Below are 72089 nucleotides of genomic sequence, written 5' to 3'. Positions count from 1 at the left end.
TGTTGTTGTTGTTTTTTTCCTTTTTATGTTGTTGTTGTTGTTGTTGTTGTTGTTGTTGTTTTTCCTAGCTTTTTTTCTCACAGCCATTCTTTCCTAGGTCAGTGGTCCTTGTTACCTCCACAGCTCCTAGAATGCTGGGAGGGATGGGGAGTACTAGTAGAGACACTTTATGGCATTTTGATGTTGGAGTCTGAAGACATTTGTAGGACCCCAGGTGTTCCTAGGTGTCCCCAATCCATGAATGCCCCTGTCCTGCCCAAACCAGACTAGGTTAGTGAGTTCCCACTCCTGCTGAGTTCATGTGAGATTTGTCCCGAGATCTCCTGTGAGGTGCAGTATGATTTCGCATGATTTGGCCTTATATCTCCAGAGAATTGTCTGTAGATCACGGGATACTTGTGAACAGGGGACTGTGGCTTCGTTTTACGGACTCAAGATAGACACAGACTATGCTCAAATGTCCAATGTCTGGGACAGCTCTCAGGTAGCCTCTTTGTGTGATCACAGAAGCCACTTTCTGTGCATGTTGTTTCTCCCTTCCCCTCCTGCCCTCAGGTTTCTCTGTCCTGTAGTTCAGTTGACAAAGGGGCCTCCGGTGCCTCCCATTTGTTCTTATTTCATTGGTCCGTATTTAGCTCTAGTGTACCTAAAGGCTGGGAGCGGCAGAAAGTATGAGCGAGGCCCTTCGTGTGAATTGCTTACGGTGTCTGTTGGCTTTTGTACAACCCTGGATGTCGCAGCAGTCCCCATCCAAAAATGTCCCAGCCCTGGCAGTGTGCCTTGCAGGTACCAGGAAAGACCAGGGAGTTCCTCCCGCTGCCAATTTCCTGTAAGATGTGACTCAAGATCTGGTGAGCTTTGGACACACGTGTTCTGAGATATGACCTTAGATCTCAGGAGATTTCCCCCTTTATCAAGCGCTATTAGTCAACAGGGAAGAGTGGCTGTGAATTCAGGGGCAGGATGACACAGACTGCACTGAAATGCCCAAAGCCTGGGAAAGTTCTCAGGGACTTGGTTCATTTTTCAATCATCTATATCTGTCAATGACCACCCTGGGAGCCTCCTATTCCTATTGTAACAGATTACCACAAACTTAGTTTCTTCAAACTACACCAACTTATTCTTACCGTCTGAACATGAAAAGTCCACAATGAGTCTCACTGCACTAAATTCAACATGGCAGCAGGGCTGTATTTCTTTCTGGAGGCTCCATGGAAGAATCTGTTTGTTGTCCCTTTCAGCTTCTAGAAGATGCCCACATTGTCAGCTCAGAGCCCGTTCCATCTCCAAAGCCGGCCATGTCTGATCAGTTACACTCACATCACATTATCTTGACACTGACTCTCCCTCTTTCACTTACATGGACCCTTGTGATTACATTGGCCCTTCCAGGCTAATCTCAGATCAAGTTCGTTAATCTAATCACATCTACAAAGTCTCTATTGCCGTGTAAAGTAGCATATTCCCAAATTCATGGGGTGAGCATGTGGACATTTGTGGGAAGCTCTATTCTACCATAGCCACCCCCATCAGTGAACACATTTCTAAAGCATGTCAATCAATGCAATCTCCTCATTCCTGTAAATCAGCACGTTACCACACCTCAGTCTACTGCTTTTGAGTGCCAACATGTCAGCAGGTGACACCAACTCATTTATGTCCCTGACATTAACCATTTCCAGAACTCCACACTTCCCAAAAATTCTACCTAAGATCAGCAGTGTGGCCGGTTCAGAGAGACCGTGAGTGACTGACAGGGCTTGCCCTTCCTGAAGGAAGCAATACATTCAGCTCTGTGCTTGCTGCTGCAGAAATTGAGGAGAGCTTGTCATTTTTCAAAATATTTCCATATTACGTGTATACACTTACCAGAACATAACTGAATGAAAGGGAAAAGAGAAAGAAAGACTGTGCACGTGCCAGTGTTGAGGCATTTGAATTGGGGGGAGAGAAGGAGAAAATCTGTGGTGAGAGGAATCTGAGGATCCAGTGCTTTGAAGGTTCTCAGGGAACGGAGTTGTGTGCTGCAAGCAGTTTTGATGGGGGCACAGGGCTGGAGGAGTGTGTATGGACTGACTGTGTCCTGTTAAAAATTCATACATTGAACTCTAGTGTCCAGTGTGACTATATTTGCAGAAAGGCCTTTACAGAAGATATAAGGTTAAATGAAGTTAGGGGCATGGGGCCCTTGATCTAATAGGTTTCATGTCCCTGAAACAGTGAGCTGGAGCTCCCCACCTCCCACCCGAGCACAAGCACCCAGAAAAGGATACGTGAAACCCCAGGGCGAAGAGGGCCCTCTGTGAGAACAGGAATAGAGCTCTCACTCAAACAGTTAAAGATAGAACTATCCTACAACCCAACAATTACACTACTGGGTATTTACCCAAAAGATACAAAAGTACTGATTTGAAGGGGTGCATGCACCCCAAAGTTTATAGCACCACTATCAATAATAGCCAAATTATGGAAAGAGCCCAAATATCCATGGACTGATGAATGGATAAAGAAGATATATGGGGCACATGGGTGGCTCAGTCAGTTGAGTGTCCGACTTCGGCTCAGGTCATGGTCTCACAGCTCATGAGTTCGAGCTCTGCGTTGGGCTCTGTGCTGACAGCTCAGAGCCTGGAGCCTGCTTCTGCTTCTGTGTCTCCCTCTCTCTCTGCCCCTAACCCACTCGCATTGTGTCTTTCTCTCTCTCACAAATAAAGAAACATTAAAAAAAAAAAAGAAGAATATGTGGTGTATGTATATAATGGAATATTACTCAGCCATGAAAAAGAATGAAATCTTGCCATTTGCAATGATATAGATGGAACTAGAGTGTATTATGCTAAGGGCAGTAAGTCAGAGAAAGACAAATACCATATGATTTCACTCATATGTGGAGTTTAAGAAACAAATCAGAAGAACATAGGGAAAGGGAAGAAACATAAGGTAAAAACGGGGAGGGAGGCAAAACATAAGAGACTCTTAACTACAGACAACAAACTGAGTACTTCTGGAGAGGAGGTGGATGGGGAGATAGGCTAAATTGGTGATAGGCATTAAGGAGGACACTTGTTGGGATGAGCACTGTTATATAAAACTGGGATGGGGTGTTATATATAAGTAATGAATTATTAAATTCTACTCCTGAAACCAATATTACAGTATAGGTTAACTAACTAGGCTTTAAATAAAATCTTGGGGGGCGCCTGGGTGGCTCAGTCGGTTGAGCTACCGACATCAGCTCAGGTCATGATCTCACGGTTTGTGAGTTCGAGCCCCGCGTCAGGCTCTGTGCTGATGGCTCGGAGCCTGCTTCTGATTCTGTGTCTCCCTCTCTCTCTGCCCCTCCCCTACTCATGCTCTGTCTCTCTCTGTCTCAGAAATATAAATAAATAAATAAATAAATAAATAAAATCTTGGAACAAAAATGAATGAATAAATAAAATTTTAGAGAGAGAAAAATAACATAGTTAATGAATGAAAAAAATTCATTAGAGACCTTCCACACTACTCTATCAAGAAGAAAGGATCTGTGAACTCAAAGACCGGTCATTTGAAATATTTCAATCAGAACAAAAAAGAGTGAATTGAAGTGAAGAAACCCTATAGGATTTATAGCACTCTATCAAGTGAATCAATATATGCATTATGGGACCTTGAGAAGGAGAAAAGTAAAAAAGGAAGGGGTAGAAAGTTTGTTTAAAGAAATAATGGTTGAAAATTTCCCAGATCTTGGGAGGTATATAGCTATCCAGGCTCCTTACGCTCAAAGTTTCCCAGCAGGATCAACCCAAAGATTACATCAAGACACATTATAATTAAATTATCAAAATCCAAAGCCAAAGAGACAATTTTAAGTCAGCAAGAGAAAAAAGACTTGTCACATACAAAGGAACCACCATAAGACTATAAGCAGGTTTCTCAGCAGAAACTGTGTAAGCCAGAAAAGAGTGGGATAATATATTCAAAGTGCTGAAAGAAAAGAAACGCCAATCAAGAATATATTAACCAGCAAAGCCGTCCTCCAGAAATGAAGGTGAGATAAAGACTTTCTCAAACAGACAGAAGCTAAAGGAGATTACCACCACTGACGTGTTTTGCAAGAAATACTAAAGGGAGCGTCTCAAGTTGTAATGAGTGAATACTAATTAGTAACACAAAAACATGCCAGACATAAAACGTATGGTAAAAGTAAATATACGCCAAAATCATGATACTCCAAAATCATAATGCTAGTAAGTTTTAACTGTAGCATAAAAGGTTAAACACAAAAATGGTAAAAATACCCATACTTACACTAATGTGTTAATGGATAAACAATGTAAAAACAAGTGTGACATCAATAGCACAAAATGTGTATATGGGAAGTATAAGTGTACAGATTTTATAGCAATTGCAGGTAAACTTATGACTTAAAATAGACTATAAGGTATTTCATGTAAGCCTCCAGATACACAAAAGACTAAGAGAAATGATTTTCAGAGCATAACCAAAAAAACAAAAAATCACAAAGGAAGACCACAAGAAAGGAAGAAAGGAATGAAGTACAAAAACATTTAGAAAACAACGAACAAGATGGCAAGAGAAAGTTCTTATCTATCAATAACAACTTTAAATGTAAATGGAGTAAATTCTCCAAACAAACAAACAAACAAACAAAAAAACCACAGAATGGCTGAATAGATTAAAAAAAAAACCCAACTATATGCTTCATACAAGAGACTCACTTAAGCTTTGAAGGCACACATAGGCTCAAAGTAAAGGGATGGAAAAAGACATTTCATGCAAATGGTAACCAAAAGAGAGCAGGGCTGGTATATATATATATATATATATATATATATATATATACATACACACTTATATCAGACAAACTATACTTTCTATACTAAACTATACTTTCTATATTCTACTATCTCAAATAGAAAGAAGGTCATCAAATAATGATAAAAGTGTCAATTCAATGTATAACAGTTATAAATATACTAGCACTCAACATCAAAACATGTAAATGTATAAAGCAAACATTGACAGATCTGAAGGAGAAAAATATATGGCATACAATAATACTAGGCGACTCCACTCCATAATGTATAGATCACACATAAGGTATCCATAAAGAAACATCGGAAGTGAACAACACTATAGACCAAATGGACCTAACAGGCCTAGATAGAACTTCCCACCAGCAGCAGAATAGACATTATTCTCAAGTGCATATGGAACATTTTGCAAGATAGGTTCATGTTAGTTCACGACACAAGCCTCAAGAAATTCAAGCAGGTAAAAAAAATTCCAAGGTCAGACTTAAATGGAAGATCTGAAACTGCAAAATTCCTAGAAGAAAATATAGGGGGAAAGCTCCCTTTTATTGGTCTTGGCAAAGATATTTTTTAATATGACACCAAGAGAAGAGCACAGGCAACAAAAGTGAAAGTAAACAAGTGGGACTATATCTAACAAAAAAAACAAAAACAAAAACAAAACAACTTCTGCGCAGCAAAGGAAACAATAACATGAAAAGGCAACCTATGGGATGGCAGAAAATAGTTGCAAACCATATTATCTGGTAAGAGGTTAATATGTAAAATATACAAGGAAATCGTACAATTCAATAGCAAAGGAGCAAGTAACCCAATTTAAACATAGGCAAAGTACCTGAATAGATATTTTTCCAAAGAAGACACACTAATGGCCAACAGGTAACTGAGGAAAGGCCCAACACTAATCTTCAGGGAAAGGCAAATCAAAACCACAATAAGATGTCACCTTACACCTGTTAGGATGGCTATTATCAAAACACAAGCGACAACAACTGTTGGCAAGTATGTGAAGTAAAGGGAGCTGTGGGGCGCCTGGGTAGTTCAGTTGGTTAGGCGTCTGACTTCAGCTCAGGTCATGATCTCATGGTCCGTGGGTTCGAGTCCCATGTCGGGCTCTGTGCTGACAGCTTGGAGCCTGGAGCTTGCTTTGGATTCTGTGTCTCCGTCTCTCTGACCCTCCCCAGCTCATGCTCTGTCTCTCTCACTCTCTCTCAAAAAACAAAAACAAACAAAAAAAAAAACTTAAAAAAAAAAAGGAACTGCTGTACACTGTTGGTGGGAATATAAATTGCTACACCCATTATGGAAAATGCCATGGAGTTTCCTCAAAACTTTAAAAAGAGAACTACTATGTGATCCAGCAATCTTGCTTCTGGGTATATATCCAAAAGAAATAAAATCACTGTTTTGGAAAGCTGTCTGAACCCTCATGTTCATTGCAGCATTACTCACAATAGCTAAGGAAACAACCAAAGTGTCAATGCATGAATGTATATTTACAAAGTTATATGGAAAAAATATAAATAACATTATCCCTCCTTTAAAAAGAAAGGGATTCAGCCATTTTCACAACATGAATGAACATGGAGGACATTATACTAATTGAAATAAACCAGACACATGAAAAAATATGACATTATTCCATTTATATATGGAATCTAAAAAAGTCAAACTCATAAAAGCAGAGAGTAGAACAGTAGTCATCAAGATTGGGAGAAGAGGAAAATGGGGAAATATTATTCAAAGGGTACAAGTATTCAGGGCAGGATGAATAAGGTCTGGACTGCTACTGTACAGCATGGTGACTACAGTTAATAAAACTGTATTGTAAATGTGAAATTTGCCGGGAGAGTTGATCTGAAGTGTTCTCACCACACATACAGAAAGGATAATTATGTGAGGTGACGGACACGTTAGTTAGCTTGACGGTAGTAATCTTTTCACAATGCATACATATATCGAAATATTACATTGTACACGTTAAACACATAAAACTTATTTGGCAAGTGTACCTTAGTAAAGCTGGAAACAAAAGGGAATAAAGAAAAGAGAATAAAGATAAAACTTAAAAGTATCAGTTTTAAAAACCAGTTTTTCACACATAATAAGCAAACTAGTAACTGCTAGTTATCTCATCATCACCAGCATCTTATCTATTTGTTTGTAGATTTATTTTTAGTTTCAAGTTTTTATTTAAATTCCAGTTGGTTAACATATAGTGTAATCTTAGTTGCAAGAGTACACTTCAGTGATTCATCACTTACATATAACACCCAATGCTCATCAAACAAGTGCCCTCCTTAATGCCCCTCACCCATCTAACCCATCCCCCCATTCAACTCCCCTCCAGCAACCCTCACTTTGTTCTCTATAAGGAGTCTGTTCATCAGTCAAGGGACATGTGGGCTCTTTCTATAATTTGGCTATTATTGATAATGCTGCTTTAAGCATCGGGATACATGTATCCCTTCAAATCCATATGTTTGCATCCTTTGGGTAAATACCTAGTAGTGCAATTGCTAGATCATTGGGTAATCCTATTTTTAACTTTTTGAGGAAATTCCATACTGTATTCCAGAGTGGCTGCAGCAGTTTGCATTCCCACCAAGAGTGTAAATGTGTTCCCATTTCTCTGCATCCTCACCAACATCTGTTGTTACCTGTGCTGTTAATTTGAGACATTCTGACAGGTGTGTCGTGATACCTCATTGAAGTTTTGTTTTCTTTCATTTTGTTTTTAAGTAGGCTCCACACCCAGCATGAAATGCAATGTGGAGCTTGAACTCACCACGATATCAAGAACTGAGCTGAGATCAAGGGTCAGATTTTTTCTCTGTGCAGTCATCACAGAGCCTGGGTATCCTATGCCCCCATCTCTGCCACACCCCCACAAGAAAGAAATGCTTGTTCTAAATCTCAACCATGGATGCTCTGCGATGCACAGGTATACAGCTTCCAAAGTGGCCTTTCCCACAACAGCTCACTTCGGCCTTTGCCATTGCTTCAAGTTCAGACCCTTTCCAACACCCCCATGGCTTACTTTAATAAAAATCAAAACAAAACAAAGAAAAAGAAAGATATCTCACCACAGTTGCCCCAGACTATTTCCACTAAACCTAAAAAATATCTGCACCTTCCCTCCTACCCACCTCCTCATTTCCCAACTCAAACCACATTCTCTCCCCTGAGGCTAACCTCTATATCCAGCTCCTGTTTCCATTCCCCCCTCCATCTGCTAAGCTTTTCTGCACCAAGATCCTCTAGGTTAAGGTCTAAGAGGTTCACAGACCACAAAGAGGCAATTAACATACCTGAGCTAGGAGGTCCTCAAAGTGGTTTGCCCAGGTCTGGCACTTAACTCATACCTGAGGGAACAGTCAGCATCCTCTTCCCAGACATCAATCACCTAAGCCTCTTCAAGTATGGTGGGATTTCAAATGGCAAAGCAAGAGAGGAGGGAAACAAGCAGACATCATGTGGTACTCTCAGGGACCTGCAGCATCCAGGTTAGTCCCTGACTAAAGACTGCCAAGTCATCATCCCCTCAGAGACACTGTGCATCTGTTAAGAAATAAACATGCCAGAGGGCCTGCCTAGAGACAAGTTCACAATATGTTGATCCAGCCTACACAAAGAGTTAAGTTTCAAATGGGGGACATTCCCATGGCCTCCCACAACACTAAGGCACTTCTCCTTTTACAAGTGAACCAACTGAATCAATGAGAGCTTAAGTAATTTCCTCAAAGACTCCCAGCCAATGCACACAAAGTGGAGATTCTACAACACATGGTCATGTCATCATCTGCTAACATCCATATGTTCATGTCCCCTCAAAATCCTAATGCTTGATGTGATGGTATTAGCAGGTGGGACCTCTGGAAGGTGAGTAGGTCATGAGGCCCTCATGAATGGGATTAGTGCTCTTATAAAAGAGATGCCACAGAGACCCCTTGCTCCTTCTACCAAGTGAGGACACAGTGTTTGGCTATGAATCCGGAAGATGGCCCTCATAGGACTCAACCATGCTGGGGCCTTGATCTTAGACTTCCCAGCCTCCAGAGCCATAAGAAATAAGTTTCTGTGGTCTATTTTGTTAGAGCAGCCCGAATGGACTGAGACACTACCCAAACAGATGTTGACAAGTTTAACAAGATGAGATGAAGATTGTTAATGTGAAATAGAATTACAATAAATACATTGACCTCAATTTCGGGTTTTTTTTTTTAACGTTTTATTTTTGAGAGAGAGAGAGACAGACAGATGGACAGAGCATGAACAGGGGAGGGGCAGAGAGAGAGGGAGACACAGAATCTGAAGCATGCTCCAGGCCCAGCACAGAACCCAACTCAGTGATCCAACACACAAAACGCGATATCATGACCTGAGCCAAGGTCAAACGCTCAACTGACTGAACCACCTAGGCACCCCATTTACAGTTTTCAAAAAATATAAATTACAGTATGCATCTCCACAACTGTTGTGAGGATTTGCGGGTTACCAGGAGCCCTTGTCAAAAGATTTTAATGTCACTGAAAACTCAATGTGAATCTCTTGGCTTATCTGCATATGACAAGGACCACAGGAAGGTTGTGATAGAGCTAGTCAGATCACACCTATAGAACAGAGTGTCCTGAATATTCAAGTAAGACACAATGGGGAAGACATAGGAGGCAAGCCAAGGGCTTCATAACAAAATATACTTACCACTGAACTCATTCTTTTTTAGTAGTGCACCAACAACCCAGCCCACTTAACTAAAGCAGCTCTAGAATCAATCTCTGGTGACAGAATCATAGGAAAGTACAACACAAATACCACACAAATGGACACCAAAATGATCTTGCAGATCTCACAAAGATGTAGTACCTCATGAAGCCTAGTAAATGGACAAAGAATCTGGCAATTCAGCCAGAATAATGACCCAATACATGCTCAAAGGAGAATGGTAGGAAGAAAAAAGACCAAGAGAAGCTAAAAGAGGGCAATGAAGGTAGAGGGTTCATATATATATATATATATATATATATATATATATATATATATCTAGAAGCGCAATCAAGACATAGGCAAATCAGAACCCTAGAAGTGCCCTGCTGATGACCATAAAATTGACCAGATTCTTCTAGTGTCTTCGGAATAGTTGTTTTGCTTTGTTTTCAAGACATGGATTTTTTCCCTCCAAGGGCTGATTTGGATTGCAGAAATCTCATCCAAGGTGCAGTTGTGGAGGAACTCAAGAGAGGGATGAGGTGTGCCTGGAACCCCGCTCACCTCCTGCTGTGAACTCTCAGCTGGGTCTAAAGGGGAAGGTGGGATGGTATCCCTTAGACCTGCCCTTGCCTCAATCCTGGGATCCTTGTACGCCTCTCTCAAGAGGCACGAGGGGTGCCATGGTCCTGCTTTCGGAACCCACAGTGTAGAAGCAGGCACCCAGATGTTCAGTACGTGGAAATTTTGCAGGCAGGTGTCATCTTGAATGCACAGGGCTTCCTGACTTTTGGTCACCCTTCCCCCAACATTGGCCTATGGCCTGTTGTGCCCAGGCCTGAGGGGGAAGGGTTGGGGGGCAGATGGCCATGAATGTTGCACTCTCCAGGATCTGATCAAACAGGGAGAAAGATTAGTGGTTCTCTTGCTGGTGGAAAGTGTTCCCTCATCTTCCCCTCAGGCTGACACAGCCTTTCCTGTGCTGGCCTGTGTAAAAGAAGACTTCAAGGCGGAGCCAAGCAAAACTGGATTAGCAGAGTACCTGTGCCTGACCAAATGGAGCTGGTGGCTGTGAGCAGATACACATGTGTTGGAACAGACTGTCTTCTCCCTCAGGCCACGGTGCCGTTGGCCTGTGCATGTTCTTCCCACCTGAGTTTTCATTTGCGAGATTACCTTCACTAAGCACACTCTGGCTATCTGCAAAGAGCTCCTTATCTGCTTGGTGAACTCACCCTTCATGGACTTTGAGGTCCTCTTCTGCTGCACTGGCTTGGCATCTATGTAAGAGCCTCCAGGCCCTCAAACCTAGAGGCTGCACTGAATCCTTGCTTCTATAAGTTATTATTATTATTTTTTACTATTGCCTGAAGTGTCTCCTCTGCTGCTCCCATGAAAGGAAGGTTTTGGCCCTCAAAAAAGCAGAATGGGAGAGGGGCTCTCATCTTCAGCTTCTTTTCCTCCCACAGGAACATCCTCTATAATTCCATATACCCCAACATGCCCTGATTCTGGGGATTCTTTCCTTTTCAACTGTGTCTCCCAAGACTAAGCCCAGGTCTCTCAACAGCAGTCAAATACATGTCTTGTGGTTCTGAAGAGTCAGAAGCACAGAAATTTCCCAAGAGAAAAAGAAGACCATGCCATGTGGGGTCAAGGAGTCACCCTGCAAAATCTGGATCCAGATTTCCCAGGTCATTCTAGGTTGATATTTGAGGTCAAACTTGTTCAAAAGAAAATCCAAGAAGATCTTTGGTCTAGGTCATTCCTACATGTAATAAATTGTGCTATGAAATCATCAACCAGGTGAGAAGTCATAGGTCAGTCATACCTGGCTGTCTCCATTGGTAGAGCATGTGACTCTTGATCTTGGGGTCAGTGAGTTCAAGCCCCACATTGGGCATAGAACTAACTTAAAAAATGTAAATTCACAGATCGTTTTTCACAAGGGTGAAGTGGACTGTGAGTGCCAGTTCTGGAATATAGACAAAACTGAGTTAGATTCTGGAAATGCCCAGGTAGGATAAGCTGCTGAGACCGATGACTGAGTGACACCCACATTAGTCAGCTTGGGCTGCCTTCACAGAATACCACATACTGCATGGATTTAAGAGATAGGTGTTTTCTCTCAATTCTGGAGGCTGGAAATCTAAGATCAAGACTGGAAGTTCTCAGCAATTCATGTTTGAGTGAGAGCTCTATTCCTGTCCTCACAGAGGGTCCATGACCAACTCATCCAGCATTCTAAGAGCAGCGGGGATAACAACCACCACGAAAATACGGAAGACTTGGCCTGGTGGCCCTTTATTTCTGTGGAGCTAGAGGGGATTGAAATAGGAGGTGAGGAGGTGTGGGGGAAAGGAAAGTGCACAGGACCTGGCTCCTCTGAACACACAATAAGCCCTCATTGATTCTCCCAGGCTGTGGAACCTTCAGGGCAGTCTGTGTTTCTTCTAATGTCAGGGCAAATGGCTAACTCTGTCCTGATGATAGATGTCATGATATCTAGGGGCAAATCTCATGAGATCTTAGGTCAAATCTGTAGAGATCTTGGGCCAAATCTCACAGGAAGTTGCGGCAGCCAGAACTTCCTTGCCTAGCCCGGTTTGTGCAGGGGAATTAGGTAGAGTTGTAATATTCCTGGACTGGGAACACCTAGGAAAACATGGGGTCCCACAATAGCTCTCTCCATGTCACCAGCACCAAGAGACAAGGGGTTTTCTTCAAACTTCCTCTGTCTCTCAGCATTCTCAATACCGAGAGATCATGACCTCATCGGAAATAAAGAGTGGGGTGATTAAGCGTAAGTGTACATAATATATGTGATTCTTTCAATTTAATTGGCTAACTGGGCTGAAGTTTTAATATCTACCCTACACTTACAGCCATGTGGTGTATAGGAGTTTTCCTACTTCAAAACAGTCAATCTCAAGAGGGACTACATTGATTTATCAACCACCAGCCTTTTTATTTGCAGTCATATATCTTAATACTATATGTCTGCAAGCTCACTAATTATTATTGTTAACTTATTGTTTTACTAATTTTTATTTTTAGAAGGCAATGATAATTCACTGTTTAAAATATTCATATATATTAGTAAACATAAATTTTCATGTATATATATTCATATTCAAATATATACTATTTATATGAATATATACATTTATATACACACGCACACATATATCATTACTCTTCTTTTTTCCTTCATGTAATCTGTAATTCAGGTAGAATATTTTCCTTCAGTCATAGGAATTACCTTTTGTATATTTTGTGGTGCAGATCTAATGATACTGTTTCTATGCCTGTGGGACATATTTTCTCATAGATCATTACTTAAATTCCTTGCCTTTAAAACAAAGAAAGAACATTGGGGTGGAGGAGAGAGGAAAATGGAGGCTGAGCACTGAGTAGGGTGCTTGTTGGGACGTGTACTGGGTGTTGTATGTACATGATGAACCACCAGGAAACTACCCCAAAAACCAAGAGCACACTGTATATGCACTATGTGTTAGCCAATTTGACAATAAATTATATTAAAAACAGGCAAGGAATGAGTGTAAAGATGGACATTTTAGACAAACCAGACCTGGCCAATAACATCCTCCCATGTGCATGTCTCTGTTCTCGTACTACATGTGTTGATAGTTGCAAATTACGTGATATCCTAGGGAGGGAGAAGGGACAAAATGGAGGAACTCGGGGTTCCTGAATGACCACATGAAGTAGTTTAACTCCAACCTGAACACACACCCAGAATTGTCATGGGGGGAACCTATGGGGACATGCTAGAGAAATTTTGGGGAGTTCTCTAGTAATCCATCATAACCTAATATACCTACAAAATGGTAACCTACAAGTTAACTTCGATATCAGTCTAGTTCCCTTAAAAATGGCTGTTTCAGTCAGTAGTACAAGAGGCTCTTGATCTTGCAGTCTTGCTTTTGCACCCCATGTTAGGAGTACAGTTGACTCAAAATCAGTAAAATAAGTATTGAAAAATGACCCAAGTAAATTAGGCTATAATGACTGAGCTGCTAAATGGTAGGATGGATCCCCTTACCTCTTCATTCAGCCACTGGAATGAATATCTGAGCATTCAGATAGTGCCAGTGCTGATAAGGCAGCCAGGTCTTCCCTCCAGGAGCTGAAGGTCTAGATAGGAAGATGGAAAGAACATGAAACAAAAATGGGAATGACATGAGCAATGACTCCATAGAAAAAAATCGAGGTGCTACAACTGGGTCCTGAGCTCCACTAGGTGTGGGTCTGACAAGTCTGTGCTGAGGAAACATTAATATTTCCTGCAGCAGTGCAAGAATGAGTCAGCCCTGCACAAATCCAAGTATATGTAGCCTGGCAGAAGGCACAGTGGTGCAGACACTCGGAGGCAGAGGTCGGTGTTGTCAGAGTGGACATTTGAAAGGAGACCAGGGAGACCGGAGTGGGGGAGGACAGCAGAGAAGGAGGGTAAGGAGGGCCAGGGCCTGGGGCAGGAGGACATTTTCAGTACTCTGCTACTAGTGCTGTGTGACAATATTCCCCCACCGTTAGTGGCTTTCCCATAAACACTTACTGTCTCACAGTCTCGGGGGACCAGGAATTCAGCAATGCTCATCTGGTGGCTCCTGACAGAGCCTCTCAGGAGTTTGGGGCTGCTGTCAGCACTGAGGCAGGACCTGCTTCACTCAACCCCTGAGCTCACTTCAGGGTATGGCAGAATTCATATCCTGTCTGTTGTCTCTCAGGGCTAGGCTATGTGTACCTGTCTGTGTCATTATTCAACACAGGGGTTTGTTCCCCGGTGTGAGGATCTGAGAGACAACACAGGTCAGAGTGAGCCAAGGCTGTGCATGGACATTTTACCACCAAAACTTGGAGGGGGCTTTGGGTTACATTGACATCTTCTGTGGAACAAAAGTGAATCACTAAGTCTAGACCACACTCCTGAAAGGGGGTTACACAAGGATGTGTCCACAGGACGTGGGGGATCCCAGGGAGTCACTGAGGGGAGGATAAATGAAGACCCTGACAGGATCAATGCCTTGCCCAGAATATAGGCTGGTAAAAAGAACCAAGCATGAACCCAACTCCATGTCCTCAAGGTGGGGTCCTTGACTTGGTGCAGGTTTTCTGAGGGGGCTCTGGAAAATGTTGTGTTAGCATAACTGTGTGCAGACATGGAGGTGGCGTGGGGGTGAGGTTGAAGAGGAGTGTAACAGGAGACATTCCAGCATGTTCTTCTCTGAGGAGGACCCCAGGCCAGGGCAACCCACTGAGTGCCACCCTGTCCCCATTGTACCCAGTGGGAAGGGAGGGAATGGCTCCTGGCACACAACTGGCAAATCTGAGGTAAAAGTGAGTTGTGACCTTCTAGGCCACAGCTCCAATCTCTTCTGTAGGTTTTGCTTTGGAATTTAGAGAGCGTATACTCTTGGGAAGGTTTTGGCCATCGCTTTCTAGGGGGATTGTTGTCTTTTGGGCGTCCAGAAAGTGAGCTCCAGTCAACACCCCATACACACACACACGCAAACACACGCACGCACTCACAAACACACACCAGTAAGGACTGTAGGGTGATACCTGACGAACAGCAGAATCAGAGGAGGTAAAGAGATGAAGTAAATGCGGTTGGATGAATTTCCTACACCACTCCTCCAATTTCATAGGTATCATCTCACATATATCTGAGGACATCCTGAGGAAGTACATGCTAGAATAATCTCCATTGTGCAGGAAAGACACAGACCACCCTTGAGACACACAATCGCTTATCTGGGGTCAGATACGGAAGAATGAGGAGTTGTGTCTGAACCCAGACATGTCTCAAAGCCGGGAACATGGCTGCACCCAGACCTTCGCAGGGGGCTGTGGAGAGGGGTACATTGGTATAACTGTGTACACATGTGACACTTCATGGAGGAAGGGGATGAGCAGTCAGCAAACCAGAGCACTATTTCATAGGTGTTATCGCAGGAGGGGACTCAGAGGATCCTAGGCAGTGAAGTCACTTCCTTGATCAGAGACCATAACAGAACATGGAACCCCTGTAACCAGGCAACCATGTTCTAGTAAGGTCCAATACCAGGCTCATCTAGTCACAGACAGTGACAGTTAGAGATGTTCTCTTGTTGTTACTCGACTTACAGGGGCGCTGGTTTCCAGAAACCCCAGTGTGCAGGATTATTCGGACATTGGAAGTTTCCTTAACCCACGCTCACGATGCCTCAGGCTCTTTTTCAGGAGGTCCTGTAAGGTACATAGAGCAGCCTAGAGCAGACCAGTTCAAGTCAGGCCACTGCTCTAAGCCATCCTGGGCAGCCCCAACCCCTCCTGTTCATTTGCAGGGAAAGCAGGACATGTGGGGAGGTCCTGTTCTGGACTGGAAGAGGTTGGATGGCAGTGGACAACCTGGTGGTTCCATCATGGCCACCATGATGGGAAGGAGGGAAAAGAGATCCCTGTGGTGCCTCTAACCTGTTCCAGAGTTAATCAAAGGCCCTGAAGATGTGTTGCTTTTTCCTTTTTGGTGGAGGTCTGTGCACACTGTGGTGTTGTATGTCTGGAATGGAGTCACAAGTGTCTGAGGACAAGTAAAGGCTGTCAGACAGGGCTCTAAGGCCTCCTGCCTGGCTGCTGGGCATTGTCTTTATAGAGACGCACTGCAGAGATGGGGCAGGAGCTGAATGATGAGAGCCCCTGCTCTACTTCTCTGAAGGACAGGAGGAAGCCCTGTGCTGCCAACAGGATGAAGTTCTGGCTCAGGGTGAGTGCAGGGACCAGGGAGACCCAAAACCCAGGGCCCAGAGGCAGCGAAAGGATCCCGGGGCACAGAAGCCACACTGCTACTCCCCTGGACTCCCTCATAGACTCCTGTCCCCAGATGAACCTGGAACCCGATCTCCTCCCCAAACATGTTCTCATGGCCCAGCCCTTGCCATGGCCAGATAAAAAGTCACTCTCCACATGTCTGTAGGAATATCAGAAAAGAGACCTGAAACCATTTCACGTCCCCTTCTGTCTAGAGCATGTGTGCACTATTGTACATATTTTCCCACCTCCTATTTCCAAGTGTTCCTGTTGGCCTGGGCATCCTTCCATACCTTCTCCACATCTGGCACATGATCATGATGAACAGGATATTTTCCCAAAGGGACTTGCAATTCATGATATTATGTTGTTGCCCTTCAGTTTGGTTGCCAAGGAAAACATCCCTGGAGCCCCTCCAGATCAGGAACAGGGGCCTTACTGCCTAGACAACATTCCAGAAGGGATACTGGTTACCACACCCATTCAGCCCTTCACAGTTGTGGTGATTTCACATGATTCTCTTCTTTTGCCATGTCACAGTGCTGCACTGAGCATCCTACATGTCCTATTATCCTGATTCCAACCCCATCCCAGGAAATGCCTCTGTTTTCTGATCTCTAGAATGGAGTGTGTTGTTGGTAATCACAGGGATGATACTGTTAATGCGGGGAGGTGCTGTCCATACTCCTCTAACAATCTGACCTCAGATCATAATGTGTTCAGTCATTCCCCACCTCAAATTCTCATGTGAATGCCAAGATCCTTTTTCCTACTGTGGGCACCCAGGTCTCACTCTTGCCACAAGTCACTCGGGGCTGGAGGTTTTGGTCTGCATTCTGGACCCCAACCCTCCTGATGTCCATGGTGCTGTGTCTGACTTTGTGTCCCTCCTCTGTTCTACCTCAGGGTAAAAAGGCCGCACCTGTGAATGAGAATGAGAACTGTGTGGAGTAGACCATCGAAGGAGGCTGGATGCTATTGGAACAGCGAGTGGAGCACCTGGTGCCCGCCTTCCTGTGGAGAGACCCCACCTGCTTCTTCACATTCTTGGGCACGTACAGAGCTTTTGCTACCACCCAACAGGTCCTGGAACTATTGTTTATGAGGTGAGCACCCTGCCCTCTGCAGCCCAGTTTGATTCAGCCCCTTAAGGCTTTGAGTCTAGGGAAATTCACCAAACCTTCCTGAGTCTCAGTTTGTTTCTCTGATCAGGGTAGAATAATTACAGGGACACAGTGGGGCCCTGCATGGAAAGTGACCCTGGCCCTGTGGAAAGGTCTGCTGGCAGGGCTGTGTCTTCCCTGGGATATCATTGTCCTCTACCCCATAATGAGGTTTTTGCCTCATCACTCAATTTCACCAGATCTTGAGTTGGGCTGTTTTCCCATTTGAAAATGAGATGTGAGGCTCCATGTGGGGGTATAAATCCTGGGGCAAACCAGAGCAAAATACCGGGGAATAAGCATGAGGCCCAGGCCCACTCCAATATGTGTGATGGGGTGGAATGGGGCCCTAAAAATCATCAAACATACAGGAAGCCCCACTACATGCAGGCACTTCTGTAGGAGCTGACTGGGATCCAATGCACAGAGCAGACAGCACCCTCCCCTCCAGAGCTCCATTCTAGTCAGCAGTCAGTGACCCTGGATACGACAAGAGGTAGTATCCACAGGACAGCTTATATGATGCCCTCTGGCCTCCTCCAGATATGGCTGCTTCCTTCCTGACACTGAGGAGGATGGCGGACCCTGGAAGCAGGAGAAAATGTGAGTAGGCTGAGGTCATGCTAGAAGGCCTTCCTTCTCCAAGAGGGCAGTGCCGGGACTGTGGGGGGAGGGGCTGCAGGACCCAGCATCCCACACATCTGACAGTCCTGTGAGAGGGCAAATGTCTGAGGGCTTCTGTTTGGAAGCAAGGAAAGGGGTCCTGTCCTGTAGGTTAGAGGATAGGCTGTGGGCACAGTGAAATAGAAAAGGGCACTAGAGGACAGAGTCAGCCCCTTAGAGAGTCCAACCCTATCCCTTCCCACTCCCATCCCTGCCTCCACCCCCACCAGGGGACCCAGATTAAAGGTTTTGGGGAGCAGCACGCTCACCACCTTATGGAACTTCAACAGTGCGTGCTTAGCAAGTGTTCAGGAGACCCAGTGAGGGTTCAAGGACCAGATATCTCCCACCCTGTGGGAGACCAGTGTCAGTGGGAGGACACCCACATGTGCACTGAGTGAATGAGACAGCATATAGGCACAGGTCGTCACGTTTAAGGTATGAGGAGGGTCCCAGCAAGCCCAGGTAAGAGACAGAGTCCCTTTGTCCCATATTTGTTCAGATTTTCATGGAGCACTAGTGTGTGCAGTGAAGGCACTGACTCATCCTGACACCACCCCGCCACTCACGCACGGAGTTCAGTTCAAGTGGGAGGTAGGCAGGTCGACACACCAAGGAGTATGTCTGGCTTCCCCAAGAAGGACAGACTTGGCCACATCATTGGTTAATGGGTCCCAGTCAAAAAGACTTTGGCCAGCCCCTCTTCAGTGACTAAACTATCTCAAGCAGGACTCTGAAATCACAGGTGGACAAAGTGTAGGAACAGCCTCTGGACAGCCAGGAGCAGGAGGCATAGAGGCCAGGTCCAACAGGGATGTCCTGAACATCAGTGCAGGAGGAGCACCCCGTCCTGATTCTTCTGGCTACTTTTGTATCGCCAGGGCTATCTCCTCCATTTTGGGCACCTGGATGGACTACTACCCTGAGGAATTTTTCCAGCCCCAGAATTCCTCAGCCTGAAAATGCTGCTGGCATACGTGGGGCTGAACATGCAAGGCTCAGAGCTGGAGCACCGTGCCCACTTTCTCTTCTCATTGTGGAGATACCTTGAGCCCAATGAGCCAGAGTCTGTGGGTGAGGAGGACTCTGTGTGGGAGATGTGGGCATGAGGAGGGGACAGGGTATGCCACACAGTGCATGTTTCCTGAGACTGCGGTTGGGCTAGGGAGTGCATAGTCTCATATCACTGTTCCATTAGCCTGCCATCTGGGGAGAATTCTTCCTGGTGGGTTCTTTGACTCAGATGACAATGTCTGCGGGAGAGGTTTCCTTTATTTGGAAGGGCCATGGAATGGCAATCATGGTGATGACAGTTTCTATTCTTGAAGCTATGGCACCAGCTCCAGAGCAAGATCCAGATGTCCCTCAGGAGCTAGCCCCCACTATCTCTGTGGTGCCCGCTGCAGCTTCACAGCCCAGGCTGCCTGAAGCCACCACTCATTCTGGAGCTCAGCAATTAGAAGAAGTGGTGACCCTCCCTTCAGTGTCCCCACCAGTGGAAGTGGTAGTCCTAGCTCTGATTCTCTGTCAGGAGCTGGAAGAGCCACCTGCCCCTTTGGTGGACCCACAACCTGAGCAGCCTCCAGCCCCAGCTGGCGAGGTCATGGACGGGCTGGAGCAACCACCTGCTGCAGCTGGGCAACCAGCCTCAGCTCCAGAGCAGCGGCTCATGTTGGCTGCAACCCGAAAGGATGACTGCCCTTCTGCTGTCATTGTGTTCTTTGTAATTTTTGTGGTTTGTATAGAGATATTTAATGGCCTTAGATATTTTCTTTGTAAATAAAACATAACTTCAGATAAAACTTTACTCTGATCTTTTTAAATTATACATTGACGTGACATTACGTACATTCACAGAATTATACAACCATGACCATTATGTACTCCTAGAACATTTCCATCACAGACACATGTATACTACCCATCAGCCATGGCTCAACCCTCACCCCGGTCTCTGCAACCACTGACCTCAGTTTCTGCTGCTTTAGCTCCTCTGGGGTTTTCAGGTGTGTGCAATCACACAACATGGCTTATTGTGTCTGGCTACATAACATGAGAGTGATTAGTAATTGGTTAAATATTCAATGAAACTAATATTTTTATGACACAGGAATATTCCCCAAAGAGCAAAGATTATGTGAAGCCCCCTACTTAAAATATCTTCATTATCTGGGATAAGGATCCCATTTAGAAGTTTGACTGGAGAGCCAAAAGCCACAAGAGAAATGTCTGGAGCAGAGTAATACCTTGAAGACCTTTCATTTTCCTGGACAGGCCATTTTTAAATTAGTCTAAGGTGCATATTAAACAAATATCAAATTAAAATATGAAATCTTCTCATTTACTACTGATATAGGTTTTATACAGATGTTGTTTCTTAAATAAAAAATAAAAATTTGAATAATGACAGGCGCCAAGGTGGCACAATTGGTTGAGTGTCTGACTTGATTTTGTCTCAGGTCATGATCTCATCGTTCATGGGATCAAGCCCCAAATCAGCCTCTACACTGACAGCAGGAAGCCCTCCTCAGGATTCTCTCTCTCTCTCTCTCTCTCTCTCTCCCTCTCAAAATTAAGAATTAGGAAAAAATATTAAATAAATAAATAAATAAATAAATACAAATACAAATGAAGAAAATGATATACCCCTCTCAAGAAATATTTGCCATTAGACACGGGGTCCATCCTTCCAGTTCTTTCTCTTTGAGTGCAGCAATTTGTGTGTGTGTGTGTGTGTGTGTGTGTGTGTATGAGTTGTGTTACAGGTTGGGCGGGGAGGGTTCCATCAGTATGCTCTTTAGTACCTGATGTCCCCACAATGGACAGGCTCAAGTCCTGTCCCCTTCTGCATCCTCAGTGGCCACACATCATCATTTACTCTGTGTGTCTACAAGTTGAATAATTGGGCCAATTCCAATATTTTCACTCTCATACTTGTACTGAAGGGTACATGTATACCATTAATCTCTATTTCTTTAGAATGGTACAACTAGCACAATTTTTGAGACATAATTTGTACACATTTTTCAGGTGTAGCCTGCAGTTTCCAATATCTACAGACTCTTTTTTTTTTCAATATATGAAATTTATTGTCAACTTGGTTTCCATACAACACCCAGTGCTCATCCCAAAAGGTGCCCTCCTCAATACTATCTACAGACTCTTTATGAGGTTAAGGCCTTATTTGGGAAGGGAGCGACCCCTGGGACTGAGTGGATACCTGAGGAATTCAGAGGACAAGCCAGCACTGAGGTCATCGGGGTACCTGGGAGTGACCCAGGGGGCAGGGAAGAGCCCACACTCCCCTCATTCTGACCTCCTGAACAGCACCCCTGCCCCAGCCTGGGTGCAGGGCCAGGCCTGGGCCTCATTCAGGCCCCATCCGATGATACACCCCAGACACCTGTGTGCCTCCTGTTCCATAGCTCTGCTTCTCAGTAGAGCAGCCAGTCCCTACTTTCAGGTCAGAGGAGGATGCAGGCTGGGCCTCTGCTTCTTGCTTGGGTAACTAGGAGTGTAATTGCTGGATCATAGGGTCGTTCTATTTTTAACTTTTTCAGGCACCTCCATACAGTTTTCCAGAGTGGCTGTACCAGTTTGCAATCCCACCATCAGTACAAGAAACTTCCTCTTTCCCTGAATCCTCACCACACCTATTGTGTCTTGTGTTGTTAATGTTAACCATTCTGATAGGGGTGAGGTGGGATCTCATCATGGTTTTGATTGGTATTTCCCTGATGATGAGTGATGTTGAGCATCTTTTCATGTGTCTTTTAGCCATCTCGATGTCTTCTTTGCAAAAATGTCTATTCATATCTTATATTTCATTTGTAAAAGATTTATTAACTTATCGTGAGACAGAGAGAGAGACAGAGAGAGGAGAGAGAGAGAGAGAGAGAGAGAGCACACACATAGGGGAGAGACAGAGAAAGAAGAGAGAATCCTAAGCAAGCTCCATGATGTTGGCACAGAACCCGATGAAGGGCTCGATCCCATAAACCATGAGATCGTGCCCTGAGCTGAAATCAAGAGTTGGACACAGAACTGTGCTACCCAGCATGCCTCTTCTACCCATTTCTTAACTGGATTCTTTGTTTTGGGGGCATCGAGTTGTATAACTTCTTTATGTATTCTGGATAATAACCTTGATTGGATATGTCATTTGCAAATATCTTCTCCCATTCCATAGGCTGTCTTTTACTTTTGTTGATGGTTTCCTTCACTGCACAGAAGTTTTTGTTTTGTTTTTGTTTGTTGTTGTTGTTGTTGGTGGTGGTGGTGGTGTTTTATGTTTTATCTTGAGGAATTCCCAATAGTTCATTTTTGGTTTTGTTTTCCTTGCTTATGGTGATGTGTCTGGTAAGAAGTTGCTAAGGCCAAAGACAAAGATTTTGCTGCCTGTGTTCTTCTCTAGGATTTTGATGGTTTCCTGTCTCACATTTAGGTCTTGCATCCAGTCTGGATTTCTTTTTGTGTACACTGTAAGGAAGTGGTCCAGTTTCCTTCTTCTGCATGTTGCTGTCCCGTTTTCCCAACACCATATGTTAAAGGGATGGTCCTTTTCCCATTGGCCATTCTTCCCTGCTTTGTTGAAGATTAGAAGACCATAGAGTTGTGGATCCATTTCTGGGTTTTGTATTCTGTTCCATTGATCTATGTACCTGTTTTTATGTCAGGACCATACTGTCTTGATGACTACAGCTGTGTAATATAGCTTGAAGTTAGGTCAGTCAGTCCTTTCCATACATAATTTTTTTTTTTGAAAATTTGCCTTCACATTCTCCTACAACTTTCTCTTTCATTGAGATTCGGTCCTAAGTTTTTCCCTTTCCAAATAATCTCTCTTGTTTCATGGCAAAATTACATTCTTTTCTTTCAAGAAAAATGTATTCTCACTTCTCATTCCTTCTATATATGTCTCGTGATTTTTTACATACAAGATTGTTCCTTTGGGGTGCCCTGGTGCCTCAGTTCGCTAAGCGTCCAATGCTTGGTTTTGGCTCAGGTCATGATCTCATGATTTGTGAGTTCAGGCCCCAAGTCAGGCTCTGTACTGACATTACAGAGGCTGTTTGGTATTCTTTATCTCTCTCTGTATCTTTTCCCCACCTCTGCTTGCTCTCTCTTTCTCTCTCTCAAAAATAAACAAAAATAAAAAAATAAAAGATTGTTCCTTATAATATTCAGCAGTCTCAATTCCATTTATCTGCTGAAAACTAAGTAGTGACCAGTTGTGAATTATCACAGGAGAATTCTTTAGGTTAGCAAATTCATGAATATTTTGTAACTTTTAGAACATGTTCTTTCATAGTACAACTCTTTCATAATGCACGAAACATGTTTCCAATACACCCATATTTACCTTTACATCTCTATAATAAGAAGCCAAAAACTGATAAACCTCTGTTTAGCAATGAATGGTTTAATGTTTTAGCTTCTTTGGAAGACTTAGACATCTAGTGACGTTAACTCAACTTACCCTTTGATCTAGTAAACTTCATGAAACCAGCGAATACTTAATAAAATAGGCAAAATCATTCAGCACTTTCAGGAATCCTTGCTGACAGCAATAATTACAACATGAATTTAACTAATAAATTCAGGTAGAATAAAAGTGGATTATCTATATCACGTTTGACACTGATAACTCAGGAAGACATATCTCTCTTCCTTGAAAGAACAATGTTTAGTATGGAATATGTGACATCTGTACCCACTAAAAGTTAATCACTTTGTTCCACAACAATTTTACCTGGGGCTCCCATAGGGAAATCTCAAGTGGGCAATTTAACGCCAAAGCAGGCCTGGAGCCTTTTCATGTTGCTTTGGTAGATGCTCCACTCTGAGCCTCATAAGGCTGCAAACCAACAGCCTGGGGTACTTTTGCTCCTCAACAGTGAGGGTAGGGGAAGCAAGATCGGATAGTGGCAGAGGTGTGGAGGATAGGATAGGAGTCCACTGTGACAGTGGAAGCCTTGCTGGTAGTACAGGAACTAGAGGAGGGGAAGGCAGGGGCAGAGGTGTGTTGGTAGGGATGCCACCAGCAAGGCCAGAAGCAGGTTCAAAGTTTGGACTAACATTCTGCTGTCACCGACTCCTGTCTGTTCCTCCTGCAAAACATGTCTTTTTCTATACTTGCTTTTGAGCCCTCTGGTGGAGGCAGAGGAGCAGGAAATGGGTTGGACAGCTGGTGCTCCTGCTTGAGGAGGTGGATTGAGTATTTCCAGTGTCAGCCTGTCTTCCTTCTTCTTTTTCTCATTAGTCTGATGATTGGCAAGAGTGTCCGGTATTGTAGATTTTCACCCATCCTAATCTTTTTGGACCATAAATTGGGATCCTCCCCATGAGGCATCTTTATGATGGAGTCACAAGAAAGCTGAGTGTAGGTGATTTCATCCCAGATCATGTGAACTTGAAAAACACTTTTAGTTTTTATTTTTCTGAGGTTTAGAGGGCACAGTCTTCCACAAGTGCTTGATTTTGAGCCAATTAAGTAGAGCTCACCTATAAATTATTTTTAGGAATACTATTCAGAGGTAGAAAAAATATAGGTCACACTTTTAACACATATGGGCACATATACACAATCAAGATGCAGACAAAATCTAGCCCTTGTTTCACTGATATTTGTGGAGTGAACATGAAAGATCCAATTTCCAATGATCTCCCCATTATTAAAGGAAATCAAATGGCAAGATAGCATGACAATTTATGGATGTATGAATTAGCTATTTTCCAGTTTCTGACTAGAATACGACCAGTTTTGTCCAAAGATGCCAAATGCTGCAGCAACCAGCACACCAAGTGAAGCCCAGTCTGCTTCTGTGAGCATCGGCTCCTCTCAAGAAGTCAGGGGTTTCACTGACAGAACTACATGGCTTCCTAGCCTCTGGTTGCTTAGTGTTATAGCTGGGTTTCTCTAACTCTGTATAGAAGAAAACTCATTTAGACATGTCAACAGGAGCACATCTGGGCCATCTGTGACCCAAGTTATTCTTGGTCAATTTTCCCAGTTAAGTAAGCACTTCCAAACAGAGGTTCCGTATACATTGTATCTATATCCTGTGGAATTCCTGTGGGTGGTGGTTGCTTTTCCAGAAGCCTTTGGCTTTGAAAGCACAATTCCCCATTCATTTAGTTTCAGTTTTAGAATAAAGCTTGAGCAAAATAAAAAATGGTAAGTATAGTGATTTGGGAGGGTGCTGCTTGTGAGTGTCTCTTACAAAAGGCCACAATAGACTCTCATGGGTGTCACGTTCTCCAAGGGGGGGCTCAAACCATTGAGGGGGCTCAGAGCATTGGAAGATCAATTCGTATGTGTGCATCTCTGGATGAGACAATCTCTAATTACGTTATGGAATAGGAAGTTCCTCTAGGACTGATACACATCTCAAGGAACATCCTCAGACACGTGCACTAGACTTTCAGCCACCAAAAGGTGACATTCAGCTGGAAGGAACAAGTCCTCCTTTTTTATTGGAGATGAATGCCTTAGTCTCATAATTCTAGCCAGAAAATTGCAATTACTATGAAGTCAAATTAAAACAACCGACCCATCAAGGCCAACACCTCTATGGTATTCCCACCTAGAGAACATAAACAGTAACACTTAACGACTGGAATAAAAGTCAGGCACACCAACTCAAACTGAGGAGTTCCAGGTATCAGCAGAACTCATGGATACACTTTCAGATGCTGAGAAGTCAGAGGGGGTACAAAGGCCCTGTGCTGGTACCAAGCACTGAGTTCCCAAAGACCTCCAGGTGTTCTCAGGTAAGTTTCTGTGATATCCTGCCCACTATGCCATGAAATGTCAACACCAAATGAACACACTTGGGGAAAAATTAAAGAAAAAGAAAATTTGTTTTATTTGAGCTCCAGTTAGAAGATCTTCTTGGGATACAAAATTTTCACAAAAAGGTGTGCTCCACTGAAGGATTATGGTGTATGGGTGTGTGTGTGTACATATATGTACATATATATATATATATACATAAAGAAGAGAAGGGAATGTGGGTGATGGGCATTGAGGAGGGCACTTGTTGGGATGCGCAGCAGGTGTTGTATGGAAACCAATTTGGCACTAAATTGTATTAAAAAAGAACATCAGAAAAAAAAGGTTACAAATACTCATGATGAAAGACATTCCAGAAAGTTGCACACTTTACCTTATGATTTTAGTATATGCAAGGCTATATGAGCTTAATCATATGGGAACAGGAGTTTTTCTTTTTCTTATTTTTATGATTGGAATGAATCTTTTTTGTCATTTTTTAAAACCTATCACATGTACAGTATGTCCTCATGGGAGTAATAGAGCCAATGCTTTGAGGTTTTGTGGGGTCATTTTGACCTTGATCAATGTTAAAGTGTACCTTCCCTGGGAATCTCAGAACAAGGCCCACAAACATTAAAACTGGAAAATTGCTTTTATTATTGAAAGGGTGGGCCTACGCCGGCCGACTCCATCTTGTTCTGTGTCCTTCACCTAGACCACGCCTCCTCCCCTTGAGTAACCTCCCGCTCACCCGTTCAAACTTCCTGATCAAAACACGCCCAGCAACCTGTGTAACAGGACTCCGACCCTACCCCAGCCAATCAGCTGAGGCCACAGCCATTACCTCACCAACTGCCCCTAGATCCCTATAAAACCTTTGTGCTTTTGAAACTCGCTCTCTCTCCCTGGCATCCCACCACTGCGTCGGTGCAGGTAGGGGATTGAGGTCGAGCTAGCTCGAATAAAGGCTCTTTTGCTTTTACATCGGACTCGGCTCCCTGGCGGTATTTGGGGATCACGAATTCTGGGCATAACATTTGGGGGCTCGTCCGGGATCCCCAAGACCCCCGAGGGACCCCTGACCCAGAGAGCCTGACTGGCCACGGTTAGTGTCTGTCTGTTTGTTCTGTCTTTTCTGTGTGAGCTCATTTATGGAATTCTGGTAGTGCCCAACGCGGTCTAAGTGGATGCACTGGAGGACCACGGTCTGGGAGTTTCGGAAGACGTTCCGATCCTCCCTTCTGAAGGGACACGGAATCCCCTCATTTGTTTTGGAGGGACGTGGAATCCCCTCAAAGGTCTGAGATGAGGCGGGTTGCTCCCGCTGGTCAGGGTGAGGCCGTCGTCTTTGGAGGGATGTGGAATCCCCTCATTGGTTTTGGAGGGACGTGGAATCCCTCAAAGGTCTAAGCTAGCTTTCAGTTTTGCTTCCATGGAGTTGGAAGACTTTCTAGGGGCCCTCTGTTTGTTTGTTTTTGTGTTTCTCTGTTTTGTTCTGTGGACTTACTGGACAGACGTAATGGGACAGACTCAGACTACCCCTCTACCCACCCTCTTGGCTTAAGCCCTTCCTAGCCCCGCTCCCTCTGAAGCCAAACCCATTCTTGCTTTGCAGGGGACAGAGAAGGAAAACAAGAAAAGTCTTACCCAGCCTTCAGCACCCTTCTACCCTGTCCTACGGGGGGGTACTGAAGAATTAATTTTTCCTCCCCCGTATAACCCCTCTAGGATGCCAGAAGAACACCATCCGCCTCCCCCTCCGGGGGAGGCAGATGCTGTTCCGAGAGCGGGAGGCAGAAACGCTCCAGTGGGAAGCCCGCCCTTTACCAGACAAAGGGCTCAGAGGGAGCAATCCGCCTCCGCCGCCGACTCCACTATTCTGCCCCTGCGAGCCACCGGACCCCCAGACGCGGAGAGGAATCAGCCCCATCACTATTGGCCTTTCGCCACTAGTGACCTCTACAATTGGAAAGCCCAGAATCTTAAGTTTTCTGAGAAACTGGCAGGGCTTATTGATTTATTAGACTCTGTTCTTTTTACCCATCAGCCCACGTGGGACGATTGCCAGCAGCTTTTGCAGGTCTTGTTCATGACTGAAGAAAGAGAAAGAATGCTCAATGGGACCTGAAAACTAGTTCCAGGCGCAGACGGGAATCCCACCACCAACCAGGCTCAGATAGATGCCTCCTTCCCCTTAACTCGGCCCCAGTGGGATTTCAACACAGCAGAAGGTAAGGAGAGGCTCCGGGTCTACTGCCAGACTCTAATGGGGGGTCTCTGAATGGCTGCTAGAAAGCCAACCAATTCGGCCAAGGTAGGAAATGTACAACAGGGAAAAGATGAATCTCTGGCTGCCTTTTTAGAATGGATCATGGAGGCATTCCATTCCTATACCCCCATGGATCCAGAAAGCAAGAGCATGGATCCAGAGGCTCTGGAAAGCAAGGCAGCTGTTATCGTGGCCTTTGTAAACCAATTGGCCATAGACATTAGGAGAAAATTACAGAAAATAGATAGACTAGGAGAAAAAAGTCTGCAGGACTTACTGGTGGTAGCCGAAAAGGTATATAATAACCGGGAGCCTCCTGAGGACAAGCAGGCTTGCGCCATGGTGGCTGCCAGCAGTAAGTAGACTCGAGACCTGGCCAGAATACTACTAGCTACCACTGCTGACTTCCCCGAGGAATGAGACCGCCGTCTCCGGCAGCTGGCAGACGATGCAAGAAAAGGTAAAGGAACCACCAAGGGGGGGGAAGCAGAGGCTGCAGAAGGATCAGTGCACATACTGCAAGGAGATAGGGCATTGGGCCCGAGATTGTCCGAAAAGGGCCGGCAGGAAGGGAAGCAAGACTGATCGAGTAAAAGTCCTAGAGCTAGATGAACTAAGTGATTAGGGGAGTCAGGGTTCGGACCCTCTCCCTGAACCCAGGGTAACTCTTAAAGTGGAGGGGACCCCTGTTGACTTCCTTGTCGACACCGGAGCACAACATTTGGTCCTCCGCACCCCACAAGGAAAATTAGCCAGCAAGAAGTCCTGGGTACAAGGGGCAACTGGTATGAGCCAGTATTCATGGACTACCCGAAGAACGGTAGATTTGGGAATGGGCCGGGTATCCCACTCCTTTATGGTAATACCAGAATGCCCCTACCCACTGTTAGGACGGGACTTACTGACCAAGATTGGAGCTCAGATAACTTTCAGACAAGGGGGTCCTCAGGTCACCGATGGCAAGGGCCACCCCATCCAGGTCCTGACCATGAAACTGGAGGATGAATACCGCCTCCACCAGGAGGCGCTCCTGAGGGAGGATAATATAGACAGATGGCGACAAGAATTCCCCTCGGTTTGGTCAGAGATGGGGGCAATGGGACTAGCCGCTCACAGGACCCCAGTCCTGGTAGAGCTCAAGCCAGGAAAGAGTCTGGTAAGCATCAAACAATACCCCATGTCTCAGGAGGCCTGGAAGGGGATCCAGCCACACATCCAGAGACTACGAAGCCTAGGGGTACTAGTTCCTTGCCAGTCTGCCTGGAACACCCCCCTACTGCCGGTCAACAAGCCTCACACAAATGACTACCGACCAGTACAAGACCTCTGGGAAGTAAATAAGAGGGTCACGGACATACACCCAACTGTTCCCAACCCATATACTCTCTTGAGCTCCTTGGCGCCCTCCAGGGTCTGGTATACTGTACTAGATTTAAAGGACGCCTTCTTCAGTCTGCCGCTGGCACCCCAGAGCCAACCTTTGTTCGCCTTCGAGTGGCATGATCCGGAGGAGGGCTACAGCAGGCAAGTGACCTGGACAGGGCTGCCTCAGGGATTCAAAAATTCACCCACCATCTTCGATGAGGCACTACACGAGGACCTGGGTGAGTACAGAGGCCTGGAGAGCACCCTGGCCTCACCCTCCTACAGTACATAGATGACATCCTGATTGCTACCAACACGGCCAAAGACTGTGAGTGAGGGACCCAGGACCTGCTGGCTACCCTGGGGGCCTTAGGGTACTGGGCATCCACGAAGAAGGCTCAGATATGCAGGGAGAGGGTAAGTTACCTGGGATATATCCTGGAGGGCGGACAGCAGCGGTTATCAGATGCCAGAAAAGAAACTGTCCTAAAGATCCCTACTCCCACCTCCCGAAGAGAAGTGAGGGAATTCCTAGGATCAGCCGGCTACTGCCGCCTCCAGGTTCCAGGTTTTGCTGAGATCGCCAGGCCCCTATATGAAGCTACCAAAGAAGGGAAAACATTTAAATGGGCTGAAAAAGAAGAAGCTGCCTTTAATCAGTTAAAAAAGGCCCTCCTAAGTGCCCCAGCCCTGGGCCTACCAGACATTATGAAGCCCTTCCACCTCTTTGTAGACGAACATAAGGGAATAGCAAAAGGGGTTCTAACTCAAGCCTTAGGCCCCTGGAACCGCCCAGTGGCTTACCTGTCCTGTATGAAACTAGACCCAGTGGCTGCTGGCTGGCCGCCATGCCTAAGAATTGTGGTGACAGCACTCCTAGTCAAGGACGCAAACTGACCCTAGGACAGGAGATCTGGATCACGACCCCACACGTCATTGAAAGGGTCCTGAAACAGCCTCCTGATAGATGGATGAGCAACACACGTGTGACTCATTACCAGAGCCTCCTACTCAACCCTCCATGAGTGCGGTTCCACCCCAGTGCAGCCCTCAATCCTGCAACCCTGCTGCCCGACCCTGACCTAGGTGCTCCACTACATGACTGCGCGGGAATCCTGGAACAAGTACATGGATTCTGGACAGACCTGACCAACTGGCCCCTCCCCGATGCCAAGGCTACTTGGTTCACTGATGGCAGCAGCTTTGTGTGAGACAGACACAGGTATGCGGGTGCAGCAGTGGTCACCAAAACGGACACCGTATGGGCAGAGGCTCTACCCTCCGGAATGTCAGCCCAGCGAGCAGAGCTCATAGCCCTCACCAAGGCGCTGATGCTGGGAGCTGGAAAACAGCTTAACATCTACACAGACAGCCGTTATGCATTTGCCACAGCTCATATTCATGGGGAAATTTATCAGGAGAGGGGGTTACTGACGGCAGAAGGACAGACTATAAAAAATAAGCAGGAGATACTTAACCTGCTTACGGCCTTATGGCTTCCCGCCAAGCTAGCCATTATCCACTGCCAAGGGCACCAAAAAGCTGATAACCCAGTAGCTAGAGGTAATCGGAAAGCTGACCAGGCAGCCAAGGCAGTAGCCCTTACTTCAGTCCCCACCATGACCATACAGCTACCAGACCCGGGAGACCCAGTTTTACCAGACCAGCCCAAATACTCCCAGGAGGAGTTACAGCAGATCAAGAAACTCCCCATGGCCCAGGAGATAAAGGGATGGTGGTATACACCTAACAAGGAGCTTGTGCTGCCAGACCGGCTCAGAGTCTCAATATTAGAGCACATGCATCGGTCTACTCACATGGGGGCCCGAAAATTAAAAGACTTAATCCGACATGCTGGAATCAAGATTCACCAACAGGACACCAAAATAGAGCAAGTTGTATCTGCCTGCAAGACCTGCCAACTCACCAACGCGAGAGCCACATCAAATAAAAAAGGAACCAGGCTCAGAGACACCAGACCGGGAGCCCAATGGGAAGTCGACTTCACTGAAGTCAAACCAGGAAAGTATGGTTATAAATATCTTTTAGTATTTACAGACACCTTCTCTGGCTGGGTGGAGGCATACCCAACCAAGCATGAAACGGCTCAGATGGTGGCCACGAAGCTACTAGAAGACATCTTACCCAGGTATGGTTTTCCTGCCATGGTAGGATCAGACAATGGATCATTTTTTATCTCGAAGGTAACACAGGCAGTAGCCAAGACGGTGGGGGCAAACTGCAAATTACATTGTGCTTATAGGCCCCAGAGCTCAGGACAGGTAGAAAGAATGAATAGAACCCTAAAAGAGACCCTTACCAAATTAACCATGGAGACTGGCGGGGACTGGGTGACTCTCCTACCATATGCCCTTTACCGGGTTAGAAACACTCCTTACACTCTGGGTTTTACTCCCTATGAGATCATGTTTGGCAGGCCACCCCCTGTTATTCCCAGCCTTCAAGATGAACTTATTGCTGAGTTTAAAGATCAAGAACCTTTTCTTTCCTTGAGAGGGCTCCAGAGGGCGCACGAGGACATTTGGCCACACCTCTGTGCCATCTATGAGGCTGGCCCGACCCCGACACCTCATCAGTACAGGCCGGGAGACTGGGTCTACGTCAAGAGGCACCACTGAGAGACCCTCGAGCCACACTGGAAGGGACCCTACATCGTGGTGCTGACAACCCCCACCGCTCTCAAAGTAGACGGCATCGCGACCTGGGTCCATCACACCCACGTTGGGTCAGCGGACCCCTCCTCGATCCAGAAGGACTTCGTCACACGATGGGCCCTCAATTGGGACCAACACAACCCGCTCAAGCTCAAGCTACCGCACATTTGACCCATCTAATATTGGTAACTGTTAACTCTGCTTGTCATTGCTCATGCTGCCAGGAGCCCCCACGCCCCCCAAAACATCACCTGGCAGATCATAGACACCAGCTCGGGGACAATACTTAATCAGACCTCCCAGAGCACCCCAGGGACACTTGCTTCCCAGAACTTGGCGTAAACCTCCAAACTCTGTTCCCCTTGTCACCATAAATGCAGCCGGTCCCATGATTGGGTCCCTAAGCTACATGACAAGGGGGAAATGAACGGGAGGGCCTACACCGGCCGACTCCATCTTGTTCTGTGTCCTTCACCTAGACCACACCTCCTCCCCTTGAGTAACCTCCCGCTCACCCGTTCAAACTTCCTGATCAAAACACGCCCAGCGACCTGTGTAACAGGACTCCGACCCTACCCCAGCCAATCAGCTGATGCCATAGCCATTACCTAACCAACTGCCCCTAGACCCCTATAAAACCTTTGTGCTTTTGAAACTCGCTCTCTCTCCCTGGCATCTCACCGCTGCGTCGGTGCAGGTAGGGGATTGAGGTCGAGCTAGCTCGAATAAAGGCTCTTTTGCTTTTACATCGGACTCGGCTCCCTGGCGGTATTTGAGGATCATGAATTCTGGGCATAACAATTATACCCGTTCCCACATTTGAATGGAGCCTGGCTATAAGCCCACACTTTGAATTCCTCTGTCCCCACAGCCCTGTCCCACGTTCCCAATCCCTTATTCCCAACCTCACTTCCTGATCATCTCTTTAGCTCATTTCTGAACAAATCAACACCTGTATTCACCTCCCTCTTGGGAAAAAAGTCCTAGGGTGGAGTGCTTTGAAGTGGGGCCCAAGTCCACCTCTTCACCCTGAAACAAGCCTCTCTCCTCCATTACCTTCAACGTTGTGCCCTTTCCCTTCCTGGATGCAGGGATGTGTGGTAACCTCTAGAGCACAATTTAAAGTAGTCATACAAATGAATACTATTTTCTGTTGATTACTTTTGCTCTAAAAATGATTTCATATTGAAATTGGCCTGGAAAGTCGAGTGCCTCTGGATCCCTCAGGTGGTGTTTCCTGAAACATATCTCAGACAAACATGTTCTCCCCTCCCCCACGTTGTTTGTTTCAGCTTACTGCTAAATGCTGATTTCATACTGAGGAGCCTTTTGCAACGTGGTATCTGATTCAAGATTCAAACACCCTGAATGTTGTCATGTCTCCTTTCCACTAGATCTGACTCAGGGGACTGGAGAATCAATCCTTCTGAAGAGGAAAGGTATAATCTTCTGGATTTTCCACTCTCATCTGTTTCTCTGAGGTTGGTCTTGTTTTTTCTCTGAATGTTTATCCCTTGTTGCTTTCCCCAGAGAAGGCAACTCCTCCTTGTGCACTCTCAGGGCTGTTCTGTCTCACCCTGCCCTGTGCCCACACCATCTAGGGTGCCCCTGCCCTTGTCTCCCTCCACTGGGCAGAGTGAAGCAGGATAATAGCTGTGAGGATTTCCCCATCCCCTTTCCACACCCTGGCATGTTGCATATAAGAAGTGGAAATCTGTGATTAAGATGGGAGGGACCCTTGGATATGCAGGGACTTGGACCCAGGGGGCCCTCAGGGGGCCTGCCCAAGTAGGTGTGCTAGGAGGGAGCAGAAGCACACACGTGTCCCAACACCTTGTCTAGTGCTGGGGCGGAGCAAATATCTGCTGCCATGAGCCCCCAACACATTCAGCCAGCAGGGGCTGAAAACCCTCCCCCCATATGCCCTCTCGTCCATTCCACACCCATCGGGGTCTTGCTGCAGCCTTGTGCCTGAGACCTGGTAGCTGTAGCAGTAGCGGGGCTCAAGCACAGAAGGCTGGGAGCCATGAGACTCTAGCCCAAGAGGATGGCAGCCTTGCTGCTCAGGCTAATCCTGAAGGCAGAGGCCAAGGCACTGGCTGTGCCACTCACAGAGCCTCTCAGCTGCTCTCCTCTAGCAACAACACTGAAAGGAACTGAGCGCGGTGCGATGTCCCCAGACGCCCCCCACAAAGACCATTTGCCAGAACCCTAAACCATCCAGCAGCCAAGAACCACAGCCTCCCTCCAGGACCAGCCTCAGGCCCAGTGCTGAAAATGTAGGGATCCTCGTGACAAGGTCCCATGTGGCCTTACCCCTGCCCCTCTCTGTCTTCCTCTTCCACCCCCACGCCCCCTCCCTTGTTCTCTGGGGTTCTTCTTGTGCTCCTATCTGGCTGCAGTCTGGAGGACTCAGGAGTGACCTTTATGGGTTGTACCCCAGTTCCCTGGAGGAGGAGGGCCCGGGATCGAGTGGGGGGTTAGGCTCCAGTGGTGGGAAGCAGCGCAGGTACAGAGCAGGGGCGCCCTGAATGCCCTTGGAGGTCTGACTGGGTTGGTGGCTGGAGGGTTGAGGTACGAACAAGCAAACGAACGCATGGACCTGTGGTTGTGGGAAAATGTCAAGGCAGAGCCAGGGAAGTTGTAGCCATGAGCAGGATGAAACATTCCTGCCTGTGAAAATGAAGCGCAGAGACCTCAGATTCCAGAGAAATATTCTAGGGAGAGTCAGGGTGGTGGGCCTGAGTTGCTGGAGCCCAGCCAGGGAACTTGTTGAAGTGACTGAAAGTGGAAGCCTCAGGTGAACACAAGCGTCCTGCCGCTCCCCTCCACACCCCTGCCCTGTCCCTGGCTGCAAAGTTGCACCCTCTGATGGGGTGGGGAGATCCCACCCCCCTTTTGCTAAAGGTGGTCCTTTAACATGGGAGCTAATGGGACTATGGGGTGTGGAGTCTGAATGAGGGGTTGTGCAACTCCCTGTTCAGCTCTTCATTTCTGAAGGCAACTTGCATTCAATCAATGAACTCAAAGCAAGTCGGTGATGAATAACTAGTGTTTCTTTCTGTATTTTCTATTTTAGAGGGTGGTCCAAACTCTTTCCTAGTTGGAGATAAAAAAAAGATATATACATATAATAGAATATTAATCAGCCATGAAAAGGAATGAAATCTTGCCATTTGAAATGATGTGGATGGAACCAAAGTGTATTATGCTAAAGGCAGTAAATCAGAGAAAGACAAATACCATATGATTTCACTCATATGTGGAGTTTAAGAAACAAAACAGAAGAACATAGGGGAAGGGGAAAATAAAATAAGGTAAAAACAGGGAGGGAGGCAAACCTTGAAAGATTCTTACCTATAGAGAACAAAGTGAGTGCTTCTGGAGAGTAGGTGGGTGGAAAGATATGCTAAATAGGTGATGGGCACAAAGGAGGGCACTTGTCAGGATTAGCACTGGGTGTTATACATATATAAGTAATGAATTACTAAATTCTACTCCTGAAACCAATACTACACTTTATGTTAACTAACTTGTGTTTAAATACAATCCTGGAATGAATGAATGAATGAACGAATGAAATTTTAAAGAGAGGGAAAACAAAATATAATGAATGAAAAGAAAAATTCATTAGAGACCTTCAACACTACTCTATCAAGGAGAGGAAAGAATCTGTGAACTCAGGGACAGGTCATTTGAAATATTTCAGTCAGATAGAAAAAAGAGTGAATTAGAGTGAAGAAAGCCTATAGGATTTAGAGGACTCTATCAAGTCCTACTAATGCAATATATGCATTATAGGACCTTGAGAAGGAAAAAAGTAAAAAAGGAAGTGGTAGAGAATTTGTTTAAAGACATAATGGTTGAAAATATCCCAGATCTTGGGAGGGATATAGCTATCCAGGTTCCTTAAGCTCAAAGTTTCCCCAACAGAATCAACCCAAAGATTACATCAAGAAACATTATAATTAAATTAACATAAGCCAAAGCCAAAGAGACAGTTTTTAAGTCAGAAAGAGAAAAAAGTCTTGTCACATACAAAGGAACCCCTCATAAGACTATAAGTAGGTTCTCAGCAGAAACTGTGTAAGCCAGAAAAGAGTGGGAAAATATATTCCAAGTGCTGAAAGAAAAGAAATGCCAATCAAGAATACATTTAACCAGCAAAGCCATCCTCCAGAAATGAAAGTGAGATAAAGACTTTCTCAAACAAACAAAAGCTGAAGGAGACTACCACCACTGACATGTCTGCAAGAAATACTAAAAGGAGCTTCTCAAGTTGTAATGAGTGAATACTAACTAGTAACACAAAAACATGCCAAACATAAAACTTATGGTAAAAGTAAATATATGTCAAATTCAGAATACTCCAAATCATAATGCATAAGTTTTAACTATAGCATAAAAAGTTAAACACAAAAATGATGAAAACACCTATACTTACAATAGTGTGTTAATGGATAAACAATATACAAAGAAGAGTGACATCAATAGCACAAAATGTGTATGTGGGAAATATAAGTGTACAGATTTTGTAGCAATTGCAGGTAAACTTATGGCTTAAAATAGACAATAGGGTATTTCATGTAAGCCTCCAGATAATCACAATGCACTACATTGTCCACAATTCCACTACATGTACATCCTACACCAGATAAACAAAAGACTAAGAGAAATGATTTTCAGAGCATAACCAAAAAAACAAAAAATCACAAAAGAAGACTGCAAGAAAGGACGAAAGGAATGAAGGAACTACAAAAAATTTAGAAAACAATGAACAAGATGGCAAGAGAAAGTTCTTATCTATCAATAACAACTTTAAATGTAAATGGACTAAATTGTAAGAACAAAAAAAACACAGAGTGGCTGAATAAATTTTTTCAAAAAAGACTCAACTATGTGCTGCATGCAAGAGACTCACTTAAGCTTTGGAGGTACACATAGGCTCAAAGTAAAGGGATGGAAAAAGATATTCCATGCAAATGGTAACCATGCACACCTATATCAGACAAACTATTCTTTCTATACTATACTATACTATACTACACTATACTATACTATACTATACTTTCTATACTATACTTTCTATTCTATACTATCTCAAAAGAGAAAGAAGGTCATCAAGTAATGCTACAAGGGTCTATTCAATGTATAAAAGTTATAAATATACTAGCACTCAACATCAAAGCATGTAAATGTATAAAGCAAACATTGACAGATCTGAAGGAGAAAAAATATGGCATACAATAATACTAGGCGACTCCATAATGTATAGATCGCAGAGAGGGTATCCGTAAAGAAACAGCAGAAGTGAACAACACTATAGACCAAATGGACCTAACAGGCATAAATAGAACTTCCCACCAGCAGCAGAATAGACATTCTTCTCAAGTGCACATGGAACATTTTGCAAGATAGATTCATGTTAGTTCATAACACAAGCCTCAAGAAATTCAAGCAGATAAAAATCATTCCAAGGTCAGACTTAAATGGAAGATCTGAAACTGCAAAATTCCTAGAAGAAAATATAGGGGGAAAGCTCCCTTTTATTGGTCTTGGCAATAATTTTTTTTAATATGACACCAAGAGAAGAGCACAGGCAACAAAAGCAAAAATAAACAAGTGGGACTACGTCTAACTAAAAAAAAACAAAAACAAAAAAACAAAAAACAACTTCTGTGCAGCAAAGGAAACAATAACATGAGAAGGCAACCTAGGGGATGGAAGAAAATAATTGAAAACCATATTATCTGATAAAAGGTTAATACATAAAATATACAAGGAAATCATACAATTCAATAGCAAAGAAGCAACTAACCCAACTGAAAAATAGGCAAAGTACCTGAATAGATATTTTTCCAAAGAAGACACCCTAATGGCCAACAGGTAAATGAAAAAAGGCTCAACATCACTAGTCTTCAGGGAAAGGCAAATCACAATGAGATGTCACCTTACACCTGTTAGGATGGCTATTATCAAAAAACACAAGAGATAACAACTGTTGGCAAGTATGTGAAGTAAAGGGAGCTGCGGGGCGCCTGGGTGGCTCATTTGGTTAGGCATCTGACTTTGGCTCAGGTCATGATCTCATGGTCTGTGGATTCGAGCCCTATGTTAGGCTCTGTGCTGACAGCTCGGAGCCTGGAGCTTGCTTTGGATTCTGTGTCTCCCTCTCTCTGACCCTTCCCAGCTCATGCTCTGTCTCTCACTCTCTCTCAAAAAACAAAAACAAAAACTTAAAAAAAAAGGGAACTGCTGTACACTGTTGGTGGGAATATAAATTGGTATACCCATTATGGAAAATGCTATAGAGTTTCCTCAAAACTTTAAAAAGAGAACTACTATGTGATCCAGCGATCTCGCTTCTGGGTATATATCCAAAAGAAATAAAATCACTGTTTTGGAAAGCTGTCTGATCCTTCATGTTCATTGCAGCATTACTCACAATAGCTAAGGAAACAACCAAAGTGTCAATGCATGAATGTATATTTACAAAGTTATATGGAAAAAATATAAATAACATTATCCCTCCTTTAAAAAGAAAAGGATTCAGCCATTTTCACAATATGAATGAACATGGAGGACATTATACTAATTGAAATAAGCCAGACACATGAAAAAATATGACATTATTCCATTTATATATGGAATCTAAAAAAAGTCAAACTCATAAAAGCAGAGAGTAGAACAGTAGTCATCAAGATTGGGAGAATAGGAAAATGGGGAAATATTATTCAAAGGGTACAAATATTCAGGGCAGGATGAATAAGGTCTGGAGGGCTACTGTACAGCGTGGTGACTACAGTTAATGAAACTGTATTGTAGACGTGAAATTTGCTGAGAGAGTTGATCTGAAGTGTTCTCACCACACGTACACAAAGGATAATTATGTGAGGTGAAGGATACGTTAATTAGCTTGACGGTAGTAATCTTTTCACAGTGCATACATATATCAAAATATCACATCATACACCTTAAACACATAAAACTTATTTGGCAAGTGTACCTTAGTAAAGCTGGAAAAAAAAAAGGGAATAAAGAAAAGAGAGATAAAGAAAAGAGAATAAAGATAAAACTTAAAAGTGTCAGTTTTAAAAACGAGTTTTTCACACATAATAAGCAAACTAGTAACTGCTAGTTATCTCATCATCACCAGCATTTTATCTATTTGTTTGTTATTTTTAGTTTGTATAAATTTGTTATTTATTTGTTATTTTTAGTTTCAAGTTTGTATTTAAATTCCAGTTGGTTAACATATAGTGTAATCTTAGTTGGAAGAGTACACTTCAGTGATTCATCACTTACATATTACACCCAATGCTCATCAAAACAAGTACCCTCCTTAATGCCCATCACCCATCAGACCCATGCCCCCATTCAACTCCCCTCCAGCAACCCTCACTTTGCTCTCTATAAGGAGTCTGTTCATCAGTCGAGGGACATGTGGGTTCTTTCCACAATTTGGCTATTATTGATAATGCTGCTTTAAGCATCGGGGTGCATGTATCCCTTCAAATCCATATGTTTGCATCCTTTGGGTAAATACCTAGTAGTGCAATTGCTAGATCATTGGGTAATCCTATTTTTAACTTTTTGAGGAACCTCCATACTGTGTTCCAGAGCAGCTGCACCAGTTTGCATTCCCACAAATAGTGTAAATGTGTTCCCCTTTCTCTGCATCCTCACCAACATCTGTTGTTACCTGTGCTGTTAATTTGAGCCATTCTGACACGTGTGTCGTGATACCTCATTGAAGTTTGTTTTCTTTCATTTTGTTTTTAAGTAGGTTCCACACCCAGCATGAAACGCAATATGGAGCTTAAACTCACCACGATATCAAGAGCTGAGTGAGATCAAGGATCAGATTTTTTTCTCTGTGCAGTCATCACAGAGCCTGCTCTGGATCCTATGCCCCTGTCTCTGCCCCACCCCCACAAGATGTCTCTCTTTCTCTCTCTCAAAATAAATGAATAATCTTAAAAAAGTTAAAAGAAAGAAATGCTCGTTCTAAATCTCAACCATGGATGCTCTGCGATGCACAGGTATACAGCTTCCAAGTGGCCTTTCCCACAACAGCTCACTTCGGCCGTTGCCATTGTTTCAAGTTCAGACCCTTTCCAACTCACTCCCATGGCTTACTTTAATAAAAACCAAAACAAAACAAAGAAAACAAAAGATACCTCACCACAGTTGCCCCAACCTATTTCCACTAAACCTAAAATATATCTGCACCTTCCCTCCTACCCACCTCCTCATTTCCCAACTCAAACCACATTCTCTCCCCTGAAGCTAACCTCTATATCCAGCTCCTATTTCCATTCCCCCCTCCATCTGCTAAGCTTTTCTGCACCAAGGTCCTCTAGGTTAAGGTCTAAGAGGTTCACAGACCACAAAGAGGCAATTAAAATACCAGAGCTAGGAGGTCCTCAAAGTGGTTTGCCCAGGTCTGGCACTTAACTCATACCTGAGGGAACAGTCAGCATCCTCTTCCCAGATATCAATCACCTAAGCCTCTTCAAGTATGGTGGGAGTTCAAATGGCAAAGTTAGAGAGGAGGGAAACAAGCAGATATCATGTGGTACTTTCAAGGACTCGCAGCATCCAGGTTAGTCGGTGACTAAAGACTGCCAAGTCATCATCCCCTAAGAGGCACTGAGCATCTGTTAAGCAATAAACATGTCAGAGGGCCTACCTAGAGACAAGTTCACAATCTGTTCATCCCGCCAACACAAAGAGTTAAGTTTGAAGTGGGGGACTTTCCCATGGCCTCCCAAAACACTAAGCCACTTCTCCTTTTACAAGTGATTAAACTGAGTCAATGAGAGCTTAATTTCCTCAAAGACTCCCAGCCAAGGCACACAAAGTGGAGATTCTACAGCACATGGTCATGTCATCATCTGCTAACATCCATACGTTCATGTCCCCTCGAAATCCATATGTTGGAATCCTAATGCCTGATGTGATGGTATTAGCAGGTGGGGCCTCTGGAAGGTGATTAGGTCACGAGCCCCTCATGAATGGGATTAGTGCTCTTATAAAAGAGATGCCACAGAGACCCCTTGCTCCTTCTACCAAGTGAGGACACAGCCAGAAGGTGTTTGGCTATGAATCAGGAAGATGGCCCTCATAGGACTCAACGATGCTGGGGCCTTGATCTTAGACTTTCCAGCCTCCAGAGCCATAAGAAATAAATTTCTGTGGTCTATTTTGTTAGAGCAACCCAAATGGACTTAGACACCACCCGAACAGATGTTGACAAGTTTAACAAGATGAGATGAAGAATGTTAATGTGAAATATAGAATTATAATAAACACACTGACCTCAATTTCAAGGTTTTTTTTAACTTTTTATTTTTGAGAGAGAGACACAGACAGACGGACTGAGCATGAACAGGGGAGGGGCAGAGAGAGAGGGAGACACAGAATCTGAAGCATGCTCCAGGCCCAGCACAGAACCCAACTCAGTGATCCAACACACAAACCACGAGATCATGACCTGAGCCAAGGTCAAACGCTCAACTGGCTGAACCACCCAGGTGCCCCATTTACAGTTTTCAAAAAACATAAATTATAGTATGTATCTCCACAACTGTTGTGAGTATTTGTGGCTTACCATGAGCCCTTGTCAAAAGATTTTAATGTCACTGAAAACTTAATGAGAATCTCTTGGCTTATCTTAGCTGCATATGACAAGGTCCACAGGAGGGTTGTGATAGAGCCAGTCAGATCACACCTATATAACAGAGTGTCCTGAATGTTCAAGTAAGACACAATGGGGAAGACATAGGAGGCAAGCCAAGGGCTTCATGACAAAATATACTTACCGCTGAACTCATTCTTTCTTAGTAGTGCACCAACAACCCAGCCCACTTAACTAAAGCAGCTCTAGAATCAATCTCTGGTGACAGAATCATAGGAAAGTACAACACAAATACCACACAAATGGACACCAAAATGATCTCGCAGATCTCACAAAGATGCAGTACCTCACGAAGCCTATTAAATGGACAAAGAATCTGGCAGTTCAGCCATAATAATGACCCAATAGATGCTCAAAAAAAGAATGGTAGGAAGAAAAATGACCGAGAGAAGCTAAAAGAGGGCAATGAAAGTAGAGGGTTCATTACTAGAGCAACTAATTCTGGAAACAGGCAAATCAGAACCCTAGAAGTGCTCTGCTGATGACCATAAAAATGCCCAGATTCTTCTAGTGTCTTTGGAATAGTTGTTTTGCTTTGTTTTCAAGACATGGCTTTGTTCCCTCCAAGGGCTGATTTGAATTGCAGAAATCTCATCCAAGGTGCAGTTGTGGAGGAACTGAAGGGAAGGATGAGGTGTGCCTGGAACCCCGCTCACCTCCTGCTGTGAACTCTCAGCTAGGTCTAAATGGGAAGGTGGGATGGTATCCTTTTGACCTGCCCTTGTCTCAATCCTGGGATCCTTGTGCGCCTCCCCCATGAGGCCACGAGGGGCGCCGTGGTCCCGCTCTCAGAAACCACAGTGTAGAAGCAGGCACCCAGATGTTCAGTGCGTGGAAATTTTTCAGGCAGATGTCATCAGGAATGCCCAGGACTTCCTGACTTTTGGTCACCCTTCCCCCAACATTGGCCTAAGGCCTGTCGTGCCCAGGCCTGAGGGGGGAAGCGTCGGGGGGCAGATGGCCATGAATGTTGCACTCTCCAGGATCTGATCAAACAGGGAGAAAGATTAGTGGTTCTCTTGCTGGTGGAAAGTGTTCCCTCATCTTCCCCTCAGGCTGACACAGCCTTTCCTGTGCTGGCCTGTGTAAAAGAAGACTTCAAGGCGGAGCCAAGCAAACCTAGATTAGCAGAGTACCTGTGCCTGTCCAAATGGAGCTGGTGGCCGTGAGCAGATACACCTGCGCTGGAACAGACTGTCTTCTCCCTCAGGCCGCGGTGCCATTGGCCTGTGCATGTTCTTCCCACTTGAGTTTTCGTTTGCGAGATTACCTCCACTAAGCACACTCTGGCTATCTGCAAAGAGCTCCTTATCTGCTTGGCGAACTCACCCTTCACGGACTTTGAGGTCCTCTTCTGCTGTGCTGGCTTGGCATCTATGTAAGAGCCTCCAGGCCTTCAAACCTAGAGGCTGCACTGAATCTTTGCTTCTATAAATTATTATTATTATTATTATTATTTACTATTGCTAGAAGTGTCTCATCTGCTGCTCCCACAAAAGGAAGGTTTTGGCCCTCAAAAAAGTGGAGTGGGAGAGGGGCTCTCATCCCCAGCTTCTTTTCCTCCCACAGGAAAACCCTCTATAATTCCATACACCCAACATGCCCTGATTCTGGGGATTCTTTCCTTTTCATCTGTGTCTCCCCAGGACTAATCCCAGTTCTCTCAACAGCAGTCAAATACGTGTCTTGTGGTTCTGGAGAGTCAGAAGCACAGAAATCTCCCAAGAGAAAAGGAAGAGCATGCCATGTGGGGTCAAGGAGTCACCCTGCAGAATCTGGATCTAGATTTCCCCAGTCATTCTAGGTTGATATTGAGGTCAAACTTGTTCAAAAGAAAATCCAAAAAGATCTTTGGCCTAGGTCATTCCTACATGTAATAAATTGTGCTATGAAATCATCAACCACGTGACAAGTCACACGTCAATCACACCTGGCTGGCTCCATTGGTAGAGCATGTGACTCTTGATCTTGGGGTCAGTGAGTTCAAGCCCCACACTGGGCATAGAGCTAACTTAAAAAAAGTAAATTCAAAGATCATTCTTCACAAGGGGGAAGTGGATTATGAGTGCCAGTTCTGGAATATAGACAAAACTGAGTTAGATTCTGGAAATGCCCAGATAGGATAAGATGCTGAGGCCGATGACTGAGTGACACCCACATTGGTCAGCTTGGGCTGCCTTCACAGAATACCACATACTGCATGGATTTAAGAGACAGGTGTTTTCTTTCAATTCTGGAGGCTGGAAATCTAAGATCAAGACTGGAAGTTCTCAGCAATTCATGTTTGAGTGAGAGCTCTATTCCTGTCCTCACAGAGGGCCCTCTTCACCCTGTGGTCTCGTGTATCCTTTTCTGGGTGCTTGTGCTTGGGTGGGAGGTGGAGAGCTCAAGCTCACTGTTTCAGGGACATGAAACCTATTAGATCAAGGGCCCCATGCCCCTAACTTCATTTAACCTTATATCTTCTGTAAAGGCCTTTTCTGCAAATACAGTCACACTGGGCACTAGAGTTCAACGTATGAATTTTTAACAGGACCCAGTCAGTCCATACACACTCCTCCAGCCCTGTGCCCCCATCAAAACTGCTTGTAGCACACAGCTCTGATCCCTGAGAACCTTCAAAGCACTGGATCCTCATATTCCTCTCACCACAGATTTTCTCCTTCTCTCTCCCCAATTCAAATGCCTCAACACTGGCACGTGCACAGTCTTTCTTTCTCTTTTCCCTTTCATTCAGTTATGTTCTGGTAAGTGTATACACGTAATACGGAAATATTTTGAAAAATGACAAGCTCTCCTCATAATTTCTGCAGCAGCAAGCACAGAGCTGAATGTATTGCTTCCTTCAGGAAGGGCAAGCCCTGTCAGTCACTCACGGTCTCTCTGAACCAGCCACACTGCTGATCTTAGGTAGAATTTTTGGGAAGTGTGGAGTTCTGGAAATGGTGAATGTCGGGGACATAAATGAGTTGGTGTCACCTGCTGACATGTTGGCACTCAAAAGCAGTAGACTGAGGTGTGGTAACATGCTGATTTACAGGAATGAGGAGATTGCATTGATTGACATGCTTTAGAAATGTGTTCACTGATGCGGGTAGCTATGGTAGAGTAGAGCTTCCCACAAATGTCCAAATGCTCACCCCATGAATTTGGGAATATGCTACTATACACGGCAATAGAGACATTGTAAATGTGATTAGATTAAGGAACTTGATCTGAGGAGATTAGCCTGGAGGGGCCAATGTAATCACAAGGGTCCATGCAAGTGAAAGAGGAAGAGTCAGTGTCAAGATAACATGTTTTGAGAGTAACCGATCAGCCACAGCCGGCTTTGGAGATGGAACGGGCTCTGAGCTGACAATGTGGGCATCTTCTAGAAGCTGGAAGGGACAACAAACAGATTCTTCCATGGAGCCTCCAGAAAGAAACACAGCCCTGCTGCCATGTTGAATTTAGTGCAGTGAGACTCATTGTGGACTTTTCATGTTCAGACGGTAAGAATGAGTTGGTGTAATTTGAAGAAACTAAGTTTGTGGTAATCTGTTACAATAGGAATAGGAGGCTCCTAGGGTGGTCATTGATGGATACAGATGATTGAAAAATGAACCGAGTCCCTGAGAACTTTCTCAGGCTTTGGGCATTTCAGTGCAGTCTGTGTCATCCTGCCCCTGAATTCACAGCCGCTCTTCCCTGTTGACTAATAGCGCTTGATAAAGGGGGAAATCTCCTGAGATCTAAGGTCATATCTCAGAACACGTGTGTCCAAAGCTCACCAGATCTTGAGTCACATCTTACAGGAAATTGGCAGCAGGAGGAATTCCCTGGTCTTCCCTGGTACCTGCAAGGCACACCGCCAGGGCTGGGACATTTTTGGATGGGGACTGCTGCGACATCCAGGGTTGTACAAAAGCCAACAGACACCATAAGCAATTCACACGAGGGGCCTCGCTCATACTTTCTGCTGCTCCCAGCCTTTAAGTACACTAGAGCTAAACACGGACCAATAAAGTAAGAACAAATGGACCGGAGGCCCATTTGTCACACTGAACTACAAGACAGAGAAACCTGGGGGCAGGAGGGGAAAGGAGAAACAACGTGCACAGAAAGTGGCTTCTGTGATCACACAAAGAGGCTACCTGAGAGCTGTCCCAGACATTGGACATTTGAGCACAGTCTGTGTCTATCCTGAGTCCATGAAACGAAGCCACAGTTCCCTGTTCACAAGTATCCCGTGATCTAGGCGCTATTCTCGTGTGATATAACGCCAAATCTTGCAAGATCTCACTGTGACTCTCAGGAGATCTCGGGCCAAATCTCACAGGAACTCAACAGGAGTGGGAACTCCATAGCCAAGTCTGCTTTGTGCATGGCAGGGACATTCATGGATTGGGGACACCTAGGAGCAACTGGGGTCCCACAAATGTCTTCAAACTCCAGCATCAAAATGCCATAAAGTGTCTCACTAGTAGTCCCCATCCCTCCCAGCATTCTAGGAGCAGTGGAGGTAACAAGGACCACTGACCTAGGAAAAAATGGCTGTGAGAAGAAAAGCTAGGAAAAAAACAAACAAACAAACAAACAAACAAACAAACAACAACAACAGCAAGATAAAAGGGGCCATCCAGATGTCTGAGGCTGCATGATCCCCATGCATTCTTTTGGCTTGCATTCTTTGGCATGCATTCTTTTGGCTTCTATAATCTTGTTTGCCTCCTGCCTCCACCAACTATCCATGTAGCACCACTGACAAGGACCCCTCTATTTTTCCACTGTCTCTCAACTGCCTAGCATCAGAGCCAGATAAGGAGGCGAATGCCAAGGTATGGGGCTCAGCCTTTGGAGGTGACTCCGTTGGGGCGTCATGGGTGCACAATAAACAGTATTTTCTGATTCCCCGAGTTCTGTGGCTTGTCTCTTTCTGGGCAGAGTATTTGCTGTAACAGCTGGACTTCATATTGCTCATGCTAAACTAGAGGTGATACAAAGAGGAGGTCAGAAGGTACAGGGAGAAAGAAAGTGGGTAGGAACCACCTCTTCTGAACACACAGGCAGCCTGCCATTGCACCTCCCAGGGTGCAGGAACTTCAGGGTATTCTGTGTCTCTCCTGCCGCCAGAGAACACAGCCACCTTGTCCCTGTTGACAAGTCTCCCATGATCTAGGGGTAGATCTCATGAAATCTATGGCCAAATTTGGCGAGATCTTTTCCAACCTCCTGGGAACTTGGCAGGAGCAGGAACTAAGTAGCATAACCTCTTTCGTGCAGGATACAATAGTAGAGTTGTGATATACCTGGGTTGGGGACACCTTGGAAAACCTGTGGTCCCACAATAGACCCTGTCATGTCACCAGCACCAAGACACGAGGAGTTGTGTTCATATTTGCTGTCTGTCTCAGCATCCTAGATGTGGTGGGTGAAACATCTGGCCACAGAAACAGGGGCTGCTGGACCAGACTAGCCCGTTATTCCCAGTAAACTAGAGGTGCAAGACACAGGAGAGAAGGAGGAGTGGGGTGAAGCACGGTGCACAGAAATTGACTCCTGTGAACACAGAAAAAGTATCCCTGAGCGCTGTCCTAGACCAGGGACACTTAGTGCAGTCTGTGTCTGTCCTGACTCGAAAAGATGCAGCCACCTCTGCTCTGTTGACAAATCTTACGAGATCTCCAGGCCAAATCTCACGAGATGTCAGGCCAAATATAGCCAGAAGGGGGCAGGCAGGAGAACTCCTTAGTGTAGTCACCTTTGTGCCGTGTAAATAGGCAGGTTAGGACGCTGCTGGTTTGTGGACTGCTACCAACACCCAGGGTCCCACAAACAACCCAAGGCCACCACCAAAAGGATATGAGGCCCCTGGCTCATACTTTCCAACTCATCCAGCATTCTAAGAGCAGTGGGGGTAACAACCACCACTAAAATATGGAAGACTTGGCCTGGTGGCCCTTTATTTCTGTGAAGCTAGAGGGGATTGAAACAGGAGGTGAGGAGGTGTGGGGGAAAGGAAAGTGCACAGGACCTGGCTCCTCTGAACACACAATAAGCCCTCATTGATTGTCCCGGGCTGTGGAACCTTCAGGGCAGTCCGTGTTTCTTCTAATCTCAAAGCAAATGGCCAGCTCTGTCCTGTTGAAAGATGTCATGAGATCTAGGGGCAAATCTCATGAGATCTTAGGTCAAATCTGTAGAGATCTTGGGCCAAATCTCACAGGAAGTTGCGGCAGCCAGAACTTCCTTACCTAGCCCAGTTTGTGCAGGGGAATTAGGGAGGGTTGTAATATTCCTGGACTGGGGACACGTAGGAAAACATGGGGTCCCACAATAGCCCCCTCATGTCACCCGCACCAAGAGACAAGGGGGCTCCTTCGAACTTCCTCTGTTTCTCAGCATTCTCACTACCGAGAGATCATGACCTCAGCAGAAACAAAGAGTGGGGTGCTTAAGTGTAAGTGAACATAGATATATGTAATTCTTTCAATTTAACTGCCTAACTGGGCTGGAGTTTCAATATTTACACTATACTTACAGTCATGTGGTTTATAAGAGTTTTCGTACTTGAAAACAATCTTAAGAGGCACTTAATTGATTTCTCAACCACCAATCATTTAATTCATACTGTCATATTTCTTAATGTAGTTTCTTTAATTTTTTTTAATGTTTATTTATTTTTGAGACAGAGGGAGACAAAGCGTGAGTGGGGGAGGGGCAGAGAGAGAGGGAGACACAGAATCGGAAACAGGCTCCAGGCTCTGAGCTGTCAGCACAGAGCCCAATGCAGGGCTTGAACCCACGAACCATGGGATCATGATCTGAGCCGAAGTCGGACGCTCAACCCACTGAGCCACCCAGGTCGCCCCGATACTGTCATATATCTTAATATTCTATGTCTGTAAGCTCACTAATAATTATTTTTAACTTATTATTTTACTAATTCTTCTATTTAAAAGTCAGTGATCATTCACTTCTTAACATATTCATATATATATTCATAAAACGTCATATTCATTAATATGTATAAATCACACACAAACACACACATAGATTTTTACTCTTTTTTCCTGCATAAATGTGTACCGGAGGGAGAAAATTGTCCTTCAGCTCAGGAATTACCTTTTGCATATTTTGTGGTGCATATCTAGGGATGCATTTTCTATGTTTTGTGGGACATCGTTTCTCACAGATCATTACTTAAAAACCCTTGCCTTTAAAACAAGGAATGAGTGTAAAGGCGGATATTTTAGGCACTCTAGACCTGGCTGATAACATGCTCCCATGTGCATTTCTTTGTTCTCTGTCCCCTTTATCACCCCTTGTGCTGTTGGTTGTGGAAGTACCTGATATCCTCAGGAGGGAGAAGGGACAAAATGGAGGAACGCTGTGTTCCTGAATGACCACATGAAGAAGTTTAGTCTCCAATCTAAACACGCACCCAGTACTGTCATGTGAGGAAATCTATGGGGACATGCTATTGAAATTTGGGGCGTTCTCTGGTAATTCAGCATAACCTAATATACCTACAAAATGTTAACCTGCAAGATAACTTAGAAATCAGTCTAGTTCCATTAAAATTGGCTGTTTCAGTCAGTAGGGGATGAGACTCTTCATCTTGGAGTGTGATTTCACACCCCAAGTTAGGAGTACAGTAGACTGAAAAAAATATAAAATAAAATAAGTTTTGGAAGATGACCCAAGTAAATTAGGCTATAATGACTGAGCTGCCAAATGGTGGGACGGATCTCCTTACCTCTTCATTCATCCACTGGGAAAGAACATCTGAGCATTCAGATAGAGCCAGTGATGGTAAGGCAGCCAGGTCTTCCCTCTAGGAGCTCAAGGTCTAGACAGGAAGATGGAAAGAACATGAAACAAAAATGTGAATGACATGAGCAATGACTCCATAGAAAAAATCAAGGTGCTAAACTGGGTCCTGAGCTCCACCAGGTGAGGGTCTGACAAGGCTGTGCTGAGGAAACATTCATATTTCCTGCAACAGTGCAAGAACGAGTCAGCCCTGCACAAATCCGAATATATGTAGCCTGGCAGAAGGCACAGTGGTGCAGACACTCGGAGGCAGAGGTTGGTGTTGCCACAGTGGACATTTGAAAGGACAGCAGGGAGCCTGGAAAGACCTGGGGAGGACAGCAGAGAGGGAGGGTAAGGAGATCCAGGGCCTGGGGCAGGAGGACATATTCAGTACTCTGCTCTAGTGCTGTGTGACAATATTCCCTCACCCTTAGTGGCTTCCCCATAAACTTAACACCTCACAGACCCAGGGGACCAGGAATTCAGCAGTGCTTTGCTGAGGGCTCCTGAGAACCTCTCAGGAGGTTGGGGCTCTTGTCATCACTGAGACAGAACCTGCTTCACTCAACCCCTGAGCTCACTTCAGGGTGGTGGCAGGATTCAGTCCACATCGAATGCTTTAGTTCTTCCCTGTCTGTTGTCTCTCAGGGCTAGGCTCTGTGTACCTGTCTGTGTCATTACTCAACACAGGGGTGGTTCCCCAGTGTGAGAATCTGAGAGACAACACAGAGAGTGACAGTGAGCATGTGGTTGTGCCATGGATATTTTATCAACAAAACTTGGTTGGCTTGGGGTCACATTGCCATCTTCTTTGGAACAGAAATCAAACACTAAGTCCATACCACACTCCAGGAAGGAAATTACACAAGGATGTGTTTACAGGATGTGGGGATCCCAGGGAGCCATGAGGGGAGGAGAAAGTGAAGACCCTGGCAGGGTCAGTGCCTTGCTCAGAATCACAGACCGGTAAAAAGTCAGAATCAGGCATGAACCCAACTCCATGTCCTCAAAATGGGGTCCTTGACTTGACCCAGGTTTTCTGAGGGGGCTCGGGAAAAGGTTGTGTTACTGTGACTCTGTGCAGACATGGGGGTGGTGTGGGGGTGAGGCTGAAGAGGAGCGTAACAGACGACATTCCAGCATGTTCTTCCCTGAGGAGGACCCAAGGCTAGGGCAGCCCACTGAGTGCCACCCTGTCCCCATTGTACCCAGTGGAAAGGGAGGGAATGGCTTGTGGCACACTACTGACAAAGTCTACGTAAAAGAGAGTTCTGACCTACTAGGCCACAACTCCAATCCCTTCTGTATGGATTGCTTTAGAAATTAGAGAACCTAAGCGCTTAAGAAATTTTTGGCCATCCTTCCCTAGGTGGGGATGTTATCTTCTGGGACTCCAGAAAATGAGCACTGGTAAACACACGTACACACACACACACTTGCATGCACACACGTACGCACACATGTATGCACACTTGGGATCAGAGGAGCAGCAGAACCAAAGGAGGTGAGAAGTCAAAGTAAATGTGGATGGATAAATATCCAACATGTGACACCACTCCTCCAATTTCACAGGTATCGTCCCACGTATGCCTGAGGACATCCTGAGGAAGTACATCCTATAATTATGTCCCTTGAGCAGAGGAGACAGGGACCATCCCTGAAAGACACAATCACTTATCTGGCACCAGAAAGAGGTAAGAATGAAGAGTTGTGTCTCAACCCAGATACGTCTCAAAACTGGGACCCTGGCTGCCCCCAGACCTTCCCAGGGGGCTGTGGAGAGGGGTACGTTGGTGTAACTGTAGACCGATGTGACATTTCATGGAGAAAGGGGTGAGCATTCAGCAAATAGAGGACTATTTGCATAGGTGTTATCCCAGGAGCAGACTCAGGAGGTGGATCCTAGTCAGTGACATCACTTTGCTCACAATAGGCCCCAGGAGAACTTGGAACTCCTGTAACCCGGCACCCATGCACTAGTGAGGTCCCATACCAGTCTCACTTGTCTACAGACACAGAGAGTTTGGGATGTTCTCTTGTTTTCCCAGTTACCAGTACTCTGGATACCAGAAACCCCAGTGTACAGGATTATTCGGATGTTGGAGAGGTTTCCTTCACCCACGCTGGCGATGCCTCAGGATGTTTTCCAGGAGGTCACATAAGGTAATACAGAGCAGCCTAGAGCAGGCCAGGCCAGGTCAGGTCAGGTCACAGCTCTGAGCCATCCTTGGGCACCCCCATCCCCTCGTGTTCAGTTTCAGGGAAAGGGGGACACGTGAGGTGCTCCTGTCCTGGACTGGAGGAGGTTGCATGGCAGTGGACGACCTGGTGGACCCATCATGGCCATGCAGATGTCATGCTGGGAAGGAGGCAAAAGGGATCTCTGAGGTGCCTTAACCTATAACCGGTTTAATCCAAGGCCCTCAAACCACGTTGCTTCTCCTCCTTGGGGGAGGTGTGTGCACACTGTGGTGTATATATCTGCAATGAATTCACATGGGTCGAGGAAAAGTGAAAGCAAGCAGACATGGCTTTGAGGACTCCTGCCTGCGTGCTGGGCACTGTCTTTACAGAGCCACACGTCAGAGATGGAGGAGAAGGTGAATGATGAGAGCCCCTCCTCTACTTCCCTGAAGGACAGGAGGAAGCCCCATGCCATCAGCAGGATGCCCCGCTGGCTCAGGGTGAGTGAAGGTACCAGGGAAACCCAACACGCACAGCCCAGAGGCAGTGCAAAGAATCCCAGGGCACAGAAAACACACTGATACTCCCCTGGTATCTCTCATAGACTCCTGATCCCAGAGGAACCTGGAACGCCATGTGCTCCTCAAACATGCCCTCGTGGCCCAGCCCCTGTCATGGCCAGATGCAACGTCACTCTCCACTTATTTGTAGGAATATCAGAAAACAGGTGTGAAACCATTTCACGTCCCATTCTGTCTAGAATATATTGCCATTGTCATACATGTTTCCTCAACGACTGTTCCCAGGTGTCCCGGTTCGCCTGACCATCCTTCCACAACTTCCCCACATCTGACACATGTTCGTGATGAGCAGGGAGATTTTTACCCAAAGGACATGGGACTCACTGTATTATGTCTACTGCTCTGCACTTTGGTTGCCAAGAAACACGTCCCTAGGGCCCTCCAGATCAGGAGCAAGGACCTTACTACCTAGACAACATTCTGGAAATGAGACCACTTACCTCACCCATTCAGCCCTTCACAAATGCGGGACTGTTACATGATTCCCTTCTGTTGCCATGTCACAGTGCTGCACTGAACATCCTACATGTCCTATTATCCTGATCCAACCTCTGCCAGGTAATGTCCCTGTCTTCTGATCCCTAGAATGGACTGTGGTGTTAGAAATCACAAGGACAATGCTATTAATGCAGGGAGGTGCTGTCCATACTCATCTAACAATCTGACCTCAGATCCTAACTTATTCAGTCATTCCCCACCTCAAATTCTCACGTGAATGCCAAGATCCTTTTTCCTACTGTGGGCACCAGGTCTCGCTCTTTCGACAAGTCACTGAGGGATGGGGGGTTTGGTCTTCATTCTGGACCCCAACCCTCCTGATGTCCATGGTGCTGTGTCTGACTTTGTGTCCCTCCTCTGTTCTATCTCAGGGTAAAAAGGCCGCACCTGTGAATGAGAATGAGAACTGTGTGGAGTGGACCATCGATGCAGGCCTGCTGAAGCAGTGAGTGGAGCACCTGGTGCCCGCCTTCCTGTGGAGAGACCCCACCTGCTTCTTCACATTCTTGGGCACGTACAGAGCTTTTGCTACCACCCAACAGGTCCTGGAACTATTGTTTATGAGGTGAGCACCCTGCCCTTCACAGCCTAGTGTGATTCAGCCCCTTAAAGCTTTGAGTCTAAGGAAAGTCACCAAACCTCCCTGAGTCTCAGTTTGTTCCTCTGATCAGAGCAGAATAACTACAGGTACTCAGTGGGGGCACTGCTTGGAAAGTGACCCTGGCCCTGTGGAAAGGTCTGCTGGACGGGCTGTGTGTCTGCTGGGTGATCTTTGTCCTCTTCCCCATGATCAAGTTTCTGCCTCATCCCTCACTGTCACCAGGTGTTGAGTTGGGCTCTTTTCCCATTTGAAAAGGAGATGTGAGGATCTATCTGTGTGTCTGAGTCCTGGGTCAAACTAATCAAGGATGCCCAGGATGAGCAGGAGGCCCAGACCCACACCAATATGTGTGATGGAGCTGATTGGGGCCCTATCGTTCATCAAACATACAGGAAGCCCCACTAGGTGCAGGCACTTCTGTAGGAGCTGACTGGGATCCAATGCACAGAGCAGACAACACCCTCCCCTCCAGAGCTCCATTCTTTTTCTTTTTAAAAAAAAATTTTTTTTAACATTTTATTTTTATTTTTGAGACAGAGAGAGACAGAGCATGAACTGGGGAAGGTCAGAGAGAGAGGGAGACACAGAATCTGAAACAGGCTCCAGGCTCTGAGCGGTCAGCACAGAGCCCAACGCGGGGCTCGAACTCACGGACCACGAGATCATGACCTGAGCCGAGGTCGGAGGCTTAACCAGCTGAGCCACCCAGGTGCCCCTCCAGAGCTCCATTCTAGTCAGCAGTCAGTGACTCTGGATATGACAAGAGGTAGTATCCACAGGACACCTGATATGATGCCCTTCTGGCCTCCTCCAGATATGGCTGCTTCCTTCCTGAGACTGAGGAAGATGGTGGACCCCGGAAGCAGGAGAAAATGTGAGTAGGCTGAGCTCATGCTGGAGGGCCTCATTCTCCAAGAGGGCAGTGCTGAGACTGTGCGTGGGAGGGGCTTCAGGACCCAGCATCCCACACATCTGAGAGTCCTGTGAGAGGGCAAAGCTCTGAGGGCTTCTCCCTGGAAGCAAGGAAAGTGGTCTTGTCCTGTGGGTTAGAGGATAAGCTGTGGGCACAATGAGACAGCAGAGGGCAACAGACGACAGATTCAGCCCTTTCGAGAGTCCAACCCCATCCCTTCCCACTCACAGGCTTGCCTCCACCCCCATCAGAGGACCCAGAATAAAGGTTTTGGGGAGCATCACGCTCACCACCTTGTGGAACTTCGACAGTGTGTGCTTAGCAAGGGTTCAGGAGACACAGTGAGGGCTCAAGGACCACATATCACCCACACTATGGGAGAACCAGTGTCAGTGGGAGGACACCCACATGTGCACTAAGTGAATGAGGCAGCATAGAGGCACAGGTCGTCACGTGAGGAGGTTTCAAGCAAGCCCAGGTAAGAGACAGAGTGCCTTTGTCCCGTATGTGTTCAGATTTTCATGGAGCACTAGTGTATGCAGTGAAGGCACTGACTCATCCTGACACCACCCCTCCACTCATGCACGGAGTTGAATTCTAGTGAGAGGTAGGCAGAGGACACACCAGGGAGTATGTCTGGCTTCCCAAGAAGGACAGAGACGACCACATCATTGGTTAAGGGGTTTCCGTCAAATAGAATTTTCACAGTCCCTCTTCAGTGACCAGGACTCTCTTAGGTGGGACTGCCAAATCACAGGTGGACACGGCATAGAACCACCCTCTGTACATCCATGAGCAGGAGGCATAGAGGAGGCTAGGTCCCACAGGCCTGTCTTGAAACATTAGTGCAGGAGGAACACCCCATGTTGATTGTTCTGGCTACTTTTGTATCCCCAGGGCCATCTCCTCCATTCTGGGCACCTGGCTGGACCACTACCCTGAGGACTTTTTCCAGCCCCCAGATTTCATCAGCCTGCAGATACTGCGGGCATATATAGGGGTCCACATGCCAGGCTCCGAGCTGCAGCGCCGTGACCACCTTCTCTACTCATCACGGAGAAACCATGAGCCCAATGAGCCAGAATCTCTGGGTGAGGAGGACTCTGGGTGGGAGATGTGGGCATGTGGATGGGACAGGGTATGCCACACAAAGCACGTTTCCTGAGACTGCGGGTGGGCTAGGAGTTGTGAGTAGTCTCAGATCACTGTTCCATTAGCCTGTCATCCGGGAGATTTCCTCCTGGTGGGTTCTTTGACTCAGATGACAATGTCTGCGGGAGAGGTTTCCTTTATTAGGAAAGGCCATGGAAAGGCAATCACGGTGATGACACTTTGTATTCTTGAAGCTATGGCACCAGCTCCAGAGCAAGATCCAGACGTCACTCAGGAGCTAGCCCCCGCTATCTCTGTGGTGCCCACTGCAGCTTCGCAGCCCAGGCTGCCTGCAGCCACCACTCATCCTGGATCTCAGCAATTAGAAGAATTGGTGACCCTCCCTGCAGAGTCACCACCAGTGCAGGTGGTAGTCCCAGCTCTGATTCACTGTCAGGAGCTGGAAGAGACACCTGCCCCTTTGGTGGACCCAGACCCTGAGCAGCCTCCAGCCCCAGATGGCGGGGTCACGGAAGGGCTGGAGCAACCACCTGCTGCAGCTGAGCAACCAGCCTCGGCTCCCGAGCAGTGGCGCATGTTGGCTGCAGCCCCAAAGGATGCCCTGATCCTGTCATTGTGTTCTTTGTAATTTTTGTGGTTTGTATAGAGATATTTACTGTCCTTATGTATTGTTTTGTAAATAAAACATAAATTAACTTCAAAAGAATTTACTCTGATCCTTTCAAATTACAAATTCAAGTGTCATTACGTACATTCACAGGATTTTGCACCCGTGACCACTATGTACTCCTAGAACATTTCCATCACAGAGACACATGTACTACTAATCACCCACAGCTCATTCCCTCACCCCAGTCTCTGCGACCACTGATATCGGTTTCTGCTGCTTTAGCTCGTCTAAAATTTTCAGGTGTGTGCAAACACACAACATTGCCTGTTGTGTCTGGCTACATAACATGAGAGTGATTAATAATTGGTTAAATATTCAATGAAACTAAGATTTTTATGACAGAGGAATATTCCGCAAAGAACAAAGATTATGTGAAGCTCCTCCTTGAAATATCTTCATTATCTGGCATGGGGACCCTTTGAGGTTTGACACAAGACCAGAAGCCAGAAGAGAAACGTCTGGACCAGAGGGATACCTTGACAATGTTTCATTTTCCTGGGCAGGCCATGCTGATTTGGCCTAATGTGCATATTATAAAAATACCTAAATGAAATATTCAATATTCCATTTATGCTAATCTATTAGGCAATAAAGTACAAAGATCTTAAAGGTTTTCTGCAGGTGACGTTTATGTAGTAAACTAAAGATTTAAATAAATATGTCTATGTCACAGCTCTCTGTGTCTGGTTAAAGAATATGTATATCCAAACAAACCTTATTTGTGGAGTTGTTTGATTATATCAACCACAAAACATTTCAGAAAATTTGCATAGTATCACTCCATATATCTGCTTCCTCTCATCTAAATTCGATCACATCATCCTATATTCCCAGGCACTTTTTCACTTATTAGGAGTGCATGATATGCTATACAGAGACTGCAGTGACTCTACACCATTACTGATAGACCTAATAAATGATTTCAGTAATGCTAAGATATGTAGGTCTATGTATATATTGTGCCTCATTTCTATACATGAATCACAAACTATCAGAGAGAGAAATTAAGAAAATAATTTAAAATCCCTCCGAAAGAATAAAATACTTAAGAATAAATTTAGCCAACGGGCACCTGGGTGGCACAGTCAGTGAAGCATCTGACTGTGTCTCAGGTCGTGATCTCACAGTTTGTGACTTGAGCCTTGCATTGGGCTCTGTGCTGACAACTCAGAGTCTGGAGCCTGCTTCAGATTCTGTGTCTCTCTTTCTCTCAGCTCTTCCCCACTCATACGCTCTCTCTCTCTCTCTCTCTCTCTCTTTCTCTGTCTCTATGTATTTCTCTCTCAAGAATAAATAAACATAGAAAACTTAAAAAAGAAAAGAATGACTTTAACCAAGAAGATGAAGACCTCTTTAATGAAAACCATAAATCAGTGGAGAAAAAATTTGAAGAGATAGAAATAAGCGGAAAGACATTCCATGCTAGTGGATCCCAAGAATTAAGATTGTCAAAATGTCCACACTACTTAAAGCCATCTACACACCCCCTAGGTGCAATCCCTATCAATGTTTAAGCACGTTTCCAAAAATAGGATAACCCTTCAGTGTGGACAGAACCACAAAAGGCTCTGAATAGCCAAAGTCAATTTGACAAGGAAAAACACAGCTGGAAGCATCATGCTTTCTGATTTTAAAGTAGATCTCAAAGCTACAATAACCCAAGCAGTACGGTATTGGGGTAAAAACAGACACACAGATCATTGGAACTGAACTGAAGGCCCAGAAAGAAACCCACGCATATGTAACCAATTAATTTACAACAAAAGAACCAAGAATATAACATGAGGAAAAGGCAGTCTCCTCAATAGGTGGTGCCAGAAACACTGACCAGCCACACACACAGAGAAACAACTTGACACCTATCTAGCACCACACTCAGAAACGAAGTCAAATGTATCAAAGACCTAAAGTTAAGACCTAAAACCAGAAAAATCATGGATAAAACTTGCGCAGAAGGTGGGGAAATCACAAAACTATGTCTTGAGTTAGGAGATTATAGGGAACGCTTTGCAAAGCAGATCACTGCTCTCTGGACTTGTTGCAAACAGCCAGCGGCAGTTCATTTATCTAGTTAGTGTGTATCTGGGGGACAGGCTGGACTTCGCTTCTCTGTTGCAGTGTATCCAGGGGTTGGGTTCTGTATGTGCTCACAAAATACTTAGATCATGTTGTCGCATGCAATATTATATACTGTCTTAACTTGGTTTTCACCATGTCTTCAATACGTTCTTTCTAGCATGTGGCCCACTGACTTATTGCACACCGTTTGTATGAATACGGGAGCTTGAGAGCAGCTCGTAGAGATGTCCTTTAGCCTCCCTCTCACCTCTCTTGACTTGCATGGAGTCTTAAGCAATCCTTTCTGCTGCCCTTGGCTTTGCTGGAAAAAGCCAAAAGCCAAACCCATGAGAGTGGTTTTGATCTTAGTCTTGACACTGAGTTTTGGGATTTGACACCAGAAGCCAAAGCTACAAAGGAAAAATAAAGTGGGACTACATCAAACTAAAAAACAAGTGTTGCACAGCAAACATATGTTCAACAGAATGGAAACGCAACATAGTGAATGGGAGAAAATACTTGCAAACTACATACATGGTAAAGGGTTAATAGACAAAAGATATAAAGAATTCTGGGGCGCCTGGGTGGCTCAGTCGGTTAAGCGTCCGACTTCGGCTCAGGTCACGATCTCACAGTCTGTGAGTTCGAGCCCCGCTTCAGGCTCTGGGCTGATGGCTCAGAGCCTGGAGCCTGCTTCCAATTCTGTGTCTCCCTCTCTCTCTGCCCCTCCCCCATTCATGCTCTGTCTCTCTCTGTCTCAAAAATAAATAAAAACGTTAAAAAAAATTAAAAAAAAAAAGAAGAAGAATTCCTACCGCTCCGCAACACAAGAGCAAAGAGCAATTATGAAAGTGGCAGAGTCCTGAAGAGGCATTTTTCCAATGAAGCCATACAGATGGCCAGCACATACATGAAGAGATGTGCAATGTCACTCCACATTAAGGAAATGAAAAGCCAAAGCCAAAGAGATATCACCTGAAACCTGTCTGAATGATCTTATCAAAAAGACAAGAAATTACAAGTGTTGGGTAAAATGTGGAGGAAAGCGAATCATTGTGCTCTGTTGCTGGGATTGGAACTTGGTGCAGCGGCAGTCGAAAACAATATAAAGTTTCCTCAAAAAATTCAAAGTAGAACATCCATAGCATCCAGCAATTTCCCTCAATAACCCTCCTAGGTATTACTCAGAACACATGAAATCGCTAACTCTCAAGGATATCTTCACACCTATATTATGCCACATTATTTATACTAGCCTGGAGGGCATTATGCTAAGTGAAATAAATCACACAAAGAAAGACAAATACCAAATGCTCGCACATATATGTGGAATCTGAAACAGAAAATAAGAAATCAAAATACAAAAATTCTCCAAACATAACAAAATAAACTCATAAATACATAAAGATGATTGCAAAGGTGAGGGGCAGGAAGGAGGGAAATAGGTTAAAGGGCAAAAGACATCAGTGAATAAAAAAAGACCATGTCAAGAGGGAAACTAGAGAGTAAATATGACTTCAGTATCTTAACTTCTAGCTTCTTATATTTCAAAGACTTTAGTTCATTCCATTGCATTCAATAGACCTACCTGAATTCTTATTATGACTCAGCAGTTTTTGAAGATGAGTTCTGTATTCAGTATTTCATATCAATAAGGAAAGAGTGCTTACATTACTAGGTATATTAGCCTTTCAAACCTTTTATGGTTTCTTGAAGTATCATTATGTGACAAAAATCTCCTTAGATCTAAGTGGACAATTTAATCACTCTTCACATATGTACATACCACTAAAACAATCAGCATAATGAACATAAGGTACATGTGTCCATCACACAAAAGTGATTCTTTTCTCCTTGTAGCGAGTGCCGGTGGGGGAGAGACAGGCAGAGAGACAGAGACACAAAATGTGAAAGCAGGCTCCAAGTTCTGAGCTGTCCACACAGACCCCAGTGCAGGGCTGGAGCTCAGGAACCGCAAGATCATGAGCTGAGCCCAGGTGGAAAGCTTAACCCACTGAGCCACCCAGGCGCCCCGGGAATGTTCCATTCAGGAGTACACTGCATACATCCAGACCCATTTCCGCAAGGACAGAGCCCTTAGAAGAGATACTACTACGAAGGATATTATACAAGTGTCAACAACCTGACCTCTTTCTTAGAAAGAGGCTGCCCTGACAATACCTAGAAAACAAGGCACTCTGATCAAAAGCGCACGGATAAAAGTCATGCCTGCATACTCTTAGGGCCTGGTGACTCCCCAGGTTCCTCCTCCAGCGCACTCCTATTTGAAACTTTGTGGCTTTTGGTTTCTAAGGAGCCCTGCAGCTGTGTAGGCCACTGGGAATGACCTCACCTGAGCTACCTATCAGGAGACAGCTTAACACTGGTCACCCTTCCTGTAGGCACTGGGCTCAGGGCCTCGGACGAGCCAGGATGCAGGAGACAAGCAGAGAACGTTAGCATTTGAGGACACAAAAAAGGCTTTGGGGTTCCCCTACTCGGGGACCACGTTCATGACCTGGGCGCCTGCGACGTTGGCAGCTGGCACACAGGACGACGGGGAGTGTGAGGGAGATGAAATGAGGGCCCTCAGCCCCTTCTCATGCAATTCAGAGGGAACTCTGAGTTTATACAAAAGGAAATGTCACTTCAGTCATGAGCTCCCAAGAAGCCTCCCTGCGGGAAGGGATGGTGCCGTCAACAACCTTTTCCTCCTTCCAGCCCTGCCTGGGTTTCAGGGGGAGCACAGCACAGGGGTGTCCTACGAAGGTCACGCTGACCCATGCACCCTGAACCTACTTCACTCAACCCCTGAGCTCACTTCAGGGTAGGGACTGGATTCAGTCCACATCGAATGCCTTACTTCTTGTCTGTCTGTTGTTGTCTCTCAGTGCTAGGCTATGTGTACCCGTCTGTGTCATTACTCAACACGGGGGTTGTTCCCCAGTGTGAGGATCTGAGAGTGAGAGTGAGCACGTGGCTGGGCATGGACATTTTAATCACCAAAACTTGGAATGGGCTTTGGGCCACATTGCCATCTTCTGTGGAACAGAAATCAAACGCTACGTCCATATCACACCCCAGGAACGATATTACACAGGGATGTGTTTACAGGATGTGGGAATCCCAGGGAGCCACTGAGGGGAGGAGAAAGTGAAGACCCTGCCAAGGTGAGTGCCTTGCTCAGAATCACAGACTGGTAAAAAGTCAGAACCAGGTATGAACCCAACTCCATGTCCTCAAAATGGGGTCCTTGACTTGATGCAGGTTTTCTGAGAGGGCTCTGGAAAAGGTTGTGTTACTATAACTGTGTGCAGACATGGAGGTGGTGTGGGGGTGAGGCTGAAGAGGAGTGTAACAGGGGGCATTCCAGCATGTTCTTCTCTGAGGAGCACTCCAGGCTACGGCAACCCACTGAGTGCAACCCTGTCCCCATTGTACCCAGTGCAATGGGAGGGAATGGTTCGTGGCACACTACTGACAAAGTCTACGTAAAAGAGAGTTCTGACCTACTAGGCCACAACTCCAATCCCATCTGTAGGGATTGGTTTAGAAATTAGAGAGGTTAAGCTCTTAGGAAGTTTTTGGCCATCCTTCCCTAGGCAGAGCTGCTATCTTCTGGGACTCTAGAAAGTGAGGACTGGTAAACACACACACACACACGCACACACAAACACACAAACACACAAACACACACACCAGTATGGACTGTTGGGTGGGATCAGAGGAGCAGCAGAAACAGAGGAGGTGAGATGTCAAAGTCAATATGGTTGGATAAATTTCCAACATGTGACACCACTCCTCCAATTTCACAGGTATCATCCCACGTATGTCTGAGGACATCCTGAGGAAGTACATGCTGGAATTATCTCCACTGGGCAGAAAAGACATGAGCTATCCCTGAGAAGCACAATCACGAATCTGGGACCAGAAAGAGGTAAGAATGAAGAGTGATGTCTCAACCCAGATATGTCTCAAAGCTGGGGCCCTGGCTTCCCCCAGACCTTCCCTGGGGGCTGTGGAGAGGGGTGCATTGGTGTAACTGTGGACCGATGTGACATTTCTTGGAGAATGGGGGTGAGCAGTCAGCAAATAGAGGACTATTTGCATAGGTGTTATCCCAGGAGCGGACTCAGGAGGTGGATCCTAGGCAGTGACATCACTTTGCTCACAATAGGTCTCAGGAGAGCTTGGAACTCCTGTAACCCGGCACCCATGTTCTAGTTAGGTCCCATACCAGGCTCACTTGTCTACAGACACAGAGAGTTTGGGATGTTCTCTTGTTGTTTTCCCAGTTACCAGGGCTCTGGATACCAGAAACCCCAGTGTAGTGTACAGGATTATTCGGATGTTGGAGAGGTTTCCTTCACCCATGCTGGTGATGCCTCAGGATGTTTTCCAGGAGGTCACATAAGGTAATACAGAGCAGCCTAGAGCAGGCCAGGTCAGGTCAGGTCAGGTCACAGCTCTGAGCCATCCCTGGGCACCCCCATCCCCTCGTGTTCAGTTTCAGGGAAAGGGGGACACGTGAGGTGCTCCTGTCCTGGACTGGAGGAGGTTGGATGGCAGTGGATGACCTGGTGGACCCATCATGTCCATGCAGATGTCATGCTGGGAAGGAGGGAAAAGGGATCTCTGTGGTGCCTCTAACGTGTAACAGGGTTAATCCAAGGCCCTCAAACCATGTTGCTTCTCCTCCTTGGGGTGGGGGGGGGGCGGTGTGTGCACAATGTGGTGTCATATATCTGGAATGAAGTCACATAGGTCTGAGGACAAGCGAAAGGAAGCAGACAGGGCTTTGAGTCCCTGCCTGCCTGCTAGGCACTGTCTTTACAGAGTCACACATCAGAGATGGCAGAGAAGGTGAACGATGAGAGCCCCTGCTCTACTTCCCTGAAGGACAGGAGGAAGCCCCGTGCCATCAGCAGGATGCAGAGCTGGCCCAGGGTGAGTGCAGGTACCGGGAAAACTCAACACGCACGGCCCAGAGGCAATGCAAAGAATCCCAGGGCACAGAAAACACACTGATACTCCCCTGGTCTCCCTCGTACACTCCTGACTCCAGATGAACCTGGAACCCCATCTCTTCCCAAAACATGCACTCGTGGCCCAGGCCCTGCCATGGCCAGATTGGAAAGTCACTCTCCACTTATTTATAGGAATATCAGAAAAGAGATTAGAAACCATATCACGTCCAATTCTGTCTAGAATATTTTGGCATTGTGTTGTACATGTTTCTTCAATGACTGTTCCCAGGTGTCCTGGTTTGCCTGACCATCCCTCCACACCTTCTCTACGTCTGACACATGTTCATGAGGAGCAGGGTGATTTTTACCCAAAGGACATGGGGCTCATGGTATTATGTCTACTGCTCTGCACTTTGGTTGCCAAGGAACACGTCCCTGGGGCCCCTCCAGATCAGGAGCAAGGGCCTTACCACCTAGACAATGTTCTGGAAATGAGACAAGGTACCTGACCCATTCAGCCCTTCACAAATGTGGGACTTTGACATGATCCCCTTCTGTTGCCATGTCACAGTGCTGCACTGAACATACTACATGTCCTACTACCCTGATGTAACCTCTGCCAGGAAATATCCCTGTCTTCTGGTCCCTAGAATGGACTGTGGTGTTAGAAATCATAGGGACAATGCTGTTAATGCAGGGAGGTCTGTCCACACTCATCTAACAATCTGACCTCAGATCCTAACGTGTTCAGCCATTCCCCACCTCAAATTCTCGTGTGGATGCCCAGATCATTTTTCCTACTGTGGGCACCCAGGTCTCACTCTTTCGACAAGTCACTGAGGGCTGGTGAGTTTGGTCTGCATTCTGGACCCCAACCCTCCTGATGTCCATGGTGCTGTGTCTGACTTTGTGTCCCTCCTCTGTTCTACCTCAGGGTAAAAAATGAGAATTGTGTGGAGTGGACCATCGAAGGAGTCTGGATGCTACTGGAACAGCGAGGGGAGCACCTGGTGCCCGCCTTCCTGGGTAGAGACCCCACCTACCTCTGCACATTCTTGGGAACGTAGAGAGCTTTTGCTACCACCCAACAGGTCCTGGACATACTGTTTAAGAGGTGAGCACCCTGCCCTTCACAGCCTAGTGTGATTTAGCCCCTTGAAGCTTTGAGTCTAGGGAAAGTCACCAAACCTCCCTGAGTCTCAGTTTGTTCTTCTGATCGGGGTAGAATAACTGCAGGTACTCAGTGGGGGCACTGCAGGGAAAGTGACCCTGGCTCTGTGGAAATGTCTGCTGACAGGGCTGTGTCTGTGCTGGGTCATCTTTGTCCTCTTGCCCGTGATCAAGTTTCTGCCTCATCCCTCACTGTCATCAGATCTTGAGTTAGGCTATTCCCATTTGAAAAGACTTGAGGTTCCATCTGGGGGTCTGAGTCCTGCATGGAACCAGAGCAAGGATATCTGTGGATAAGCAGAAGGCCCAGGCCTAGGTCCACACCAATATGTGTGATGGAGCTGATTGGGGTCCTATCATTCACCAACCTTAAAAGAAGCCCCACTATGTGCAGGCATTTCTGTAGTTGCTGACTGGGATCCAAAGCACAGAGCAGACAGCACCTTCCCCTCCAGAGCTTCATTCTAGTCATCAGTCAGTGACCCTGGATATGACAAGAGGTAGTATCCAAAGGACACCTGATATGATGCTTTTCTGGCCTCCTCCAGATATAGCTGCTTCCTTCCTGACACTGGGGAGGATGGCAGACCCCGGGAGCAGGAGAAAATGTGAGTAGGCTGTACCCATGCTGGCGGGCCTTCTGTCTCCAAGACGGCAGTGCTGAGACTGTGCGTGGGAGGGGCTGCAGGGCCCAGCATCCCACACATCTGAGAGTCCTGTGAGAGGGCAAAGGTCTGAGGGCTTCTCCCTGGAAGCAAGGAAAGGGGTCCTGTCCTGTAGGTTAGAGGATAGGTTGTGGGCACAGTGAAACAGAAAAGGGCGCCAGAGGACAGAGTCAGCTCCTTAGAGAGTCCAACTGCTTCCCTTCCCACTCACAGGCTTCCCTCCACCCCATATGGGAGCTCAGAATAAAGGTTTTGGGGAGCATCACGCTCACCACCTTGTGGAACATCAACAGTGTGTGCTTGCTTAGCAAGGGTTCAGGAGACACAGTGAGGGCTCAAGGACCACATATCACCCACACTATGGGAGACCAGTGTCAGTGGAAGGACACTCACACGTGCACTGAGTGAATGAGTCACCATATAGGCACAGGTCGTCATGTTTAAGGTATGAGGAGGGTCCAAAAAGCCCAAGTAAGAGACAGAGTCCCTTTGTCCCGTATTTGTTCGGATTTTCATAGAGCGCTAGTATATTCAGTGAAGGCACTGACTCATCCTGGCACCACCCCTCCACTCACGCACGGAATTGAATTCTAGCGGGAGGTAGGCAGGGGGACACACCAAAGAGTATGTCTGGCTTCCCCAAGAAGGACAGAGAAGACCACATCATTGGTTAAGGGGTTCGTGTCAAATAGAATTTTGACAGTCCCTCTTCAGTGATCAGGACTCTCTCAGGCAGGACTTCTTCCAAATCACAGGTGGACAAGGTGTAGGAACAGCCTCTGGACATCCAGGATCAGGAGGCAAGGATGCCAGGTCCCACAGAGGTGTCCTGAGACATCAGAGTGTTAGGAACACCCCATGTTGATTGTTCTGGCCACTTTTGTATCCCCAGGGCCTTCTCCATACTGGGCACCTGGCTGGACCAGTACCCCCAGGATTTTTTTCAGCCCCCACATTTCATCAGGATGAAGATGCTGCAGGCATATGTAGGGGTCCACATTCCAGGCTCCGAACTGCAGTGCTGTGCCCGCCTTCTCTGCTCATCGTGGAGAAACCATGAGCCCAAAGAGCCAGAGTCCTGGGGTGAGGAGGACTCTGAATGGGAGATGTGGGCATGTGGAGGGGATGGGGTATGCCACACAGAGCACGTTTCCTGAGGTTGCGGGTGGGCTAGAAGCAGTGCGTAGTATCAGATCACTGTTCGATTAGCATGCCATCTGGGGAGAATTGCTCCTGATGGGTTGTTTGACTCAGATGACAATGTCTGCGGGAGAGGTTTCCTTTATTAGGAAGGGCCATGGAATGGCAATCACAGTGATGACAGTTTCAATTCTTGAAGCTAAGGCACAAATTCCAGGGCAAGATCCAGACGTCCCTCAGGAGCTAGCACCTGATATCTCTGTGATGCCCACTGCAGCTTCGCAGCCCAAGTTGGCTGAAGACAGCACTCACCCTGGAGCTCAGCAATTAGAAGAATCAGTGACCCTCCATGCAGCATCCCTGCCAGTGCAGGTGTTAGTCGCAGCACTAATTCACTGTCAGGAGCTGGAAGAGCCACCTGCCCCTTTGGTGGACCCAGAACCTGAGCAGCCTCCATCCCCAGCTGTCGGGGTCATGGAAGGGCTGGAGCAACCACCTGCTGCAGCTTCGCAGCCCAAGCTGGCTGAAGACACCACTCATCCTGGAGCTCAGCAATTAGAAAAAGCAGTGACCCTCCCTACAGCTTCTCCACAAGTGCGGGTGGTAGTCCCAGTTCTGATTCACTGTCAGGAGCTGGAAGAGCCACATGTCCCTTTGGAGGACCCAGAAGTTGAGCAGCCTTCAGCCCCAGCTGTCGGGGTCGCGGAAGGGCTGGATCAACCACCTGCTGCAGCTTTGCAGCTCAAACTGGCTAAGGACACCACTCATCCTAGAGCTCAGCACATAGAAGAGTTGAGCCTCCCTGCAGCAAACCCACCAGGGCAGATTGTAGTCCCAGCTCTGATTCACTGTCAGGAGCTGGAAGAGCCACGTGCCCCGTTGGTGGACCCACAGCCTGAGCAGCCTCCAGCCCCAGCTGGCAGGGGCATGGAAGGGCTGGAGCAACCACCTGCTGCAGCTGAGCAACCAGCCTTAGCTCCCGAGCAGCGGCTCATGTTGGCTGCAGCCCCAAAGGATGAATTCCCTTCCGCTGTCATTGCAGTCTTTGTAATTTTTGTGGTTTGTATAGAGATATTTAACGGCCTTATGTATTTTCTTTGTAAATAAAACATAAATTAACTTCAAATAAAATTTTACTCTGATCCTTTGAAATTATAAATCAAGTGTCATTACATACCTTCACAGGAATTTACAACCATGTCCACTATGTATTCCTAGAACATTTCCATCACACAGACACGTGTACTACTAATCACCATGGCTCATTCCCTCACCCCAGTCTCTGCAACCACCGATATCGGTTTCTGCTGCTTTAGCTCCTCCAAAATTTTCAGGTGTGTGCAAAAATACAACATGGCCTGTTGTGTCTGGCTACATAACATGAGAGTGATTAATAATTCATTAAAAATTCAATGAAACTAATATTTTTCTGACCGAGGAATACTCCCCAAAGAACAAAGATTATGTGAAGCTCCCTACTTGGAATATCTTCATTATCTGGCATGGGGACCCTTTGAGGTTTGACACAAGACCAGAAGCCAGAAGAGAAACGTCTGGACCAGAGGGATACCTTGACAATGTTTCATTTTCCTGGGCAGGCCATGCTGATTTGGCCTAATGTGCATATTATAAAAATACCTAAATGAAATATTCAATATTCCATTTATGCTAATCTATTAGGCAATAAAGTACAAAGATCTTAAAGGTTTTCTGCAGGTGACGTTTATGTAGTAAACTAAAGATTTAAATAATGAGGACAGGCACCAAGGTGGCTCAATCGTTTGAGTTTCCGAGTTGAATTTGGCTCAGGTCATGATCTCTTGGTTCTTGAGATCAAGTCCCAAGTCAGGCTCCACAATGACAGCTTGAAGCCCTGGTCAGGATTCTCCTTCTCGCTCTTTCCAAATAAATAAATAAATATGAAAATAAATAAATAAATACAAATAAATGCGGATAAAAATTTATATTCTTCGAAGAAATAATCACCCATAAGGCATGGTGTCATCTTCCCAGTCCTTTTACTTTGAGTGCAGCAGGTGTCTGTGTTTGTGTCTATGAGTGGTGTGACAGGTTGGGCATGGAAGGATCCAGGATTATGATCTTGTAGTACGTGATGTCCCCACAGTGGACAGGCACAGTCCTGTCCCCTTCTGCATTCTCGGTGGCCACACATCATCATCTACTCTGCATCTCCAGAAGCTGAATGACTGGGCCAGTTTCACTACTTTGACTCTTGTCATTGTACAGAACGGTATATGTGTACTGTAAATCTCTCTTTCTTTATTAGGCTTGTACACCTAGCACAACTTTTGGAACATAATTCATATGCATTTTGCGGGTGCTGCCTCCAGTTCCCAATATCTACAGTCTCTTTATTACGTTGGGGCCTTATGTGAAAAGCAGGGACCCCCGGGACTGCCTGGATACCTGAAGAATTAGGAGGACAAGCCAGCACTGAGGCCATCAGGGTACTGAGGAGTGACCCATGGGGCAGGAAAGAAACCACACTCCCTCATTGTGATCTCCTGCACAGCATCCCTGCCCCATGTCCCGGAACACACTTGTCCAGGCCCCATCCCATGACAAACCCCAGCCACCTGTGCACCTCCTGTTCCATAGCTCTGCTTCTCAGTAGAGCAGCCAGTCCCTGCTTTCAGGCCAGTGGAGGATGCAGCCTGGGCCACTGCTGTCTGCTTGCTGGCCCTCCACCCAGGCTGGGTCCCTTACTCTCAGGAAAGTACCTGTAAGTGCAGGTCAGGTCAATGAGTTAAAGACCATGACCTGAATGTGTTCATCCTGAGGATTCAGTGGCAACAGCAAGAACCACTTGAACCTCCGCAAGCAAGAGAGTCCTTTACATAGCACACCAGGAGCTCAAGGAGCCTGCAGGATGGAGACTCAGTCAACGGTTTGATACCGAGTAAAGCCACTCCACGCTTCAGGCTCCTCCAGCAGTGAAGCCCTGCACCTGCCAGCCCCATCTTTGGGGAACAGTGTCTTTGTCATGAGCAGCCACACAGCACCCTCTGGTGACCACAAGACACACAGGAATACTGCAGGGCTCCCTGATCTCTCAGCAAAGAAAGTGCCATTCCAACTTAGACATCCTCAGAGGATTCCAGGCAGATCAGAAACAACTTTGTAAAATTCAATGATTTTGAGGTGCCTTCCAGCAACTCTATGAAAAATATAGGTCTCTTCCCAACTGCAGTATTCTGAGATGAATTCACTGAACGTTTGAGTCAGGCACTGGGTTCAGGACAGAAAATAGACACAAGGTGGCTACCTCCCAAGATGCACAGGGTGTGTTGTGGGAATGTGTTGGGAAGGATATGTCTATGTCACAGCTCTCTGTGTCTGGTTAAACAAAACGTATATCCAAACAAACCTTATTTATGGACCTGGGTGGCACAGTCAGTGAAGCATCTGACTGTGGCTCAGGTTGTGATCTCATGAATTGTATTTTGAGTCCTGCATTGGGCTCTGTGCTGACAACTCAGAGTCTGGAGCCTGCTTCAGATTCTGTGTCTCTCTTTCTCTCAGCTCTTCCCCCACTCATTCTCTCTCTCTCTCTCTCTCTCTCTCTCTCTCTGTATACCTCTCTCTCAAGAGTAAATAAACATAGAAAACTTAAAAAAGAAAATCATGAATTTAACCAAGAACATGAAAGACCTCTTTACTGAAATCCAGAAATCAGTGGAGAAAGAAGTTGAAGGACGGAAATAAGCGGAAAGACATTCTATGCTAGTGGATCCCAAGAATTAAGATGGTCAAAATGTCCACACTACTTAAAGCCATCTACACATTCCCTAGGTGCAATCCCTATCAAAGCTTAAGCACATCTCCAAAAATAGAATAATCCTTCAATGAGGACAGAACCACAAAAGGCCCTGAATAGCCAAAGTCACTTTGAGAAGGAAGAACACAGCTGGAAGCATCATGCTTTCTGATATTAAACTAGATCTCAAAGCTACAATAACCCAAGCACTATGGTATTGGTGTTAAAACAGACACACAGATCATTGGAACAGAACTGAAGGCCCAGAAAGAATCCCACGCATATGTAGCCAATTTACAACAAAAGAACCAAGAATATAACATGAGGAAAAGGCAGTCTCCTCAATAGGTGGTGTCAGAAACCCTGGGCACAGAAAAACAACATGCACAGAAAAACAACTTGACATGTATTTAACACCACACACAGAAACGAAGTCAAAATGTATTAAAGACTTAACACGTGGGGCGCCTGGGTGGCTCAGTCGGTTGGGCATCCGACTTCGGCTCAGGTCATGATCTCGCGGTCCGTGAGTTCGAGCCCCGCGTCAGGCTCCGTGCTGACAGCTCAGAGCCCGGAGCCTGTTTCATATTCTGTGTCTCCCTCTCCCTCTGACCCTCCCCCGTTCATGCTGTCTCTCCCTGTCTCAAAAATAAATAAACGTTAAAAAAAAATTAAAAAAAAAAAAAGACTTAAGACCTAAAACCAGAAAAATACTGGATAAAAACTTGGGCAGAAGGTGTGGGAAATCGCACAATACTGTCCTGAGTTAGGAGATTATAGGGAACGCTTTGCAAAGCAGATCACTGTTCTCTGGCCTTGCTGCAAACAGCCAGCAGCAGTTCACTTGCCTAGTTGGTGGGCCCCTGGGGGGCAGGCTAGACTACGCTGATCTATGTGTATGTAGGGTGTATGTAGATGTGTATGTGTATGTAGGGTGTATGTAGATGTGTATGTAGGGGTTGGGTTCTGCACGTGCTCACAAAGTCCTTAGATCATGTTGTTGCATGGAATATTCTATCCTGTCTAAATTTGGTTTGCACCATGTCTTTAATACATTCTTTCTAGCATGTGGCCCACTGACGTGTTGCACATTGTTTGTATATTTAATGACTACAGGAGCTTGAGAGCAGCTCACGGAGACGTCCCTTAAACTCCCTGTCGCCTCTCTTGACTTGCATGGAGTCTTAAGCAATTCTTTCTGCTGCCCTAAAGCCAAGTGCCGAACCCACCCATGAAAATGTTTTTGATCTCAGTCTTGACACTGAGTTTTGGGATTTGACACCAGAAGCCAAACCTACAAAGGAAAAATAAAGAAGTGGGACTACATGAAACTAAAAAAACAAGTTCTGCACAGCAAAAATATCTTCAACAGAGTGAAAAGGCAACATAGTGAACGGGAGAAAATACTTGCAAACTACATACATGGTAAAGGGTTGATAGACAAAAGATATAAAGAACTCCTATAGCACGACAATGCAAAAACAAAGAGCAATTATGAAAGTGGCAGAGTCCTGAAGAGGCATTTTTCCAATGAAGCCATACAGATGGCCAGCACATACATGAAGAGATGTGCAATGTCACTCCACATTAGGGAAATGAAAAGCCAAAGCCAAAGAGATATCACCTGAAACCTGTCTGAATGATCTTATCAAAAAGACAAGAAATTACAAGTGTTGGGTAAAATGTGGAGGAAAGCGAATCATTGTGCTCTGTTGCTGGGATTGGAACTTGGTGCAGCGGCAGTCGAAAACAATATAAAGTTTCCTCAAAAAATTCAAAGTAGAACATCCATAGCATCCAGCAATTTCCCTCAATAACCCTCCTAGGTATTACTCAGAACACATGAAATCACTAACTCCCCAAAATACCTTCACACCTGTATTATGCCACATTGTTTATAATAGCCTGGAGGGCATTATGCTAAGTGAAATAAATCACACAGAGAAAGACAAGTACCAAATGCTTGCACATATATGTGAAAACTGAAACAGAAAATAAG

The 72089-nt window shown here is 45.7% G+C and overlaps 1 protein-coding gene and 1 long non-coding RNA gene across 3 annotated transcripts; both read left to right on the top strand.

Moving 5' to 3' along the window:
- Positions 1 to 15627: 15627 nt before the first annotated feature.
- Positions 15628 to 56333, top strand: LOC125934807 (ral guanine nucleotide dissociation stimulator-like). 2 transcript variants are annotated; one of them, XM_049648402.1, is made up of 6 exons: positions 15628 to 15786; positions 16186 to 16296; positions 17247 to 17446; positions 54431 to 54490; positions 55427 to 55620; positions 55876 to 56333. In XM_049648402.1, the coding sequence occupies exons 3-6, from the start codon at positions 17313 to 17315 to the stop codon at positions 56268 to 56270; spliced, it is 783 nt and encodes a 260-aa protein (XP_049504359.1). In that variant the 5' UTR covers positions 15628 to 15786; positions 16186 to 16296; positions 17247 to 17312; the 3' UTR covers positions 56271 to 56333. The 2 variants fall into 2 exon arrangements, with proteins under 2 accessions (XP_049504359.1, XP_049504360.1); XM_049648403.1 differs by lacking the exons at positions 15628 to 15786; positions 16186 to 16296; positions 17247 to 17446 and adding exons at positions 51453 to 52436; positions 53396 to 53580.
- Positions 32914 to 40720, top strand: LOC125934825 (uncharacterized). Its single transcript, XR_007461530.1, has 3 exons — positions 32914 to 32949; positions 33647 to 33733; positions 40039 to 40720. It is a non-coding gene; the product is annotated as an uncharacterized LOC125934825 (long non-coding RNA).
- Positions 56334 to 72089: the final 15756 nt, after the last annotated feature.

The sequence above is a fragment of the Panthera uncia genome (assembly GCF_023721935.1).
Source record: "Panthera uncia isolate 11264 chromosome A1 unlocalized genomic scaffold, Puncia_PCG_1.0 HiC_scaffold_17, whole genome shotgun sequence".
NCBI lineage: Eukaryota > Metazoa > Chordata > Mammalia > Carnivora > Felidae > Panthera > Panthera uncia.
This window is presented reverse-complemented; position numbering and strand designations above follow the sequence as displayed.

Coding starts and splice junctions, on each gene's coding strand:
- LOC125934807 (XM_049648402.1), top strand. CDS start 17,313: ATGCTATTGGAACAGCGAGTGGAGCACCTGGTGCCCGCCTTCCTGTGG. Junction 17,447..54,430: donor CTGGAACTATTGTTTATGAG/GTGAGCACCCTG, acceptor GGCCTCCTCCAG/ATATGGCTGCTTCCTTCCTG. Junction 54,491..55,426: donor CCCCGGAAGCAGGAGAAAAT/GTGAGTAGGCTG, acceptor TTGTATCCCCAG/GGCCATCTCCTCCATTCTGG.